At 32.0% G+C, this 62407-nt stretch overlaps 5 protein-coding genes across 8 annotated transcripts; 1 reads left to right on the top strand and 4 right to left on the bottom strand.

The window, feature by feature from the left end:
* Positions 1 to 6886: 6886 nt before the first annotated feature.
* On the bottom strand, positions 6887 to 13787 carry LOC134243240 (multiple epidermal growth factor-like domains protein 10). Of its 4 annotated transcripts, XM_062725471.1 has the most exons (6): positions 13693 to 13787; positions 13549 to 13610; positions 11370 to 11501; positions 8247 to 8299; positions 7720 to 7863; positions 6887 to 7127 (listed from the first exon to the last, which is right to left on the bottom strand). In XM_062725471.1, the coding sequence occupies exons 3-6, from the start codon at positions 11420 to 11422 to the stop codon at positions 6907 to 6909; spliced, it is 471 nt and encodes a 156-aa protein (XP_062581455.1). In that variant the 5' UTR covers positions 11423 to 11501; positions 13549 to 13610; positions 13693 to 13787; the 3' UTR covers positions 6887 to 6906. The 4 variants fall into 4 exon arrangements, 3 of the variants coding, with proteins under 3 accessions (XP_062581455.1, XP_062581456.1, XP_062581454.1); XR_009986997.1 differs by lacking the exon at positions 6887 to 7127 and having other exon boundaries at positions 7768 to 7863; positions 8247 to 9157; XM_062725472.1 differs by lacking the exons at positions 13549 to 13610; positions 13693 to 13787 and having other exon boundaries at positions 11370 to 11505.
* Positions 13788 to 18637: 4850 nt separating this feature from the next.
* LOC134243215 (multiple epidermal growth factor-like domains protein 10) lies at positions 18638 to 23237 on the bottom strand. Its single transcript, XM_062725446.1, has 5 exons — positions 23088 to 23237; positions 22901 to 22962; positions 22491 to 22658; positions 19024 to 19191; positions 18638 to 18855 (listed from the first exon to the last, which is right to left on the bottom strand). The coding sequence occupies exons 1-5, from the start codon at positions 23150 to 23152 to the stop codon at positions 18641 to 18643; spliced, it is 678 nt and encodes a 225-aa protein (XP_062581430.1). The 5' UTR covers positions 23153 to 23237; the 3' UTR covers positions 18638 to 18640.
* A 4756-nt stretch (positions 23238 to 27993) lies between these two features.
* LOC134243230 (multiple epidermal growth factor-like domains protein 10) lies at positions 27994 to 29259 on the top strand. Its single transcript, XM_062725460.1, has 4 exons — positions 27994 to 28060; positions 28201 to 28329; positions 28515 to 28643; positions 28931 to 29259. The coding sequence occupies exons 1-4, from the start codon at positions 27994 to 27996 to the stop codon at positions 29242 to 29244; spliced, it is 639 nt and encodes a 212-aa protein (XP_062581444.1). The 3' UTR covers positions 29245 to 29259.
* Positions 29260 to 33233: 3974 nt separating this feature from the next.
* On the bottom strand, positions 33234 to 38091 carry LOC134243214 (uncharacterized). The gene is made up of 4 exons (XM_062725445.1): positions 37941 to 38091; positions 37755 to 37816; positions 34048 to 34182; positions 33234 to 33850 (listed from the first exon to the last, which is right to left on the bottom strand). The coding sequence occupies exons 1-4, from the start codon at positions 38003 to 38005 to the stop codon at positions 33567 to 33569; spliced, it is 546 nt and encodes a 181-aa protein (XP_062581429.1). The 5' UTR covers positions 38006 to 38091; the 3' UTR covers positions 33234 to 33566.
* Positions 38092 to 41530: 3439 nt separating this feature from the next.
* Positions 41531 to 58489, bottom strand: LOC134243229 (uncharacterized). The gene is made up of 10 exons (XM_062725459.1): positions 58370 to 58489; positions 58034 to 58162; positions 57592 to 57901; positions 55287 to 55434; positions 54729 to 54953; positions 45499 to 45536; positions 44324 to 44370; positions 42916 to 43083; positions 42657 to 42809; positions 41531 to 41805 (listed from the first exon to the last, which is right to left on the bottom strand). The coding sequence occupies exons 1-10, from the start codon at positions 58485 to 58487 to the stop codon at positions 41531 to 41533; spliced, it is 1611 nt and encodes a 536-aa protein (XP_062581443.1). The 5' UTR covers positions 58488 to 58489.
* Between the last annotated feature and the right edge of the window lie 3918 nt (positions 58490 to 62407).

Below are 62407 nucleotides of genomic sequence, written 5' to 3'. Positions count from 1 at the left end.
TGACCCCCATCGAATAATGACCGATACAAATGTGACTTCGGCTTTTAATTATCATATAATATGCATACCTGGGGAAAAAATGCATCCTAGCGAGGCATTACAATACATTCTATCGCAGTAACATCTCAGTTGACAGTCCTCGCCATAGTTAGGATATAGCGACAGGTGCGTGTACAATTCACTCCGAAATAACCAACCGAGCATTCTACATAATGAAAAGTGTAGGTTGTAAGAAGGATTTAAGACCTCCAAATCAAAAAATCTTAAATAAAATGATATAAAAAAAACTAATACAACGAATGCATCGTCATTGTTATAATGGTGAACAATGGTGAGGGAAATTCATTCAAATTATAAAAATTAAAACAAAATAATTTTTATTTAAACACAAAACTTACTTGTGCATGATTTTAAGCGCTCGTTCCACATAAAATCTGTACAGCATGGTTTGATTTAAGTGCTGTAAAAAAAAAAAAAAAAAAAAAAAAATATATATATATATATATATATATATATATATATATATATATATATATATATATATATATATATATATATATAATCTATATATATATATATATATATATATATATATATATATATATATATCTATATATATCTATATATCTATATCTATATCTATCTATATATATATATATATATATATATATATATATATATATATATATATATATATATATATATATATATATATATATATATATATATATATATATATATATATATATATATATATATATATATATATATATCCTTATCCTCCCTTTTCCAAGGGATATTTTCAATTTATTTTTAGCAATAAAAATTAGTTCCAAATATCGGTTTTACGCTCATATACTTAGAACGTTGATTTATGGATGAATCCGCGCTAAATATCATAAACAGTAACATGATTGATCCAGCTCCCACTTCCATGGCTCTTGAAAGGGTCTTCTTTACACCAGTTGAAAGGACCATTTAACAACAATATGTTTTATAATTAAGGAATAACTGTCTTATTTTTCGATTTCATGATGTGATCAATTGATTGGGTTGCGTGATAATTTGCATAAACGCCGAAGGCGTTTATGCATTAATTTATCACGCAAGCCAATCAATTGATCATCGTCATGAAATTGAAAAATCTGACAGTTGTTCCTTATATTTACATGCTTTCATTCCGCCAATCCACGTGCTCCAAGCCCTGCTTCTGTCTAGCTGTTTGTTCCGCCCTGCACGTGATTTTTTTTGGAACCGCGCCAATACATTGCTTGGGAAAAAAAGTACATTTACAATTTGTAATCTTATCTAGGACAAAGACATTAGAAATGTAAATATTTAACAATAATAAAAGTAAAATCGGCAAAATGTTCCTTCCGCATTCCCAGAACTGCCAAATCACAAATATTGTATAGGAATAGAAAGTTTGAAGAAATCAACGTTATTTAAACACTCTATACATACAAATTCTAAAATAGTTGAGCTATGAAATTCATCTCTCGTTTTAATTAATTATATCCTTTTTTTTGAAAAACCTTTAGTTGTAGTAGCTTAAACTGAAGCTTATTATTGATTCTTTATGATGGTATGTTCGGTGTTCAACGTTTTGTTCACGTCACTCTGTCTGTTAACCTTTCATTTAGCGTTCATCATGACTTCTAAATTATCACAGTTTTTTAAAAGTCTAGTCCTACTGAAATCATTTCAATTTCGAATATATTGGATATTAAATTTTATTGAAATTAAAGGTCCTGCTCAATTTTCCAGAAGAAAAGGATAAGGAACCTTAGCATTGTATTATATGATACGTATGAAACTTAACTGCCTTCTTGGTTTAATTCACTTTGGATTTTCCTTCTTTCGTTCACCTTTGTTTTTTCTTTACTCTTGTTGTTTTATTGTATTTTTATTTACTTTAATGACCTTTTCATTGGTAATTTGCAAAATATATTGTTAAACATTTCAATTTTAATTGTACACACAAGTACTTCAAAATTTTTTGATGAAACAACTGTTAAAAGATGCTTCAGTTTCTGATTGACAACATGCTTGTATATAATTTCTATAATGAAAATTGGAGATAACGAACTGAATCAAGCACAATACAAATTAGGAGCAGAACAAACACGGATCTGTCAATAATCAGAGGTAGAATCGGGTGTCATGGAGGGATTAATATCCCGTTCTACGAATCACAAACCACCATATGCTGCTTATAAGTATTGGATAAACTGAAAACTATGAACAATCGATCAATTCGTAATGTCTGAAACATGGTCCACAAAGTCTACGTCTTCAATTAATCAAACTGTTCAAATCCAAGTTGGCCCTATTTGTAATCTTTTATTAGTTGACATGATTTATATTTTTATCAAGCAGAATTTACTTTCGAAAAGCTTCATGAGAAGACAAAACACTTCCTTGCTCACAGTTTCTGATTCACAGTATCCATGTATATTGGTTTTTGTGATCAGATATTCCATCAATCTATTGAAATTTGAAATGGGTACCAATTGCGCCCCGTTATTAACATACCTATTTTTGTATTCATATGAAGCAGAATTTGTGCAAAATCTTTTGCCTGGAAAGAAGAAAACACTTGCTGGGGACTTCAACTCGACATTTAACAATTATAATTTCCATTTTTAAGTCGATACAATTAATCCTGGTGAGCTTGAGACAAAAGATAAACTATAGAGTCTGACACATCTGCTTCATATTTGGATATTCAACTTGAAAAAGAACAACCAAGCTCTATGATAAACGTGATGACTTTATTTTTTTATCGTCAACTTCCCTTACTTAGGACTACTAATGTACCTTAATCAACTGCATACGGAGTTTATGAAACTCAGTTGATTTGGTACCCAAGAGCATGCTCTACGTATGAACATTTTCTAAAATGAGGTAAATTATTGACAAACAAGTTGATGAAACAGGAATATCAGTTGTCTGTCTCGTTTAAAGTAATCATTAAGTAAGTTCTATGGTTGATACAATGACCTTGTCAACAAATACAATTTATCATTGAGTAAAATGCTGACTGACGTTTTTCATACTAATTGTTAGTCTATTATTTATACACTGAATTGACACGGATTTTTTTCCCGTTATTTCCGATCATGACAAGGAGCATACGGCAGATGTTTACTTATATTGACAACGTTTTATCGATTAACAATTATAGTTATTTTCTATTATATGTCGAATCAATGTTTTCGAGTGAACTTGAAAAGACAAAACAGACTTTACCAAACAAATCTTCAAATGTAGATTTTTTTCCGACTATAAATCTTTTGTGCCAACTAACAACTAATTGCTGTTTATGGGTTTGATTGATTGTATATTGTTTAACGTTCCTCTCGAGATTTTTTCACTCATATGGAGACGTCACCGTATGCCGGTGAAGGGCTTCAAAATTAGACCTGTACTCGGCACTCAGGGCCATTGAGCATTGAGGGTTTTAACGGTTCTTTATCGTGCCAACGCCTACCGTGACACGGGACCTACGTTTTTAAGGTCATATCCGAAAGACCCTTGACTTTCACTTCTAGTGCCGAGCGCTTGGCGAAAGAACAGTCACTACCCATGTTTACGTCCTTTGTATGACGCGGCGCCGCGAAAGAGAATCGAACCCGGGCCTCCCGATCACGAAGCGAACGCTCTACCACTAGGCTACCGTGACCAGTTATATGTTTATTTGAAATTCAAGCATCTTTTTGATATTAAGTTGCGTATTCTTTAAAAAAGGATTTTGTTGATCACAAGACTTCTACTTTTAGTAAAGAAACAAAAGGGTTTCAAATAGACATTTAATGTAAATCAACATGTTTGACATACTTTCAATATTGCTTCCTTTATCACTATTTTATCAGAAATATATATATTATTAAATAATTAAATAAATTTTATATTTTGATGATCTTTTATAGGTCATGTAGATACAGGGAAAAACAATAATTCAGCAATTCATTTCCCCAAACGAAAAAAAAATAATTATTTGAGCTTAAGTAGTTCAAAAGGTACTGCATCAATATTTTGTTAGATCATTATCACGAGATTGGTTAGGGATGGCCCCAATTTAGGAAAACTTGTTTTGTGTTGAAATATTGCAGGATGTATATGACGGAAATATATGAATATTTTGTTCCTCTATAGCAAGGCTCCATAACTTCAAATTGATATAAAAACGTCAATGTATAGGGAGAGCTTATTCACAAAACCATCTCTCAAAACTGACGCAGTTTGTACACAGTGAGAGACTGTTGAAGTCACATTTTGTACAATGAAAAGTGTCTTGATTTCAAATAAGATATATTTTGCAATTAAATAAAAGGCCGTTAACTTGAATGCGGTGTCTATTTTACTGTATTATTTATAAACTGTCCGTATATTCTCTAGACAAGGGATACTGTCTGTATTTGTATGTAGATTCATTGAAAAGGTAATAGAAGGGCCCTAATAAATTGATTTATTGCAAGGGCATACCCTCAATTATCTTGCAAAGTTTTTACTCATAAACTCAAAAAGCATTAAGATACTTGAAAAGTTCTGCGAACCTCATGAAATCTTGCAAATAAATCAATTACTATTATGACTAAATTTAATGTAGTTGACCAGCAAAATATTCAACCTGCCGTCCAACAAGTTAAATTTTAGCAATTAAATAAGGGAATCTATATACGTTCGCAACACTTTTCACAAACTACATATAGTGTTGAAAAGGATTTTAAATTAAGGACAGATGATTCAAACAATTTTTAACTTTGGAAGAGACTTAATATCATGTCACAAGTTTAGAAAAGTGGATAATTCTTAGAATTTTTTCTCCTAAGAACTGGAAAATGAAATAGACTTGGAAAATATTAATAATATTTCAATATAATACCAAATATGGACAAAACACACTCAGTAAAGGTTTACAAATGAAAACAAAAAAATTCAGAATATGTTACCTTGGTGCTAAAAGTGTAATGTAAACTATAGTAAATTCACCCGGCTTGGTATATTTTTCTATAGGTTATATTATACTTTTAGCACCAAGGTAACATATTCTGAAATCTGTTTCCACCTGTAAACCTTTACTGAGTATGCTTTGTCTATATTTGTTTTATTTATTGAAATATTAGTAATATTTTCCGAGTCTTTTTCATTTTCCAGTTCTTAGGACAAAAAATGCTATGAATTATCCACTTTTCTAAACTTGTGACATGATATTAAATCTATTCCAAAGAAAACATTTGTTTGTATCATCTGTCCTTAAACTAAGAATTTTAACTTCGTTATGCCCTTGCAATATTGGAATTTATAGATGACCCCTATACTGCAAGTATAAATGCTAAACTTATGCGATTCCGACATCACATGACAAGTCTAAATAAAAAATCTAATTGTTCTCAACATGTAAATTTGAACCATATAACATTTTTAAATCAGTGAAATCCGCCCATCCTAATAAAGTAATGTATTTTTTATCTTATAAAATCGCCAATATTTCCATTTGTAACCTTAACTGTGCTGCGAGGTATAAATTTTATAAATCGTCAATTTCACATGTTTTAAGAGTTTCAATACATAAAACAATAAATACATTTTATTTCAACATTACTATAGCATACAGAATTGGACAACACAAAATTTTGCATAATGGAGAGGGTTTCAAACTTTATAGGACATTAAAGATATGATGTATGTACATTTTCAAAACATATAACTCTTTGACTCTTTTCATTTGACTCTTTAAAAAACATAACATGTTCCTCATTGTTTTTGGTTACTTATCTAAGAATTTGTTTTTACTTTTCAGATTATATAAAATATATACTAGTCAAAATTTCTAAGTCCCCAGACAAGTTTTCGCTTTACACCGCTCTTATATTGAATTATTTTAACAGTATAATTTAATAATTATACAGGATAATAAAGTAGCAAAACAATTTTTCTCACTTAATTTATTTTATTGAAGCGCTTTAACCAATATGCAGAAACGTTAAGGCATCCTAGAATTGAAAATTCACAACGTTTGATACTGCATTATTCTTCATTCAAACGAATTCAAAGCAAGACAACCGTTCCTCAAAGAATCCACACTATTTAAGAAAAATTCTTTTATTGAATGTTTTTCCATGTGGATACTAGGTCGTCCTCTAGTTTCGCTAGATTCTGCTGCTGAAAAAGCTGTCTCACACTCCGGTCTATCTGCTTCCATACATGCTAATAAGGTTTGAGATTAAGAAGACAAGGGGGCTTATTGAAATTGTCCGTGCCTTGTCAACAATAGTTACATAACGTCTTCTTACATGTATTCCCCACTCCTCCAGTTTGGGGAGGGCACTTCCGGTTCCGGTTCCATTGATTTTTCCGGATAAACTCTAGGACGATTTTGTGGTGTTTGTTGAAAATTTAGCTATTTCTAACGATTAAAAGGAATTTAGGTACGCTTAGTAGGTTTTTCGGGCGGTAATTATAAAGGTTTTAAGTAAAATAAAGTCATACAGTGAAGGAAAACAGAACTTTCGTTTATTACGACCAGCTTGGGCCATTTCAACTTCACTTGCAACTTGTTGTGTGGATATACACCCCTTTTTATTCAAGTTTTTTTCTGTTTTTCGTTATCAATTAAAGATGAAGAACACATGGAAGTAAAAAATATGAAGAATACACCCGCAAAACATATGGAACTCGAACTTCATGCTTTTTAACAAAAACGGTCACGGTCTAGTAATTACACATTCGATTACAATTTTTTTTGGCCTTGTCAGGTAAGTATCGCAAATTAAAGGCAAATTTATAAGCAGCTAGTAAATTGAAGTTAAGGTTTTTAACCTTTTGAAAAAATAAAAGTGGGGACTTAGAAATTTTGACAAGTATATTTTCTTGACAGTTCGTTTTACCAGCCTTATGTCATTAAATATAGCTGACCAAAGTTGATGATGTGGGGCTTTTATAACTAGAGTCTCTTCTACAACAAGAATTACATTTCCGTCTACCAATTACTGTTACCAAGTACAAAATAAAAATTATTAGAACTCCACAAAAAGCTAATACACCAATAAATATTTCTTTGTTGACTGTCCAAGTACATGTAGATGGAGCCGCGTTTACCTCTGTTGTAAGATTATATTTGCCTGAAAAGAAGAAAAAAATGAAAGACTAAGGTAGTTCTAAATTATGTGAGTGTGAGGTGTGAGTGATACATCCCGTACGTGCATTGTAAGCGGATTCATACATTATTCACTTAAGTCATATTCTAAATAAATGATCATAGATTCTATATTGTAACTTTATTTTTATATTCAATTAGAAAAAAAAAATAAATTCAAACAATACAATATTTTTCCTTTTTGTTATCAAAAATTGATAATTGCGTCACCGCAGAAATTCATGACGTGAGTAAAAGGGTTATTTTTATGCGTAGTATTCAGGTACGAATTCGTTTTTCATCTCCACATTAATGATCGCGAAGAAATACAACAGGTTAATGTCTTAATCTATAACATTATTAAATGTTTTCATTAGTTGGTAACGGTACTCAAAATATTGGTCAGTATACCATTACATTGATAGGATGTTCTACAATTATATATATATAAAACCAATAATTTGCTGTAAATGTCCGTTGTGTCTTTAATATTGTAAATGAACTGAAAATGATGGTGATGTTTTTTCATAAAAATTGAAGATGACAATTATTGGATGTGGATATATTATAACAGAGACCTGATATTGAGGTGTGAGTGATACATCCTGTACGTGCATTACATTCTTCTTCGTTACATTGACATTCCTTTTGACAGTCCGGGCCATAATTTGGATATCTGCAAGTTTCGGTGCAGTACCGACCAAAGAATCCAGATCTACACCCTTTAATGTTCAAAGTGATTTATTTTAAATTCTTTTTTGTGAGTACTAATTATCGAGAAATGTCCTCCTAGCACCAAACTGCAAGAACAAATATTCATGAGTGGACAAATATTCATGAGTGGACGGTTGATCAAGAGATTTAATATGGATTTCAGCACCATAGAAATAAAATAAATATTTCGAGAATGCTTCTTGCCAAATTAGGCAATCTCATTCAGATATCTACAATATATGATAATTTGAGATATAATAGAATATGCCATTTTTATTTACAACTTATAATGTTTCAATACAATTTCAACAAATAATTGATTAAACACATAAAATAAAACTCGTATGATAAAGAACTTAAAACTTGAATTTTATTTGAAACAAACACTTACTAATGCATGTGCATGCACTGTCATCCCAAATCGAATCAAAACACTCCTTCGGACTGCAATAAAACCAAAAGTTATTCTTCATGTATTGCATATTAGTTCTTGAAAGACTTTATTCACATAGCCTTCTGCAACACAGATATAGATAAACGTATTCCTTGGATAAGTATGTTTTATTCCAATAATATCATAAAAAGTAGACTTATAAGATGACTTATGTTTTGTTCTAAACTTATAAAGTACTTAATCCGAATAACAAATATAACACAATAATTTTGAAAATTTACTTTGATAGTTCTATGCTTTAGAGGTAGAAAGCAAGTTATAATGCGTCTATCGAAAACTTTGCACACTTACGTGCTGCATAAAATTGAAGATTGGTCAGCAAGGGAAAGAAAACCGTCCAGAATACAAAAAATGGATATTATGATAAATTTCATTTTACTTTGAAGAAAAATCTCAATTATTCATTGAAACAAACCAAAAAATAGTATATTTCCTAGAATTACGGAAACTGCCTTTAAACTAATTAATCTGGATTTAGTAATTTCCTTAATTGGTGACCAAATTTAGAACTTACTTTGCTATTTGGCGAAATCTCTTTCGTAAACTATTGTTGATTGATAAAATTTCTTCTATATTTTTTTTCGAAAAACATAGTGATAAAATCAACAATACATAAACCAATTAATGCAGAATACATTCATAAATCCGATAAATGATGTAGGTTTTATATGTTTGGATGAAACTATATGGAGATAACAAACAGTATTAAGGATCAAAAGTCTTCAAAATAGGAGCAGAGCAAACCTCCAAAACATCAGAGGTGGGATCAGGTGCCACGGAGGAGTGAGCATCCCCTGCCGACCGGTCACACCCATCGCGTGCTTTTTGTCTGATTTTGGAAGCGAAAGCTAAGGAGCAAAGAAAAAGTCTAAGATGAACGTTTACTGAAACCCGCTATGAATCCTTCGTTGTAAGATTTTCATGAAGCTTTGGATTACTGTGAAGGCAGGATTCAAATTTATTTTCATTTATCTGAAAACATGAAATCACAGTTTATACATGAGAAAGAAAAGTAAATGGCTAAAACTATTTGGATCACTAAAAGAAATTAAAAGAATTTTGTTTTATTTTAATTTTTTTCAAAGCTAAATATGGCATATTTTCAATCACGGAATGGATATTACGTGATTCGTAGAATTGTGTGTAACTTTCGGTGGAAAGGTTCAAACCTCATAGGTTGGCGATGTTTGTATTTTATCGCTCCATACGAAATCATAATCTTCAATTTCCTGCTAACAGTATGTATAGTATGAATATGAAGTAGTGATTATCGATGCCATTTTGTGAAGACGGCGGGTCTCTCAAGGAAATAATTTTTGCATCCCTTTTTGATATTTAGTGAATTTACTTCCCTGAGTTCCCTCTCATTGGGTTTGTCTCGCATTCTCTCTCTCTCTCTCTCTCTCTTAATGGTTGTTTGACAGATTTTACAATGGAACATTTCTGTTTATATTTCTTTCGTGTTTTTAATTAATAGAGACTCCAGTTCGGTTTTCTGTCCGTGTGCAGATATATTTTTTATTTAAAAAGAAATAAAAATGCATTCAACAATATCAGGAATATGTTTATTAAACTAAAATATATACACCTTTTTCTTTGTTTTTCGCTTAACAAAAAGGAATCGTTCTAAAGTCCGACAAACAATACAAATCCGTGAAATTTTACAAAACAAGATCCATGAAATCTCTGTATTTAAGGTTTATTAACATATTTACAACGTAAGAATTATTGTCATGCAAAATGTAATAGGCAATGTTCGTCATGTTCATCAAAAACTTCGTAAATCTCAAATTTATCCACTTGCAAATTATTTGCTCACTTTCTTTCTCGCTAAGGAACTAAATTGATATCCCTTGGAAACAGTGCTCCTACGCCTGCATTCAGATATACCAACGGACCTAATTAAACCACCCATACCTCATTTATTTACATAAATTAAGTTAGGACATTTACGATCTGTTTCAAATTTTCCGTTTCCTTCGATATCTGGTGTTGCTTTTTTAAAACAAAGAATTCATTTTTCAGGTTCTGCTGTTTGCATAATGTGAGTTCATTGCAGCATTTTGATAAGGCATTGAATCACCAAAATGACAAGATACAGTTTCCTCGTATCTGTGATGCTGCGTTGAACAAGGTTTTCGTTCCCTTTGCTGCACGCTGCGTCTGTAGAGCATCGTACTACCAATGTAGATGGCGTGGAAAACGACAAGCAATGTCAATAGAAATACTATAGTTCCGAGAAAAATGTTAGACGAATATGTTTGTGCCAAACTGGTCCCACTTTCTATTAAAAAAATATCAATATCGTAAGTGGAACGAAAAACTATTCTTTGTCTAAGCGCATTCTATAATGTATAAATATAAATATAAAAGATTCATTAACACTTAAATCTCATTGAATTATATTCCTGATTGTTGTCCGTTTGTCGGTATGTTAAGCATAAATATCGGTAATGCAAACAAGTTTTTTCTTCCAAATTTTAGATATCTTAACTACTAGTAAATTACACGTCTTTCTCACTTTAGAAGCGATATCTGTTTAGTTGTTTAAATAACTTAATGTTTCGAAAAAGTGCAAAAATGCAACTTTACAGTGTATGCATGTTTTTAAAAACAGGTTTATAAAATTCATTCGGTTTTCTTGCGTCAAAGTTTCTGTTGACAGTGTAAAAGTTTCTGTCAACTTATTCAAGGGTGTTTTTAACACTTCACACACTTAACATTTATACATGTAAATCAATTTTCATTGAAAGAAATATTGAAAAAAAAAACCAATGTAATTCTTTTGTGTTGGAGATTTAAAAATACCTTCTCAATAATGTGATAGGCTATGTTCTAATATTAAAGTCAAATCCAATATTGTTTGAATTTAGATCAGTTTAATCATAACACCTTAGTCTACGATGCCGCCATGGGATTCATAAAGGTGAAATCATTTTTGATAAATTTCCGAAGATCAGTAACACCAATGGTATAAACAATGTGACCCATAGGCCTCTTTTTGAAGTGGTCATACAAAGAACATAATAACTTTCATTTACAGTTAAATATTAATATTACCTGTACTGATGCATCCCTTTGAGGGATGGCAATACTGCTGGGTACAATAACATTGCTGCTGACAGTCATCTCCGAAACTTGGGAATCGACAAGTGAGAGAACAATTGACGCCAAAGTAGCCTGACTCACAGGCTATGAATATTAAATAAAATTTATTATAACCTTTTAATTACAACCTTTATTCAAATTTATTATCGTTTATTTCTGATTGACAATATCTATTTGGTTTTTGTAGAACAGTCCTTCAAACAATCTATTGCAATTCCCATGGGTACAAATTTCGACCTTTTATAAGCAGAGCCATTTTTGTATTCATATGAAGCATAATTTGTTCAAAATCTTTTACATGAAAAGAAGAAAACACTTGTTTTAGATATATTGATGACGCATTGTCAATTTACAATGGTTACTTCCATTCTTATATCGAAATGATGAAATATTTGGATACTACGAAAAGCACCCAAGCCCAAAAGACCACTAAGCATTACAAACCAGGAGCTGAGCAAGCACAAACCTCCAAAACATAATATAAGGGACCAAGTGCCATAAAAGAGTGAGCATCCCCCGCCGACTGGCTACATTATCGCGCGCTTCTTGTCACGCTTTTGGCAATTCAGTGTGTAAATAATGCTTAAGAATTAGTATGAAAAATACCAGTCAGCATCTGCCTCAGATAGCATTTGCCGACAACGTCACTGCATCGACCATAAAACTCACAAAACGACAACCGAAAACGAGACCGCCGACACCCCTGCCTCACCAACCCACCATGTTTTAGAAATTGTCACACGTAGAAAATGCTCTGCGCACCGAATCAATTAACTGAGAGACATAAACCCCTTATGCTGGCGATTAGGGCACATCGCAACACAAGCAAAGGAAGCCGACGATCGAGAAGTCGAAATCATTACGGCCACCACAAAGCCTTGTTGCCAGATCACCATCAACGCCCTTACCCATAAAAATACCAAAAGTCTGAAACAGACGTATCAGACCCTGCGGTATCCCTGATCTAAAGCCAACCGAGATATACTGCGTCTGCTCAAGAATGGAAATAACAATTGTTAATAGACAATCCGCCGTTGATACATAAATGTCGAGCTGAAGGTCACTGCAAGCACCCAAACACCAACCCACCCCTTTTCCTGCAAAATATATTAAAGTAAGCTTGAAATTAAAGAAGTCACAGTCTGACACATCTGTTTTATATTTGGATATATTACCGGTAATAGAAAAGGCGTTAATAGTAATCTAACAAGAAAGCATTATGATAAAACTGATAACTTTAACTTTTCAATCGTCAACCGTCAACTTCCCTTAGAGTTTATTAGTAGGATATGAGAATGTGCGCTAAAACTCCAGCTTTTCCTTCCCAACATGAAGAAATTTGTAAAATCAGAAAGGGTAAAAAATGAATAATTATATCCTTTTTTATATTTTCAAATTTTATCTCTTCTTCATCTTAAAATTTATTTTATCTACTCTCTAAAACAGTTTATTTTTGTCTTATCTATTACGATTGTCTTTAATTGCCACAGGGAATGTACGAAATGTATAAAGAATACAATTTTTTAAATAAAACGATACTATGTACGATTTCTAATTAATATTAATAAGAATGGTATAATCTGTTGAGATATTCATTTTATTAATAAGAATAAGTTTTATTTTAATCATTGGTTTGTCATTCATTTCATAGATGTGTTAATTTAAAAGCTTTCTACATCAGTAAGCTATGAAGAACATCCAATTTAGTCGCCCGCAGTCGCGCAGTGGTTAGAGCGTTTTCTGTAGAGTTACGTAAAAAGGAGTTAATCCTTATATCGTGGGTTCAAATCCCACTGCGAAACGTGGAGACATCTTCGCTATATGAGACCGTATAAAGCAAGATTCTGTATTGCAATAGTTGACACACACACACACATACACACACAAATCCTCTCTGCTAAAATGCCGAGTAAAGGTCTAATTTTGAATACCTCCACCAGCAATTGGTGGCGATGATTGAATAATTAAAGAGAAGTAAACCAAGAAATAAATAAATAAATAAATAAATCAACAACAACAACGAACTATCAAATGAAATATCATATTTCTAATAAATTTGATAAAATATCATAAACTACTCTAAATTCTTTTAAGAATAGATTTAAAGAAAACTTAAAATAAAAATATTTACCTTTGCAAATATTTTTCTTGTTATCCAATATTTGATCATAAGGACATGGCATTGACGACACTCTGCAAGAAAAAAATGTCTAGATGTATTTTAATGCGGAACCAGAATATTATTTACATTTTAAGAATTTCAAGAGTTTCTCACTTTACAAGACTATTTACTGTCCACAATGAAGAAAATGCAACGGGTAAAAATGAGACTCGACAATTCATTCCTATGTTATAAGAATTTAAACCAGAGTCCCGTTCATTCTCTAAAACATTATCTGATATGCCAGATATAATATATCATGACACATTGAATTGAATATTACGCATTTTAAGTTAACATCCGTTGAAGGGAAGTAAGGAAATATTTCTTTTTCATTTTTTATTTATATCCAAAATATAAAAAAAGTAGAATCTCGTATATTCGTGTGGCAGCCCTTTACACTTCCATATGAGTGTCTTTTGTTTTCGGATTTCTTCAACTAACTTTCTTTGTGGGTCAAAACTCTATTCAAGAAAAAATGGAACCTGTATATATAGCTACCTTGTCAATAGTCAACTGCAGAATAATTTTATCAAAACATTCTGATTTTAAACATAAATACCCAGAAGTTGATATTGAAAAGATTCTTAAGCTTTTGATTTACAATATCTATTAGTTTTTGGAGATCAGGTCTTTCAACAATCTATTGTAATTCCCATTAGTACCAATTTCATCCCGCTGTTAGCCTACCTATCATTGTATTCATATAAAGTTATTCAAAAATATTCACTTGAGTAAAAGAGAAAACACCGTTCTATTCTCAACTCGATGTTTAGATATACCGACGACGTAAATTTTATCAAATAACAATATAAACTTCAATTAATATGTCGACTCGGTGTCGCCTAGTAAATTAGATAAAAAGATACCACACAACTGCTTCATGTTTTACAAAAAAGACATCAGTTGTAACCTAACAATCAAGATTTTCTGGTAAACGTGATTTTAGATTTCTATAATCAGCTTCCCTTACTTCAAGATAATTAACACAAACACATTTTCTTATTTCACACAGAAAAGAGTTACACTGGTATTTTATCAATACTGTAGGTTGGCAATAATTCACGATTGTTTTTTTAAATTCCACTCAAGTTAGATTAAGCTGGAATCTATATTTTGTGGCGGAAGGTTTTCGGAAAATGATCAATTTTTCCCTTTTGAACTATATACAGTACTGTTAATTTTAGATTCCTATTTTTCCATGCTGGTTGCACACAAAGCTGTTTTTTTACATTAAAATGTGTTATGCCGGATCTGAAATATCTATTAAACTATATCTTATGATTCTTTCAACGAATTGTAAAAATATATATAGTAAAAATATATTCTGAAAGTCCAGAAAAACAAAGAGCCAATTTTTACATAAAACTGACACTTGTTTATTAACATGTTGATGTTCTTTTCTGAATATTTAAAACATCTTGGACCTTTCTGCTTAAATTCAAAAAAAGTTTAAGATTTTAAAATAATTTTCTTGATTATTGAATTTTTAATGCCAGAAAAATCACATTTGTGGGAGCAGAAAAGTCAAATAACTGATTATGGGAAGCAAATTGAAACTTTCTCATAGTCAAAGACTTTATTTATAATGCTTTATTTGGATAAAAATGCAATAATGAAATAAAAAAGGGAAAATTTCAAAGATGTAATTTTTGATTAAGAAACAGATTTCAATGCACAAAGGTCATATTAGATGTACTGTAGTGCCAAAAGAGGCATATTGATCTCATTTAATTGGTTTTTTTAATTAGTTACGTGTGCAGAAACTAAAAATTATACTTGAAACAAAAGTTTGAGACTTTAAAAATCAGGAGCCAACCTCGTTAAGCAACTTTTAAAAACTTTTTTTTTCAGGAAAATCACTGCTGTATGTATTTTTGTTCTCTATTACAACAGGACAACGTAAAAATGGACTATGTTCTGTTAATGTATAAATACCTTTGGAATAATATTAATTTTTGCACAGTACTTTGTTGAGGACGAACCATTTATTTCATTATATAATACCACAACTACACTAGAAATGTAAGCTAACCGGATTAAGACTATAGTTTCTTGTTCATAGCAAGTCCTGATGTTACGACAATCAGGGACATGATCTACATACGAAATAAACGAGACAAATTGATTAAACAAGAATATCAACAGTCTCGTTCAAAGGCGTCATTTCACGATACTTATGGTCGATTCCAATACAATCAATCATTAAGTCGAATGGTGACTAACTTTTACATATCTATTGCATTGTCAAGGGATTTTTCAGGTTTCCCAATCATGACTAAAGCACACAGCGGCTGTGACTGCTCGACAGAAGATGCTTACTCCCATATGTCACCGATTCCACTTCTGATTTTTTTAGGCCAATGTTTGCTCTACTTTCGATGTGTAATGTTTCAATGGACTTCTGAGTTCTGACCTTGTGTTCTGTTTATTATCTCCATATTTGATTTCATCATTTGAAAACCATCTATCCTTCTGTGTTCAATTATCCAGAAGTGAAAAAGAATTAGACAGATTACATGTTCAGTACGGACTGGTCCCTGCCTACAAAGCAGGTAACAGCATTGTCTTAGTTTGTAAGGTTCAATATATAAATTGTATTTTAAAAGAACTTGGAATTAACTATACAAATGATAATCCTGCTTATACTCATACTTCCCTTTCTAAGGAAGAAATTCTTCAAAATCAAATGTCAGTTGTAAATATTTTTAATATTCCACAATGCCAAAATGAATTTAAACTACCTGATGTATATTGGATTCCGAAATTTCATAAAAATCCTTACAAACAAAGATGCATTGTGGGTTCCAGTAAATGTTCAACCAAGCCTCTTTCGTTACTCCTCACTAAGATATTAACAGTAGTGAAGTAAAAAACTTCAAGAGTACTGCGCAACAATATATTCAAGAAGTGGTGTGAATCATGTGGATACTGAGAACTCAAAAATTCCAAAGAACTTTTGGACAATTTGAAATCATTAGAATTTACCTACGACTTTTTAACTTTATGCACAACCATTCCCCACGATAAATTAAAGTCCAGGCTTTTTGATATCATTAACAACTGATTTTTCAATAAAAATGGAACTTGTAAATTCACTTACATGGTCATTGGATATTTCCAATTTATCTTGTTAAAACACATTCTAATTGCACACATAAGTACTCTGAAGTTGATATCAAAGAGATCCTTGAGTTTCTGATTGACAATATCTATATGTGTTTTTGAAGACCAAGTATTCCAACAATCTATTGGAATTCACATGGGTACCAATTGCGCTCCGTTATTAGCAGACCTATTCTTATATTCATATGAAGCAGAATTTGTGCAAAATCTAATGCATGATAAGAAGAAAACACTTGCTGTGGCTTTCAACTTCATATTTAGATACATAGACGACGTATTGTCAATTAACAATGGTCATTTCCATTCCTACGTCGACACGATGTATTCTGGTGAGCTTGAGGTAAAAGATACCACAGAGTCTGACACATCTGTTTCATACTTGGATATTTTCATTGAAAAGGACGTTAATGGTAATGTAACAACCAAGCTATATAATAAACGCAATATCATTAACTTTTCCATCGTCAACTTCCCTTACTTATGCAGCAATTATATTCATCACCTACATACGGAGTGTATGTATCTCAGTTGATTCGATACGGAAGAGCGTGTTCTACGTTTGAACAATTTCTAAAACGAGGCAAATTATTAACAAGAACGTTGCTGAAGAAAGAATTTCAACAGTCTCGTTTAAGGTCTTCAATCCCTAATAGGAAGAAATTCAATGAAATTGAAGACATAACAGATATATAGGCATTGAATACTCAGTTAATTTAGACATACTTCCCATTTATTACTATAAGTATGTTTAGTGGGATGTGTCCTAATTCATGACCTTGAATTTTGGTAAGAGTTATCTCCCCTTTTTTAATTAATAAAAAAAATCAATGAAAAAAAATTTAGCTGGTAAAAAAATTGTTTTTAATTATCATTCTATTTATAATATTTTAATGCATCTATCCACCACAGGATTTATTGATATTCAAATTATTGTAATTTTTATTGTGAAAAAATGCTTTTCCCCATAGATTTCAATGCAATCTTTGTTAATTAACTACTGCTTAATGAATGAACTTTTTGAAAATTTCTCGTGGGCAATCCTTTTCCACTATAAAATGCTTTAATGTAATATCAGAGTATTGTGTACTTGACGGACATTTAAGGGTAGAGAATTTGGTACCATTAGGGATTGAAATCCTTAAAGTCATCATTTCCTAAATTTTATGGTCGTTAAATGACCTTGTCAGCAAATACATTTTTTCATTGAGTTAAATGCTGACTGACGTTTTCATACATTTCTGCACCCATTATTTATACATTGAATCGACTATGGGTGTTTCCGTTATTTCCCGATCATGACAAGGAGCACACGGCGAGTGTGACCGGTCAGCAGGGGATGCTTACTCCTCCATGGCACCTGATCCCACCGCTGATGTTTCGGAGGTCTGTTTGCTCTGCTCTTATTTTGTATTGTTTTAGGGACTTTGAGATTGAATAACGTTCGTAATCTCCATATCCTTGTTGAGGAAGTGCATTGTCTCATCCATGGACCTTAAGGGTCATCAGAAAGAAAACTACTACGTTTGTGGCATTGGGAAGAAAGTAATTGCATATCACTTATGTTTATACTACATATTATTTGAAAATTCCTCAAACACCAATTATAATTATTATCTTTATATGTATAAATGAATTTCTCTAATTTCTTTGAAGCATACATTTTGTTTCTGAAAATAACACTGATACACAATTCTACTTCTTCAAACATTATTTATAATTCACTTCCAGTATTTAAAGCTTTAGGCATCACACAATACGTAAAGATTATTAAAATTTAATTGCAGTGATATCATATTCCTCTTCAAAAATGCTTTTTTTGATATAAAGAGTGGATGAACCGGAATAACCGATGATCATTTACAATGAGAAAATACATTTTCACTTCCGTAATATATTAATTTCTAGCTTTCCTTATGTCTATACATACGAGGTCTTTTCACATGGTTCTACTCAATGCATTATCCACCATCACTGAATCGATGAATTGTTCCGTTTGTCGTATTCTTCGAGAGAAATGTTTCCTGTTTAAAACTGCTATAACTATTATTGAGAATATAACAAGACAAAAACCAACTGATGTTAATATTCCTATCATGATCATGATTCCCGACGACTCCCTTTTCTGCGGTCCATATTTTGTTGCAAAAATACCTGTTCGAAAAAGAAGAATAGAATAGTTCAAACCGACATTTTTAATATTTTTTATCTGCAACTTTAGCGTAGAGCGTAAACATTTTTTAAAATAGAAAATTGCTTTGCATGAAGCCAAACAAAATACAATAATTTGTATATTATTTTTGATTTTATGTATGAAATTACTTGTTTGCCTTGTCTTGGGAGTAACGGAAGTTACATTATTATAACTACATCCAAACGATACATTGCACACATGTTCTTCACAATCACACTCGCTTTGACAATCTTCTCCATAATTAGGAAATCTGCATGGCCTTGAACAGTTTATTCCAAAATAACCAGCTTTACAATCTTCAATAAAAAGACAGGGTATTATGAAAAGTACTCTCAAAATTTATTTAATTTTTTTCTGAGTATAAATGAGCGTTCCTAAGTTCATCCGCATTTCACAGCAAATTATGCTGCAAGGATTTTAGCAAAACATAATTTACAAATTGATAAATTGTAAGCCTTGTCATAAACATATTTTACAGAGATTGCAAAGTAACAATCTTCAATAAGACCAACTTTAGTAGAAATACTGCTGTGCTATTCTTTTTTTTTATATCATTTCAGCAAAAATATTTATATAGGAATTAAATTAGTACAAAAGATATATTAATGATGTACATGTATAATTCAATTTCAATACAAATAAAGGAAAATACTATGAAAGAGTAGCCCTAAATCATTATAAATGATCCGGAAATCCGCCAATTAAATGTCATGGATCTGCCAACGTTTTTTGGAATTATTTTTTTTAAAATCATCTATACTTTTTTTTTTTATTGAAAATCATTATCGCCTTACCCTTGACTTAAAAAGAAATTAATTTCTCAGTAATACTGAGCTCTAGCCCTTTGAAACAAATAATTTTATCATTTTTCAATTGCTTCCTGCTTTCGCACCAATTCATATAGCCATTTTTATACCCCCCGCTTGAAAAGCGGGAGGGTATATAGTAATCGTTAATTCCGTCCGTCTGCGTTGAAATCTCTTATCCGCAACTCCTCCTAAACCACTGAGTAAAATTTGATTTTATATTTTTGCACCTCTTATTTTACTTTTTGATCCGACACATATTTTGCTTTCCAGCCACAGGAAAACATGGACTTTTTCACCAGTTTTAACCATATGGGAGGCGGGGGGTATCATTTAGTGAGCTCATCACTCACAGTACCTCTAGTTATTATACCCCCCGCTTGAAAAGTTGGAGGGTATATAGTAATCGGTATTTCCGTCCGTCCGTCTGTTACGCTTTGGGTACCAATCTCTCATCTCTCAACTCCTCTCATACCACTGAAGGAAATTTAATGAAACTTTCACAGAATCTTTATTATATATTGCCATTGTGCACCTCCTATTTTACTTTTTGATCTGACATATATTTTGGATTTTCCAGAGCAAAACATGGATACTGCCATTATATTCATATGGGAGGCGGGGGGTATCATTTAGTGAGCTCATTGCTCACAGTACCTCTAGTTTTACACAAATGTTGATGTCCACTTCCCTAAGTTATATTTAAAGTCAAAATCACTCATTGAATATTTGATCATTATTTCATGAATAAAAAAACAGACTGTAATTTATTTTCTACAAAACCAACCAGAATTAAGCAGTTTGGGTATTTTTTACGAAATTCGAGCGTGTAAGATGTCATTTGAATTGCAATTTTGAACTAATTAACACATTCCAAATTTAACGACTAAATTTTCCGATTTAAAGTGATCAAATTAGTGTTTTATTGTCATTTTACATAGTTGTACTACGCTCAGTAAAATATTCACAAATCCTTTTTCCTATGTAAACGACATTAAGAAATAATTTTAAAAAAAAAAGATGAATATCCGCCATTTTGAATCGCCATAGTGACTTTTAACTTACAGCTGCACTATCATTCAATTGTAGAATACTGTTATGTCGAGGGAAAAATACAAATCTGCAGTGTATGGATATTTGCAAATGTAAAATCCTGAACAAAGAAGAATATAGAAACAATAGACAAAAATGTCTGAGATAATACGAATTAAGTGTAAAAACGACTAAATTTTCTGAGTTTAATTACTAATGTTAGCATTCTATTATAATTTTTATAGTTTTATTACACTCAGTTAGTTATTCACTCATTACTTCTACATTTTGAACAACATTAAGAGAAAATTAGAAAAATTGGATGTCCGCCATTTTGATTCGCCATTTTGACCTCTTTCACGTCATTTTCATGAAGGCCAGCATATTTTTTCGGATTTAGCATACTCGAAATAGGTTAAAAAACTATGCTGGACCAAATAATAATTATTTGCCGTTAGAAGTTATTTCTAGCCTTCTTTTTAAAAATCAGGACCAGACTAGATGTCGTTAAAGGGAAATTCCTTGAGAGGGTTTGGCCATGCTGTATCATCACTCTTAAACAGCATCCCTTGAGTTATTTGAAGTTGTGTCAACAAATATAAGAATTTTATGTTAAGCTATAGGAATGTTTATTTTCTACTTAAATTTTTTTTTTCTGTTATTGTGATTCCCCTAGAAAAAAATGATATAATGTTGACATAAATACTAAAATTACTAAGAACCCCATTCTCAGCAGTCTCTAGAATTTATGATTGTTTTGAGGTACACGATCCTTAGCTTCTTAAGTTCAGGTATTGGGTACTTGACAATACTTACAAATATATCACCGTATTTTCAAAGTAATGTGTATTTACCAACGGAAATTCTTCAAACTATATCCTTAATTTAAATCACATATGTGAGGGAAAATACTAATTTTCAGGTAATGCGATTAGAAATAGATATCGTGTATTTTCTGCTAGAAAATGATCAACAAGTATAAAAACTATAGTTTTCTGTGCATATGAAGAAAATTGCATGATTTTTTAAATATTTAAACTACACTTTATTTCTTGTAATGGTTTCAATTCTGGTGGATAAAGGGTTTCCATATCTTTATCACATCTCAGATCATTTCTTACCAAGGATTTCGTAGAATGCCAATGAACCAGGTATTTTACACTAGATTAAAGAGAACGGGAACTTGTTAAATATGTAATAAAGATACTGATAAATACTTTTATGAGGTAAAAATAAGAGTTTTATAAGGCTGTTTCTAATACTTATCACACCAAGATACATAAAATGAAAATTGTTGCTTGAAAAGAAACCACTTTCAAGTTTTATTTTGAGACTTTTTGAATAAATTAATATACTAAAGATTTATACTTCCTAGGTCAGGATTGGATAACCTTAAAATCTAAAATAAATTGAATCAAATATGTCTTCACATATACCTGTAGATTGAACTTAAGACAAATTATGTTTTGTTTGAATTTCTCAATCTGATAAATACTATACTAGCATCATTAGAATTATTTATCTGCATAAAGCTCGAGCTATGAGTGGAGTTTTTCGTTATTTTATCCGCAGGTTATATTGTTTATTTTCTTACAATTAAATTTTCTTTGAAAACCAACTTTTTTAGGTATCTGCTCGATTATGATCAAGCTTTATATTTAAGATGCATCATATTTTGAAGAAAAATGATCCCCTAACTAATATTTAATTATAGAAACATCATTAATGGAACTATAAAGTCCTAATAAAGGGTTTACTTGTTTTGGTTGGCTTAACAGGGAAAGTTGTAACATCATCGTAACTGCATCCAAATGATACATTACAAAGGCGTTCTTCACAATTGCATAATCCTTGACAATGTGATCCAAAATTGGGATATCTGCATTGCTGCGAACAGTTAATTCCAGAAAAACCAGGGCTACATTCTGGAGAAAAGTTACATAATTAATTTTTATATTTTGCCTTATGAAAATAAATCTTATCTGAATGCTTTTTAAAAAGATTTGCCTACAAATATTTAGAATGAAACAAAAATTGTTTTCCTTAATCATAAAAACAAACATCAATCCGTATACGTCATATGTTTGATTGTGAAATAACACCTGTTAAACTATTAAAATGTTGACGAAACGAGAAAACGCGATTATTAAATACAGAAACCCCTTACCCCGACAATTGCTTTCATTTTCATCCCAGATGTAGTCCTCAGGACAAAAATATGAAACCTTCCTGTTAAACAAAAATTGAGTCTCATTATTTTTTCCTCTAAGTTGTTTCAATTATTACACCTGTCTACGCATGTTAAATTGTACTCGAATTTTTTCAGATACAATGCAATTAAATGCAATATTCACTTTGAAAATCCAGTGATGATCGCAAATGAAATGCATACAGTGCATGGCAGTGATATCAGGTTCATTTCTGATTGCCATATACTGCGTTAGATGTCATCTTTTCATTTAGATAAAATTTTCCCAAACCTATTTTTCAATTGACAACGATTATTTGTCCTAAAAAAGCAAAATGCAATGACACATCATTTTAAAGCAATAAGGAAATTGAGATAAAATTTGGGCGAATATCATTTTTCACAAAAATAAAGTGATTGAAATGCACATACGAATCTAAAAATATTACAATGTGGAAATAGAAACATTAAAACAATATGCGGAAAATTTAGTTCTTACATGGAACATACGGAAATGACGAACAGTATTAATCTTTACAAACAAAGATACATTGCGGGTTCCAGTAGAGGTTCAACTAAGCCTCTTTCGTTACTCCTCACTAAGATATTGACAGTATTGAAGGAAAAACTTTGTTATTTTGTAAACAGAATTATATCCCTAGTTGGGTTCCACGGTGCAACAATTGCGGCCACGTATTTTTCAAGAAGTTAGTCTGGTGAACGGGTAGCCTTTATTCAGGAGTCGTATATTTTACTGCATGGGCATTTCTTTCTCCAGCCGGTAAGCTATTTTCTTTTTAAAAAATTTACCATCATTTGTAGTTTAACGTTTTTAGGAGATAAAGTAATTATTGTTTCAAATCACAAGATTTTACCAAAATCAACAGCTCCATAAAAACTTTCCCGCAATGACTTTTCAATTTCTTTATATACAACCATTCCCAAAAGTCAAACTCTCAATTCTGGTTTTATAAATTATTTAAGTTTCAAGGCTTTTTTATATCAGTTTTGATTTTTCTATTTGATTGTTTCTGCTTTTTCAATAAAAATTGTGTTTAAAGTTAAATCTTTATTTCATTGTCAAATTTAAGTTATATTTTGTTTTCTTTGTGAGAGAGGGTGAGTGAGAGTGAGTTTGTTTTGATAATTTCTTGTTTTGTTTATTCATTATCATTTTCTCTACTATCTGGAACTTTATGAATTTCATTTGCAAAATTATTGTTAAAACACATTAAAAACTGATTGCACACACAAGTACTCTGAAAAATTATTTTGTTGACACACACAAGTCAAAAAGATGCTTGAGTTTCTGCTTGACAATATCTATGTGGTTTCTGGAGACCAGGTATTCCAACAATCTATTGGAATTCCTATGGGAACAAATTGCTTTCCGTTATTAACAGTCATATTTTATATTCATATGAAGCAGAATTTGTGCAGAATCTTATGCCTGAAAAGAAGAAAACACTTGCTGTGGCCTTCAACTCGACTTTTAGATATATCGACGGCGTGTTGTCAATTAACAATGGTAATATCCATTCCTACGTCGATGCGATATATCCTGGTGAGCTTGAGATACCACAGAGTGTGACACATCTGTTTCATGCTTGGACAATGATGGTATTAATATAGACGTTGATGGTAATCTAACAACCAAGTTATATGATAAACGTGATGACTTTAACCCTTCTATTGTCATCTTCCCTTACTTATGCAGCAATATACCTTCATCACCTGCATACGGAGTGTATATATCTCAGTTGATTCGATACGCAAGAGCATGTTTTACGTATGAACAATTTCTGAAACGAGGTAAATTATTGACAAGCAAGTTGATGAAACAAGAATATCAGGAGTCTTGTTTGTAGTCATCATTTCGTGCTTTCTATGGTCGATACATTGACCTTGTCAACGAATACAATTTATCATTAAGTCAAATGCTGACTGACGTTTTTCATACTAATTGTTAGTCCATTATTTATACACTTAATTGACTACGGATTTTTCCGTTATTTCATGAGAAGAAGCACACGGCGGGTGTGAATGGTCAGCAGGGGTTGCTCACTCCTCCATGGCACCTGATCCCACCTCTGATGTTTCGGAGGTCCGTGCACGTGTTTGCTCTGCTCTTATTTTGTTTATCATTTAATGGACTTTGAGATTGAATACTGTTCGTTATCTCCATATCCATCTTTATTGAAGATCAAAAGTCCATAAATCAATACAAGTATATCATATAAGCAATGTAAGTATTCAACAGATGAATGGAAGTTTCCATGAATAACTACTTCCCATAATGTCCATGTGTTGCTATATATTGTTTTTAAAAACCACAATGTGTAAAAAAATTGAATAACCATACACAAGTTCTATCAAATGTTATGCTGAAGTTTTGCTATATGTGACGTCACAATGTGAAACACATAATGCCAATGTCCATGTTTGTGTCTATGGGTTCAAACCTGTTAAATACGTATATCGAATAAAAAAGTAAAATAATTTGTACACACTGGCAAAGGACTGTATGATTGGAGATCGATTTAGAAAGTTTAAAAATAAATTTCACCTGTGAAAGCAAGTTTGAAAAGACATGTGTTTTTAATTAAGCAATTTGCTATCAAAGACCTCCAATTTACACTTTGCTAATAGTTGTATATCTTAACAAGAATATAATTATTAAATACCGAGGATATCGTTTACTTCAGATTTTAAACATATTAAATATGATAAAAGTAGGCCCTCCTTTCACTTTTCAAGACAGAAGATTTGGGTTTTGATGGTCGCCATGCTTATTTTTGGAAAGGATTTTCTTATCCACCAATTCTGTTGCCGAGATTTGATCATTTCTGACAAATGAGTTGTTTTTGTAATAAAAATTAACTTACACGGAAAGAAATATAAAAGTCACAAAAAACTTTCAGAAACATGGATTATGCCACATGAAAATCTGTTTAAAATCAGAGAGTGTTTAAAATATATAACACTGAAATCAAATATTGTTTTTAAAGGAAATAAAAGGAAAATAAAGTTTGCGCCTAATTTTACACGATGCAAATGTTAAGGCATTTTTTTCCCATATTTGTATTAAAATGCAAAATTGAAACTGTTTGATGGACCTTGGATCAGGACAGGGTGGTTTTGAAAAGTTAGAACTGAGAAATTATTTTTGTTTTAGGGTGTTAGACAGGGTATCATGGTCCTTGTTGCTCCTTTGCCAGAGAGTACCCAGATTAAATTATTTATGTATGCTTTCAGAATTTAATAAGATGTGAAAAGGTTTTGTCTATCATTTACAACTAGGATGTACAAAATGTATGAGTATAATGCATGGAATGTACCGCATTTCCCTAAAATTGAATATATTTCATTTTAAAAAATCTGTTTATTAACTTTCCTTATCTGTGTTTGGCCTTATAAAACTTACATTTAGCATACACAAAACAAGTATTTATTTAATCTTGATGATAACATATCATTTTTAATAATTTTTTTTTTTTACTAGAATGTCCTAACAGAAACATATTATGCCCTAGTCTGTGTTTATCCTTTTTATCCTGATCAAATAAATGTTTTAAAGAAATGTAACTGCGACAATTTTAGGAATCAAATATCAATTTTTATTTCCATTGACGATAATTGAAGAGAGAGAGAGAGAGAGAGAGAGAGAGAGAGGGAGAGACATTTTTTTGATATTCCATATTATCCGATATGCGCTTATTAATTACTGACTTTATTTATGAGTATTTATTGTTGTTTCTTCACTTAACCTAAGTAACTACGCAATCACGGTTTTTAAAAAGTATTAACTTTCCAAAATGCATGTCTGGTGTCAGCAAATTTATTATTATCTGGAAGATACTAAAGACCTGATATACAGAGGACCTGATCTTCACCTGATTAAAATAAAATAAAAACTATAAAATCTTTGTTTTAGATTTTTAGTGATTTTTTTTTTGTTATTGATACATTTATCAAGAGAAAATCTTATTATTAAGGTATGAATATGTACATAATCAATGGTAGAAATTTATGCTGGAATAAGAACAAAAAATAAGAAAAACTAATGAGATGATAATTTTATTGACCTGATCTAGCTCAAAAACTAGTTTTTTTACTCATGAAAAGCGAGCAATAAAATTAACAGAAATAACCACTATGTACAGGATTGTTTCTTTGTGGCCCCTTCGTATCTGAGATGGACGGTTCACACACTGCCAAAAGTCTTCTTTCTTTATTGTGATAGCTAATACAGCATGTGCATATTACATGTACCAACGATAGATAATTAGGAGTTATTAACAACTAAACTATATGACAGACGCAAAGACGTAAGATTTTCCATTGTTTACTTTTCTTTTGTATTAATATTCAACTATTGCCTTATATAGTGCATATGTCCGTAAACGAATTTGATGCTATAAATGGCATTCTCAGAACAAACGATTAATTTTTAGAATGGAGGCAGAGGGCTGGAAGAATGGCCCCAGTTAAACAAATTGCTTGTCAATTACTTATGTTTATATTTGATTTTTTGTAGTGAAAGAATAACTGTGTGCTGTGAAAAAGAATCAATGTTTGTTTATACATTGAAGGACAATGATGCTGTGTAAAATTTTGCAATGGATTTATGTTTTTTATAAAATTGTCCCTGAACTATAATTACAGCTGTATATACATGTAAGTATTACTTAAAAAATCTAGCAGGAACAAGTTTTATAAAATGTAAATGCATTGATAAAGTACTCAATAATTGCCTCAAGTGGCTTTAATATTTGTTGAGATTCTGATTTAAATATAAATTAACAAAAAGAATTGAGTCAACATTTTTAGATCTTGTTTTTTTTTTATAAAGATATGTGTTAATTAATGTGATTGATATGGAATATAAGTTTTTTTTTATGATACTAAATTGGTAACATGATAGCTTTTTATATAATGCAGAATTTGCTGTGTGTGTACTTCTTTTTAGTGTAAGTATGTTTCTATGAATTTTAAACATTGTCAACAAAATTTAATATGACTTTAATTAACCAATCTTTATAAAAAAAAATGTCTCATGCAAAGGTTTTATAATGTTTAGAACCGGTCAGAAGATTTGTTCTGATAACAGAAGCATTGGTGATAACAAGAATGATTGTGGTATGTTTATCACTCTCGTAGATCTGAATGTTTGTGCAAAAGGAAGATTGGGTCTTAACCAATTTTATATTCGTAATATTGATGTGGGATGGAGAAAGGGATCTAAAAATATTGAAACTAAGAAATTGGTTTGGTTTTAGGGTGCAAAACGGGGTATCAGGGTTCAAATTGCTCCTTGCCTTGTCGATTCCCTAGTTATGGTGATTTCTGCCAGAGTGGATGTGAATGTGAAGAAAGATTTTGTAATCATATACTGGGATGCACAAAAGGTAGGAGAAGAAGACAAAATACACTTCACTTATAAATTCAATGTTTTTTTTTTCTTTTCAATATCCTGATTATTTCATTTTTTGAGTTTGATGTCATTCATGTCAGATATCTAATTGTGCAAAAATTTACCATACATGCTAGTCCTGGAGATTGACATTTCTGTATTTTGCTGTTGTTTTAATAGAATGTGAATTTGGCTATAATGGAACGAATTGTTCCTTAGTCTGTGTTTATCCTTTTTATGGTGATCAGTGCATGCAGAGCTGTAACTGCGACAAGGAATTGTGTAATAACGCTCTAGGATGCATAGACGGTAAGAGAGAGAGAGAGAGAGAGAGAGAGAGAGAGAGAGAGAGAGAGAGATTGTATTAATCGGCGGGTATGACCATATATCTAGTAACATTTTTTATGGGACTTTGGTGTTGGAGTTGCACTTCACAACGGATACCGTACACAATAACAATTTATTTATGACATTTCTTTTGAGTAATTTTGAATATAAAAGTATATTTACCAGTTAAACTCGGAATTTACAAATTATTCATAAAGATGTATCCATTCTTAACAAATATAAACAATGCATTTTAATTTTTGGAAAAGGAATGCCTCTTCAAAGCACGAAGATAATTATCGGAGTCCTCTCAGTGTGTGCGATGTTTATTATCATCGGTTTCGTCGTCGTTATACGTATTATTATCAAGAGGTTCTCGGAGAGAAGAAGAAATAGTCCTCAGATTGGATCAGCAACTCCGGATTATTCCTGGGATCTTTACAGACCTTACACGTATTATGACAAACAATGTTGTACACAAGATTTACAACCGACAGATAATGGAATTTACATGTTAGCTTATGCAAATAAATATGAAACTATCGATATGCGAAGCCATTCAACAATGGAATATTCAAGTTAACATGCATATTGAAGAAATTATGAAGTTATTGATTATAAAAGCTAATTAAACAATGGAATTTTAGGTTAGAAAATCCGAATTATAAGAAAATTATTGCAATGCGTGTACAGGAGATAAAGGAATTCATTATGGAGAAAAATATTCCAAAATCTAAAATAGATATGTATCTGTTTTTCTCTTTTTTTCCCTTATATATAAACATTTTATTAATAATTAAATGATTGGCGATGTAAATCCAAAGCTATGGATAACGACAAACTACTTTTGTTTGGTCAACAAGAATATATCTTAATAAATCTCACACTACGAATATTTCCGGTGAAAAATGGATTTTTCAAATACATGTATTCTGAATCACCGTATTGCTTATGTATCTCAGTTGATTCGATACGCAAGAGCATGTTCTGCGTATGAACAATTGAAAGAAAATAATTTATTGACAAAAAGTTGCTAGAAATCAAGAATTTTTCCAATCTCGTATCAAGGGCATAATTTCGTAAAATTTTAACGTGAAACAATGACCTTGTCAGCAAATACAATTTATCATTTAGTCAAATGCTGACTGACGTTTTTCATACCAATTGTTAGTCCATTATTTATACACTAAATTGAAATTATTTAAAATTGCTCTAAATCCCTTCATTATACATTGAATACCTTAAGATATGTATCTGTATCTCTCTTCATGGCACACAAATCTTTTATTAATGTTTTTGAAGTCCGTGTTTGCTCTGCTCCTATTTTGAATTGCTTTATGGAATTTTGATTGTGAATACTGTTCGTTATCTCCATATGTTTCATTTAAGGGAGAGATATAAATGAAATTACGCAAAACAATAAAAATGGGGGGGGGGACTTTTCGATTTTTAATTGTTTTCGTGTTTTTATATGACTTTTTAATGCTTTAAAATATTATTAAATTTTTTTCCTCTTGCAATTAAGTATTTTATTTCGTAAACATCTGGCAAAATTGTAAAATCTCTCGTTTCCTGATTGAAATGCAATTGAAAACAGCTGTTGATTTTTTATAACATACACGATACATAAGTTGATAAATGTAATTGTATCAGCTCAGGCAAAATACGAAACATAACTGATCACAAGAAAGAGTATAACAATCGAACAATTTTATGAAATGTGACGATATCAATTAAATAAATTTCATTCTAAAATGTCTCTTTAAAGATAGAAATAATGTAAATATCTCATTGGAAAACGATAATATGGTGTTTTACTATATATTGACTTGTTAATTATGTGTTCATTTTATCTTAAAATGTATAAAATCCCTTAAAGAGACATGGACACAGTTTCAGCTAAAAAGATAAAATTCATTTTTCTCCTTTTGTGTGTGTGTGTGTGTGTGTGTGTTTACAAGTATTTAACTGAGGTATTTGTAACGATCATCAAAAATCTTAATTACAGTTGTCTAGATACAAGACGGGTTTAGACCTTCAAATCTTTGTTTTGTAAACAGGACCCATGTCATGTTTTTGTTTACATAGGTTAATTATACTAGTAAAATTTCGTTCAAAGCAGATTTTTTTGATTAAAGGGGTTAAATTGAAATACAATTAGACAGTTTCTTGTGAATTGCTGAATCTTGTTTTTGTTATAAATATGATATTTTTTTTAATGAAAAAAAAAACATGACACAAGTCTTGTTTACATTATGAATAAGTTTAAGTTCAGTGTCTCCTTTGTAAATCAACAAATGAATTTCAATTTTTTTTTTCTGATCATTAGAGTTGCATTAGTAAGGAATTGTACACATTACATTTGGTTTTAAAAAATTCAGTTGAAACTGTGTCCGTGCATGTCCCCTTTATTTGATATTTTAGGTACTTTTGTAGAACTTCAACAAATCTGCACCTCTTGTTTATGTTCATGCATAAAGTACAACCTGCGTAAAAAAGTTTACACATGCTGAAAAAATTTAATAGTTTCTTTTCGATATAAATTACAGAGATTTGTGTAAAAAATCACAACGGGTGATAATAAAATTTTCAGCAATCGTTTTTTTAAATAAAGAATTTGTTTTTGCTTACAATACTGTTTGAAAGTTTTTATCATAGATGCTACTCATATGAAAACTATATTGTTTTAGTGAACGAATAGTTTAATATATTTTAGTAAGGCGAGTATTATTCATCCTTTTTTAAACTTATTTCTTATTTTATTATTTGATGTGTCCGTTCATCAGGAGTTTCTCACTCCTCCGTGGCAACTGATCCCTCTGATGTTTTGGAGATCTGTGTTTGCTCTGCTCCTATTTTGTATTGTTTAATAGACTTCTGATCTTGAATATTCGTTATCTCTATATGCTTCATTGAATCTAGTAAGTAAAATTCTTCTTTTTTCTTGTTTTGTATCTATACGATTTTTTGAACACTTTTATTGATCTTAACGAGGCTGGGGGGTGGCAGCCATTTTCAGACTTTTTTAATCTCCATATAAAGATATACAAAAATGATCGAAATTTAAAACTAAAATTTATGAATTTTTTCTTTGTCAAATTAATGTTGACAGCTTATGATACCATATCTAAAAAAATAAGTTAAATCTGGTGGTTACTTTGTCTTTAAATTATTGACCCCCCAGCCTCCTTAAATACCTGACTGGTGTATTTTAAAAGAAACGTAATGAACTTGTACATCGTAGTAGATCATTATAAAAATTATACATGTATATAGCATCTATCAAAATTACTTATCCCATAAAGCAAAATCAAAGCAAGGACACATCAATTTGCTGTCGTTCTATCACATAAGTATTTAATTGTTTTGTGTTTTTAATTTTCCCTTTTCATGACTTGTTATTACCTATTTTTCTATCAACTTATCCCATTTTCTGTCTAAAAAGTAAAATAATTTATGAATGCATTGCTTTGTTCTTTTTGACACAAACGTCATTACCGAATATTTATTGCTCTTTCAAATAAAGATATCCACTTGAACCTTAAGCTGTGTTTTTCTTCTGCGCTGTTTCAGTTTGACATGTAACATTTCAACATCAACCTTCAATTTTTATCCACTTTGTTAAAACAACAAGTACTTAATTATAAATAAAAAAATCCGCTGCAATATAAAAAAGTAAGATTTTCATAAATTTTACCTTGTTTAAATAAACTTTAATTGTTCTAATTGTACACTATAATGGTAAAGTACAACAACTTAATTAAGAGAAATTGTGTTTCCAGCTTCAGAAAAAAAAAAGAAAGACATGCGGACAAAAGGAGGGAGGACACTTCACGAAGGGAGGGCGGGCGTTATGGTATAATAATTTATAGCACAAGCTTTAAAATGTCTTCAGATATAACTGGAAATAAATGTTATACACTCGGACAGAATGTATTGACCTTGACCTTTAAGCCTTTGACACAACAATTAAGAGTGGTCTCTTATAGATCACAGTGAATTTTTGTATAAAATTTCATTACTAAAAAGCAAAAAAGCTTCTTGAGATATCGCAGGAAATGAAGTGTTAAAGACACACGAAACTACAGATAGACGGAGAGACAGCTAGACGGACGGACACAGAGACTCAACTTAATGTCCCCACTTTAAGTGAATGTGAGAGACGACAAAGTGGTATTTTACATTCTGTAGCCTGAATTTGTTACACTACTAGAATTATATTGTACTTGACGTTATTTTTATTTAAGAGCACCAATCATGTTTATGTTAATTGTTATTAAAGTAATTTATCGCTTCTCAAAATAATAAAGACTTCTTTTTTTCAAGAAATTCGGATTAAAATTTTCTCCACAAATCAAATTTCTTTCAGGTGAGAATTAATTATAGTAATAAAGTTAGGAAATTTCAATTTCACAAAATAAATGTATAGATTTTAAACCCTGGGAATCCATAAGTCCAAAGTAGGATGGAATGTCGTCTACCTGCCACGAATAATGTGGAAATTTAAAAAAAAAAATTCGATAACTTCCTCATAATACTCTAGAATATAAATAATTTTATAAATAATTTTATAGTGATATAAACACGTTATTCCGGAAAATTACTTGCACTTTAGATTATTTTAGCATTTCAAAATACATGAACAAAGTATATAAAGCATTATTTAAAAACAAAATTGAAAAAAACAAACAGCAATTATTCTCAAAAGTCTAATAAAGAAATTCGAATTATATTGAGGGCCACCAAAGATATTCAAAACCAAAAGGTGCGTTGACCTTAACATTGCGGCGGCCATATAGCAATATTTAAAATGATTCAAAATAGTATCTAAAGTAATTTAACAAACACACAGGTACCTCGAAGTCAATATAAAATAGAAATATCAGAGTTTTTCATTGACAACACCTAAGAAGTGATCACTTCATTGTTTCTATCGGTCTCTGAGTCTGTGAGCCTTACAGCATCTAAGTATGACATTGAGTCATCAGGAATGGGTTGTGGTACTTCATATCTATGGTATCGAATTGAAACTGATTTACTATCCCGTTGACGAATGGGCCGTCTACAAAGTATTCTCAATCTGAAAGTAAGGGCTTGGAAAACGACAAGCAATGTCAATAAAAGGACAATGATTCCGAGGAGGATGTTGGAAACATACGTATGTGTCACCCTGTTGTCCAGATCTTTTTCTACAAAAAAAAAAAAAAAAAAAAAAATTACATATATAAAATTTTTGATTGTCTTTTTCTTAGAGTAAATTTGATTTTTGAAACTCTTCTAAATATTTCGCTTCTAATTGATAGACTTTTTTTAAAAGCTTTTTTTTAACTATAAAAACGAAATTTCATTTAAAGGAACAATTAAAATGTGCAGCTATCATTCCTACCATAGGTAAATATACATCCTTTTGACGGATGGCAATACTTTGGTGTGCAATAGCATTGTTGCTGGCAGTCATCTCCAAAACTTGGGAATCGACAAGTGCGAGAGCAATTGACACCGAAGTAACCTGACACACAATCTTCAAAATAAAAAGTAAAGTTGTAAAGTTTCGGGGGCGCCCTATCGACAAGGGATGTCCCTTTTCCTAGACAGTTAATTTCAAGTCGTGAATCCTATGTGATCGGTGCTTTCTGTCCTGTTTACAGATCGTCACAGACTTGTAATGTTTATATAACACTGATTTGTTTTACTTATATTCGATTAATTACCGGTATATGACCACTTTGTGTGTAATATACATTCCATGGCACCTGATCCCACCTCTGATGTTTTATGGAACTCTGTGTTTGCTCTTCTTCTATTTGAATTGTTTTATGGAATTTCATACGTGCAATTTTCATTTTAATGATCGCTACATATTTATTCCTTATTTTAAATCTTTTTGCCTTATCACTATTCATGCAATAGTCTCATTTCACCAAATTATTTTTATATCCTTCTTCTCTTTTTCCAAAAAAAAAAAAATAAATAAATAAATAAATAAATAAAAAATAAATCAGTGGTGTGAATGAATTAAAATAAACATTTCGAAAATATACTCTCGAAGAAAATACATGAAAGGATTTTTTATGTTGCAGTAAAAAGATTTATTGATATTGTTAATAAACTAATAAAACATATAAACAAGGTTAAATTGTACTAAAATTTCCAGAATGGTATCTTTTTAGTCTTAAAGATAACAGAAAGGAAATTTTATTAAGTATAATATGTTAAATGAAAAAATTGTTCTAAATGGATAAAATAAGCAAGTTTTAAATCGAAATCAATTAAAAAATTTCATATTTTATTATTTAGAGAAAATATACAGGTACAAAAGTTAATGTATGGTAATGCAGAGGAAATTCGGACTAAATTTTTAATTTTTCATTTTTGTCAAAATTTTTTATTTCTTTCAATAATAATCACGAAGTAAAGGTTAAATGTATTTTGAAACATCATTTTGCAAATATTATATGTGTTAAAGCTCATAATTTATTTCAAATAATTGAATGCTACGAAATAAAGAAATTCAAAAATATGTACAAAAACCATTCCAGACAATATATCTAAATAAATTGATCATTGACCCCATATAAATTTTATACTATGAGAATTAGGGCATCAAAAGTAATTTGAAGCTACAGATAGTTTAGAGTTCTTTTCAGTCAGATTTTAGTAATATTCGATTTAAAATAGGGAAAAAATATAAATATGACAGAGGAAATTCGAACTGTTATAATTATCAGATTTCTGGCCCAAACTACAATCATTTCTTTATATGAAGCAACGCTGTTCCATTGCTATAATATTTCATTATTTAAAGAGTTTAGTTGCTTGTAATATTTTGTGTGTATAGAAAAAATTGGTCATTGTGTGAAAAATTGAGGTATTTCCCGAGAAATACTCAGGGGCCACTAGCATGAAAAGTAGGTCATTGACCTAGTTATTTGAAATTGAAATTTAACACAAGAATCATTGGTGTACAATGTGCAATAGGTGGTTTTTCGTTCTTATCAGTGGAATTTTTGGTCATCTGAGTAAAGGTATACCTTAAATCAGTTTGTTTTTTACTACATACATTTTTTTTATACAGTTATTCTTTCCATAGAAACTAAAACTAACATGTTTTAAAGTCTCAATCTTATCACTCTGGATTTAGTTTAATGAAAATTTAGGAAGTACTTTAATATGATTCAAAGAAATTAAGAGCATATATAACATGAATAATCTATAGGTATGTGCATTGATTATATATTGGTTCTAAAAAAGGTAAAAGTGATGCTTTGAAATTTGAATGATTTCCTTTGTATAATTAATATGAAAATCACGTACAGAATTCAAGATCAAAAGTCCATGCAAACATTACAAACCAGAAGTAGAGCAAACAAGGAACTATTAAACAAAAAAAAAAAATAGTAACAAGTGCAATGTAGGAATGATCAACCCCTGCAGACCGACACATTCGTCTTGTACTCTTTATTATGATCGTGAAATAAAGGAAAAATCTGTTGAGTTTTATAGTTCAATGTGCAGATAATGCCCTAACATATAACAGGCATTTGACCTACTGAAAGATAGTATTTCATTACAAGACTTTGTCCTTGTGCTGATCAAAGAGCTTGCGAATTGATGGATTTAATTATTTAGACTGCTGATATTTTTCTTTCATTTATCTGTTTGTCAATATCTTACCTTTTTTAGAAATTGCTATTATGCTATTTGGTGTCGAATCACTTGTGATTTAATACTCATAGTGCCCTCCAAAAATCAAGGCCTGCCTTTATTTTTACAAATATCAAATGACGCAGGCTTCTAAAAGCGCCGAAACCCTCTTAATTAGTTGTGACGTATAAGCAATAGACCAAATGCTGCATTAAAGGTGCATAAACACAGACTTGAAGTTAATATTTTCTCAGCTGTTTTGCATGATATCACGACTTATATATTGCAATAGTATTTTACACGAAAATATAGAAAAAATCTTATTTCATTTAAAAGTTATAGGAACTTCAAATTTTTTGGTCGGGTTTGATTGAAACATCATTGCACATCCAGAAATTTTGGCACCTGCAAATGCAGTTAATGCCCTCAAGTTGATTCGATACGCAGGTGTATGCTGTATGTTCGAAAAATTTCTAAAGTGAGACAAGCTTTGACCCGTGAGTAAATTTAACAATTAAAGATATAGACATTTTCTATGACCGATACATTGACATTTTGAGCGAATCTAGTCTTCTTTGAAGTAAAATGCTTTACGTACGGTTGTCATACCTTGTTATTAGATACGTTAGATATTTTACATTAATTAATTGTCTTCTGTTTGCTCAATCATAACCAAAAAAAAAAGAGAAAAAAAAAACTGTGGGAGTAACTGGTTGACAAGGGATCTCACTCCTTCGTGGTACTTGATGCCACTTTTAGAGATCTATCTGCTCATGATTGTTTTAATGGACTAGCTATTCGCTATCTTGATATTTGATTTGATGATATTAACCCAGTCAGTTAAAAAGCACTATATTCGTATCATAAATACTCAATGATTTACAATACTTCGAAAGAAACTATCAGGTATCAACCATTCATGTTGATTATGATATGGAAAAATCATAACTGATACCATGTTTTTCTTGTACAGCTGTATGTCATGAATTGAATTTTGACGGAAGGATATGAAGATACCGAACAGAATTCGATATCAAACTCCATAAAACAAAACAAAATAGGAGCAGATCTAGAGCAAACATGGACCTCCAAAACATCAGAAGTGGGATCAGATGCTATAGAGGAGTGAGCATCCCCTGGCGCCACAGGTCACATCCATCGTGTGCTCTTTGTCATAATCGGGAAATAACGGCAGAGGATGCCCACTCATCCAACGCACTTCATCCCACCTCTGATGTTCTGGAGGACCGTGTTTGCTCTGCTCTTATTTTGTTTTGTGGACTTTTGAGCTTCAACACTGTTCATTATCTCATATTTCATTCAGATAAGTTTTTAATTTTATTCTTATTCAAAAAGACGTAGATTATTACCCCGTGATTTAGTTTATGAAATGAATAGCATTCCTCAATTCTACAAAATACAGTTTTTTTTTTAATTCAAAACACTTACTTTTGCAGATTTGTCTCTTTTCATCCCATATTTTATCTGGTGGACAGGACTTTGGCGACACGCTTGAAAAAATGAAAAAGGAATTTCTGGAACATATTGCACTAGACACTTTTTTTAAAATTGTGATACAGTGGAAATTTGCTGGAAAGTACTTTCCTGTTTTAAACAATGTGACGTTTTACTTACGTTAGAAAACTATTTGCAGTCATTGAAGAAAATGCAACGCATAAAAAGGGAACAGAAGTTTTCATTTCTCTAACGTAAGCTAAGAATTAAAATTTCGCAATCCAGATCCTGTACTTTTCACAAAAAATTGCCTTTTATAAACTGCTTCATTTTGTTCATAAAATATAAATTTTAAATTTGTAATATGATAATGAGTTCTAACCAAGGAAGAAGGAAAATAAACTAAAACCATACTTTACAAAAATATATAAATTCATTGTGGACCCCTTATGTTCGTACTCAATCCTTTACGTTTTCTAAGATTTTACCTCAGTATAAAATGAACAACAGATTCATGTCCACCAAGAAGATAAAGATTTATGAGGGTTGTTCGAAAATTTCATGGACGATGTCAATCGTTGTTATATTACTCACTTGAAATTTGAAATAAGCACACTATTACCCTGGTACATGTATATGTAAAAATATTTGTTTTGTTGATGTGTAAAGTTTCATTACATTGGAATTTACAGAAATCAATTAACTTAATTTTAAAATCAAATGTTTTGTACCCACGGACCACACTTAACGGTAATGTAACGTCACAACATAGCATCCAATTTCTCAAAAGTACTAACATTATACATTTCACAGAGAATAATCCAATTCAAATTCATTAATTCTTTATTTCTAATGCTTGACATTTATTTTTTAAGAATAGCTCTCGTTGTCCTTTGATAAGGTTGCAATTTCTTTTATTACTTAAACTTTTACAGAATAAGCTACTCTGAAGCGCCTATGTCTTTCCTCTACGTTCCAACTTTTAAAAGTTTTGTTCAGACAATTACAGTTAAACCGTTTCTACACAGATTTTCCTCAATCGATAAAGAGTCTCTATCACTCTGACATTGCCTGTACTATTTGTACACACATGCACAACTTTGCTTGTGACATATTTCTTGATTCCTCCAACATTTTTAGTGTTTATTCAGGATTTTTCCTGAGTAAATCTGTAAATCAATTTTTTTAATTTGCGAGAACTTTATTTCTGCGTAATTACGTGTGACCGTGTGATCGCGAATATAAATCTTATGATAATTCAATTATTAAAACGCGAATTTTAATTTTAGCGAATGATAGTATTCCTAAATATTATATAGGGTAATAACCACAATTCGTGAAAATTTTGTTTCTCTCATTAAGAGTTAATTATTATCTCGCGTAAATAAAGTGTCGCGCATATGTAGTGATCTATAGTACACGAAATTGCATCGTTATCTGCTGCTCCGTGATGTTCTAAAACGTCATCGTTTTTGTCGTTTTCAATACGGACTACCTTTCCTCTCAAGTTGATGTCTTTTCAACAAAGCAAAATATAAAGTCATAATTTGTTATGCAAATCGATGTTACACTTCTTAATTTGAATTTCTAGGATGCTTTTCGTTTTTGCTCCATTTTACAGAGAATATGGACTACAGACATTATTTCGTGTATCATCTGTAACTTAAAAATTGCTAAATTATGACCTGCTCCGCGATCCGATTTTTGCATTTTTAAAATCTAGGTAAGTTCTAAATTAATCGTAACATTTTGAGAAAAAAAATAATATAAATCATTTGGATTTATTGTTAAAAACCTTCCACCAAGTTGGTTAACGTATGACGTCAAATAAAAAAGATATGACACTTGTCCACGAACTATTCAAACAACCCTCGTATTTTGAATACAAATTCGACAAAATTATGTCTTCTTAAATCATTATATTTTTATAACCATGGAAAATTGATCACACAATGATTTGAAATTAAATACATTGTAGTTATTTAAAAAATCTTTTATTTGGCATGATGGAAACTAAAAGTGGTTACAATCAAAAGCCTGATGATAGCAAACAATTATCTAACCTTTTACTTAAGAAGAGTAAAGTAATCAAGAAATAACCTTGAACCCCATTCAAGGGGTTATGGACCTCTCTTAGAGAATGAGAGAAATCAAATAAATATTTGAAGCAGCTTATCAAAGAGAAATGTCTATACCACCCCAAATTAATAGGTATTTTGCGTTTCGATGACTTTTGTGGTGGACAAGACCCCTCCCCCTCCCCTCATTCCGAAAAAAAATCCTGGAACTTGAAAATGTATTGACAGACCTATTCATGTCTTTGTAAAGTACATACCGGTATTCCTTTGTATATGCGGAAAATTTGAATTAAAAATTATTTGAAGTGATCATATTTTAAGTAGTTTATCTAAACTTTTTCTTCAGAACAGATTACTATGTTTGCGTTTATAAATAAATCATCAATTTATTTTATAATATTTCGTCAAATTTAAGACTACACACGACTACGAAGGGTGGATTCCTCTTCTTTACACCCCTCATTGAGTTTGAACACATTAATAATCAGATGATTCTATAGAACCAAACGCATCAGGGAAGCTTTTGAAGCATTTTTTGTTGGTTTTCATTATGACATACCGTTTTTTTCAATGCATCCCTATTGAGACAAAATTCAGAAAAAGGGCTTCCTTGCCTGGGACCCAACGATTACAAAAAAAAAAACAGAACAAAGCAAAAAATTACAGTCTTCATTCATGTAGCATCATTTTTGAAAGGGGCACATAGAAAAATAATTGACACTTTTATCTTAAAAACCCGGGGGTTGGAATAGGGGTAGGTGGAATGGTTCTTATTTTTTCACAAGACAATTTTTCGATCCATAATTATCATGATGAGATTTGGAACTAAATTTACAGTTAAACATTATGTTTGGGAAAAGCGGGAAAGGAGAGACCCTCCTATACTACGTGGCTGGTCTTTAGGCTACTTTATAATACTGAAAAAGCTTTCATGTTCTATATTCTTTCGGCACTTCTCCGTATGCGGATCTAGAGGGGGTGGTTACAGTTGGGTTGGAAGTCCGGACCCCTGCCCTCCAGAATGTACAGAGTTATTAAATTTATAAACTGAAGCAAATAAAAAAATACTTTGGACCCCCCCCCCCCCCCCCAAACACACACACGAACGACAACCACCAACCGAAGTAGTTTTGTTTTACTTATCGAAGAATTTCTGGTTTGATTATTTTGAACCCGTTGGCTTTCCATAGTTAAAATGAATAAGTTTCACTGCGTAGTTTTTAATCTTTTATTCAAAGTTGCATACAAATGGAATTTTAAGTGAAAAATATTTGCATAGAATAATAAGGATGGTTTCAGAAGGGTAGAATTTTGAATATCATAGAAGATTTATAATTTTGTATATTCTAGAAACTTATTATTTGCATCATTTACAATGAAATTAGGTCAGAAAAAAAAAAAATATATATATACAATCCAATCATTCATTTTTCATTTGTATCATCTGTCCTTAAGTAAGGTTTTTACACGAAGTGCAATAGTTTTTTAACTGTAAAAATGTGAAAGAAAAGCAAAAGAAAAGTTAGGAAATGTAAAGATAGTTTATTTTATAATTGACAGGAATACATCTTTAATGCCTGTGAAACAAAGAAAATGATCATATGTATAACATTGAAGCTATCAACCATATCAGTTAAATAGATGTAGACGAAACCTTTAAGAAATTAAAAGCTGATATCAAGTCATATTAATCTATAAATGATCACAGGAAGACACGGGACGCCCTTCATAATTCACCATGTCCTCTGAGGTATCAAAGCTTCTGTTCGTGACATGATGCACTGATGCAGGGTAGTTACTTTTATCAAACATTTGCATTCTTTTGGAGATCTGTTTCATACATAAAACAGCAGCTACTATTATTGAAATAATCACAAGTAAAAATCCAACGGAGATTATTGATCCTAACGTTAGCATGTTGATGGAGAAATCAGCTCTTTTAACATCATGGTTTTCATTTAACGTAGCTGTTATGAAGATAAAAGATCAAAATCAGTATCTAAAATATATACTTTGTTCTCCTTTTTACTGCACCCTCGGCAATAAAAAAAATTAAAGGGTTGGCATTGTAGGAGATTGTGACGGTGTTACATATTGTCGTTGGTAACATAATGCATCTACTCTCACTGTACATATTGTCAACTATCCTTACTTATGCAGGAATATAACTTGATCACCTGCATATCTCCAAGTTGATTCGCTAGAACATGCTCTACGTATGAACAATTCAAGAGAAAGACGTTATTGAGAAATAAAGTGATGAAACACGAATAACAGCACCTTTTAAGGTCAGTCGACACGTTCCTCAAATGTATCTTTTCTATCTTTTGGTATTTTATGAAAAATATGCATATTTGTTATTCTTCTCTGTTTTCTACTTCGTCTTCAATATGTTTTAAAATATACGTACATCGAAAATTGTGATATAGGCCATTCAGATGATTACCCAAATGAGAAATATTAATTTGAAATATCACCCTGTGGTGTCTTGTCTAAAGGCCTGATAAGGTATTTTTTGTGAGGAAAATTGTTTAAGTACCTAGACTTCAATGACAAATACTTGGGAAAAATCATATATTTTTGAGGAACATGTCGTCTGACATTAAAGTCATAATTTCGTAAGTTCCATCATCTTGTCAGGAAATACAATCTATCATAAAGTCAAACACCGAAATATCTTGATAAGATCGCGGGGAGAGAGAGATACTGGGGGCAATTATTATTTGAAAGCAGAAAAAACAGGCTATTACTTTTATTTAGCCGTTATTGTTTCCTTTATATTATATTTGTGTTTGCTGCCATTCTTGTTAATACATACTTTGTACTGTTGGCTTTACATCGTCCACATTACATCCGTATGTAACATTGCAAAAGCTTTTTTCACAGTTACATTCACTTTGACAGTTCTCACCATAGTTAGGGTATCTGCATGGCCAGGAACAGTTTATGCCAAAATACCCAGGACTGCATGCTTTAAATTGATAAGGATAAGAATTAAAATAAATAACAATACTAGTATTGAATTTTGAAATTATTAAAATGTAATTTGAGAAAAAAGGGAAATAATGGACCCTTACATGATAACTCCTTTCCTATAGGGTAGATTGTGGTTGTGTTAAAGCTACATCCATTGAGATTATCGCATACACTTTCTGGACAGTTGCAAAAACTTTGACATTTTAAACCATAGTTTGGATAACTGCATTGCTGTGAACAGTTTATTCCGGAAAATCTGGGGTTACAATCTACAATAAAATAATGTCAAGGTATCTCGTATCATGATTAACGTGAAAAGAAGAAAACACTTGATGTAGCCTTCAACTCGACAGCTAGATATCGACGTATTGTCAATTAACAATGGTAAATTCCGTTCCTACGTTCATACGATATATCCTGGTGAGCTTGATATCAAAGATACCACAGAGTCTGACACATTTGTTTCATACTTGGATATTTTACTTGAAAATGGTAATGGTAGTGGTAATCTAACAACCAAGCTATATGATAAACGTGATGACTTTAACTTTTCTATCGTCAACTTCCCTTACTTATGCAGCAATATACCTTCATTACCTGCATACGGAGTGTATATATCTCAGTTGATTCGATACGCAAGAGTATGCTCTTCGTATAAAATAATTTCTAAAACGAAATAAATTATTTACAAGCAAGTTGATGAAACAAGAATATCAACAGTATTGTTTAAAGTCCTCATTTCGGACGTTCTATGGTCGATACAACGAAATTGTCAGCAAATTCAATTTATCATTTTGAGTCAAATGCGGGCTGAGGTTTTTCATACTAATTGTTAGTCCATTATTTATACACTAAATTGACGGATTTTTCCGTTATTTCCCGATCATGACAAGGAGCACACAGCGGATATTTCAGGGGTTTACTCTTTTCCTATTTTGTATTGTTTTATGTACTTTGAAATTGAATACTGTTCGTTATCTCTATATCCTTCTTCACTGATTTAGAAATTAATGTGCATACGGAAGTAAAAAAAAATGAAGTAATTTTTTGTTTTTCTTTTTAAAATTAAAGATAACTAATCATCCTCAGAAATGCAAAATAATCTCCGCGTGGAGCAGTGGTTGGAATGTCTGCTCAAGGGTAGCGGAGAAAGTGTCAAATCCTAATGTCACGGGTTCGGATGCACTGTGGGACGTGGAAATCGTTTCTTTGAGTGAAACCCTATAAACCGAAGACCCATGTCACACGTTGGTACCGGCACGAAAAAGATTTCTTGCTGCTCAAATGCCCTGATAGCCGAGTATACATGTACCTATAGGTCAAAATAATTTGCAGCTTTCCATCGGCAAGTGGTGACTTCTCAATATGAGTGACGTAAAACAACAAACATATCAAAAATCAAGCTCATTTAGGGAATGAATTGTAATAAATTGCGCAGAAAAGTCAAGCGTTGTCATGCTGAAATCAACAATGATATTTTTGTTTTAAATAAACAGCAAAAAATGTTACCTTTACAAGTGCCTTTTGTGTCATCCCACAGGGAACAATTCAGTAATCTGCAGAAGAATAAAAAAATGATGTAAGATTTTGTTGATCAGCTCAATTCTCTTCCTGTGTATGCTGTTTTTCTTTAATCTTGTCAAACATGAAAAAAAAATGGAAAAACTTGAAATCTAAATTATGAAAATATTACCACTAATGTAGTTATACTACCACTATTTTAGTTATACTTACGTTGAAATATCACTTTTAATCACGCTTAAAAACACTACAGAACACAAAAAACTTATATCATTCATCATTTTTATTTCACTTGTATACATCAGTATTAAAAATGGTTCCCCTTACAATTTGCAATGATTTCTTTTTATGGGTTGTGAAAAATCCGTATTCCCATAATATCTAATTAGGAATAGGGAAATTAATTAAACAGGCTCTCTGGATAAAATATTGTGACAATAAAACGCTACATCTTCAATGAAATTGCACTAAAATATTAATTAATTAATAAGTTAATCTTAATCGAGCATCTGTCGCAAACAAACATGTAGCAGAATACAGATTAAAAACAAATCATAAAGGATACTTGAATAAGATTCAAGCTAAGTTTCCCTACACAGCTGAAATATTTAAAGATAATAAAAATCAATATGCATAGAAGCAATAGGGTCTCAATTTCAAAATAATAGAAAAAGTATTTCAGGAAGATTTTTTTTAGCTTAAATGTGCTAAAAAACATACTACTTAATAACTTTAACTTTGAAGATTTTTTTTGATAATTAAGGGTCATATTAAAAGAAAATGAAATGATTTTTAAAATTAATTGAAGAACTTACAGTTAACTAATTCAAATCAAAGAAGGTGAAGATAATGAATAGTGATCGGTCTCGTAAAACATTCACATTTGAAACAATATTTATCTTGGAACTATGGTGGAATATTTCTGCCTGCTACATGCAAGATTAATCATCTTCACATGCAAAATAATAATGAAAACATGCAACTTATTTATATCTATCAACATGCAAAATAATTGTGTTGATATGAAAAATAATTATTTCGACGAACGTAAGTTACCAATTTCTGAAGAGAATTTAAATTTGATGCTGGTAAACCTGCTTGCAAACGCCATTATATAACATCATATAATCAAAACGTAACGATTTTATGATTTATTTCCCTACCTGCTAGATAAAGTATTCACCATACATGAACAATATATCTACATGCAACAAAATTATGTCAACTGGCGACTTCTTTATGCCAGCATGTAACATCAGTAAGTAAACAGGCGACTTATTTATGTCAACTGGCAAGATAATTATGTTAACATGCAAATCAATTGACAACTTGCAACTTGATAAGTTGTATGTTGATATAATCAAGTTTCATGTTAACAGAATTATCTTAAATATTGTCATAGTTATGTTTCATTTTATTAACATAAACTAGAGGTACTGTGAGCAACGAGTTCACTAAATGATACCCCCAACTCCCATATGAATATAATGACATTGTCCATGTTATGCTATGAGAAACCCAAAATATATGTCGAATCATAACGAATAAACAAATTGCAGGTGCTCTATGGCAATAGGTGGGTTTGATTGATAAGTTTTGTACATTTCTATTAGAAACAATTTTTAAAGAAATATCGTATATTGTAGAATTTTGGCAACAGAAAAAAAATTATATATAGTTCATCAAAATAAAGTATTTGTTCCAAAATCAATGCCATTGCTATTGGTACACTATTAAAGCCCCTCACGATTTAATAAACTTAATTTAACCTATGTTACTGTCACGAAGAAGTACATCATTAATTATCAAAATGATTATGATCTGGAAGTATTTTAAGTTTAAAGTATTCATATAAAACGTTCGCTCTAAAGTACATCTGGGCTTTCTATGGAGGCTTGGGGGTGTTAACGAATAAATCGTCAGTTGTTACTATTTTTTTTTCTGTCAACCTTCATTTGACAAAATAATTCTGTTAAAACACATTCGGACTGCACGCACAAGTACTCTGAAGTTGAAATAAAAAGATGTCCGAGTTTCTGATTGACAATTTCCATGTGGTTTTTGGTGACCAGATCTTCCAACAATCTATTGGAATTTCCATGGGTACCAACTGCGCTCCGTTATTAGCAGACCTATTTTTGTACTCACATGAAGCAGGATTTGTGCAAAATCACATGCGTGAAAAGAAACTTGCTATGACCTTCAACTCGATATTTTCATTCATCGACGACGTAGTGTCAATTAACAATTAATAATTTCCATTCCAATGTCTATTCGACATACCCTGTTGCGCTTGAGATAAAAGATCAGTAGAATCTGACACACCTGTTTCATACATAGGTGTTTTACTTGGAAAACATATAATATTTATTATATATAATAATATATTTTATATGCCTCAAAATATCAAACAATACTTACTCCTCAACATTTGATGGCTACTTGTCTGCTGACATGTTTGGAGTTGACGTTAAAGGTAATCTAACAACCAAGCTCTTTGATAAACGTGAAGACTTTAAGTTTTCTATCGTCAACTTCCCTTACTTATGCAACAATATACCTTCATTACCTGCATACGGTGTTTATATATCTCATTTGATTCGATACGCAAGAACATGCTCTATGCGTGTACAGTTTATAAAACGAGGTAAATTATTGACAGACAAGTTGCCGAAACAAGAATACGTGTATCAGCAGTCTCGTTTTTAGTCTTCATTTCTTAAATTCTTTCGTCGATACAATGACCTTTTCAGTACATACAATTTATCACTGAGTCAAATACTGACAGACGTTTTTTTTTTTCATACTAATTGTTAGTCCATTATTTATATACTGAATTGAGAACGAATTTTCCCGTTATTTCCAGATCATGACAATGAGCAGACGGTGGGTTTGACAGGTCAGCAGGGTATGCTCACTCCTCCATGATCCCACCTGATCCCACTCCTAATGTTTATGAGGTCCGTGTTTGCTCTGCTCCTGTTTTGCCTTGTTTTATGGACTTTGGTTTGGAATACTGTTCGTTTAGAATCTTTCAAGTATCCAAAATCTCTGAAACAGAAACCAAATCAGTGTACTTGATACAAGGCATGGTATCTTTCTTACCCGACGTATTGTTTTGGTAATTAATTTGACCTAGAGGTACTAGCTTGTACTTATAGGATGATGTTTGCATGAAACATATAAAAATATAGGTCGACAGATTTTTCCCGTTATTTCCCGATTAATAAAATGAACACACGGCGGATGTGGCCTGTCGGAAGGGAATGTGCACTCCTCCGTGACACCTGATCTAACCTCTTATGATTAAGAGATTCGTGTTTGCTCTGCACCACTTTTTAATGTTTATTGTTTAATGGACTTTCGATCTTGAATTCCGTTCATTATCCCCATATATTTCATACATGTAAACTGTCTCAGTAAAATTAGATTTTAAGATCAATGTAAGTATAAGGTCCATTATTTATAACATAAATCCAAAATAAAAGACACGAAGAACGTGATAGGGTATGCACGTGTGTTTGAGAGTGTGAGGGTAAGTGTGTGTTGAGCTTATGTTTTATAGCTTGAAGAGCAATGTTCGATTGCTTCCTCTCAGACTTGGCTTCAACAGCTGTTCAACATTCATTTATACTTTGCTGGAGGTTAGATCTAGCAAATAACATCTCACTTATTGCTTTTTAAATCTAAATCCCTGTTTCAACGCAAAAAAATCATTGTATCTGTCATATAAAAAAGTCATTGAATGTCTACTATTCAATTGCGGGGAAAATGAATATCACTTAATTTTCTTCAAAGAATGTTACAGCTTTTCCGAATTAAACAACATTTTTGAATTATAAGCAAATTTCCGTTATTTTTAAATACTTAAATCTAACATATATTTCGATTTTTAAATAAAGAATTTGGTTATTAATTAGAAGGTACAGGTGACTCTCGATGGCTCGAACTCCGATCTCTCGAAGTGAACCCCCGGTCCCGTTTTTTCCTCTTTATAACTAAGCAAATTTACTCCTGATCTCTCGAACTTCTATCTCTCGAAGTTCTCAATCTCTCGAACCAAAAGCTGGGTCCGGTTACACATATTTCATTGAATTTTACTCTCTATCTCTCGAAGTTTTGATAGCGCATGTGTACACGCCGATCAAGCATGAAATTGAGCCTGGTCTTACCTGGAAAAAGCAGTAAACGCCTGGGGCTGGCATGGAGGTGTTCACTGGGTGTTTACATGGATGACACTACACCTGTGGGTCGTCCATGTATTGATACATGTATAATTAATTTGTTATTATTGGTAAATTATAAACGAATTCAGAACTTATTTTGACGAGATGATAATTTTTAGAAAATAAATTTATAGACGTTCGTTTCAATAAGTTCCCATAGACTACGTATATGTTGGTAAACTTTTCCCGAGTACCATGAGATTTGGTGCCGAGCGAAGCGAGGGACCAAATCGAATTGCGAGGGAAAAGTTTAACAACATACTTAGTACATGCATCACACGAGAAATTAAGCCCTTTGTGTTTCTGTCTATTTAATTACAAATCTTTGTGGGTTTCTTATTATTCAATCAAGATAAGGGTAGTTTAACTCTGACTTTTGCCATTTTGTAAAGGCCCAGATGTGATAATTATACCCTCGGGGTAATATCTACCTGTCAGGTGACGGTCTACAGTGAGTAGTTTTCAAACATAATGCAGGTTCATTTCTATAGATTGAAACATCTCTGTATGAAGATAGTCATATCATTTTGATGGATTTAAATCAGGAGCATTTCATTTTTGTGGATATTAATAAACATTTGTTTTTGATGGTAAAATTGATAAATTTCCCCTGAAAGCAAGAATTCCATAGAAAACGAAAAGCAGGAAAAGAAAAGTTTACGTTTGGATACACATGTGCACTACTTGAGCAATATAGGACGGTTCCAACATATTTGAACTTCTTAAAAAAGATCATATTTACACTTTTTGCTGTTTCCAAATCAGTCCATGTCTGTTTAATTGGATTCAAAGAATAAATTAAATAGTAAGTAAAATTTTATTGTTTTCACTTCTCAATGGGGTAATTCTGATTCTGATCCAATGTAAATGGTAAATCCTAAATATTCAATCACTTCTAGACATTTCTTAACTATCTCTTTTACTTTTGATTTTAATTAATTTTTTCATGTTTTAATTTTGGCTAAAGTTGAATAATTCAGGAAGAAAGACAAAGGGGAAGAAAAAGAGATCTTCCTTCCCGTACAAAGTAATTTATGTAACTATGTAGATTTTTTGACTATGTAGTACATCAGGTCCATTATTCATTGTCCTGTGTCCCTGATTGTAACCTATCATTGGTAATGATTTGCTCAATAATTATGCACACAATGGCACAGTCATCCAACCATGAAGCATGGGCTTGGGGTATCTGTATTTGTATCTGTACGTTGTAGTAACCTATAAAGGCTTTTTCACAACGGGAAGAGAGAACGCCGGATTTTATTGGCTCGATGTTCTTGTAGGGCGGTCTTAAATCCCTCTATTGTTTTCGCATGTACGACGGAGTTGGGTAGATGGTTCCACTCAATGCACGAGTCAACAAAGAATGAATGTTGATATTGTAATGTTCTACTGGCCGCAATTGCTAATCCTTTGTTGTTATTACACACATGTTTTTGTATAATATTTGTTGTACGATGGTCCTTGAAATATTTTGGCTTGATTTGACGTTTTGATGAGGTGGTAATGCCAGTACCAACCCCTCAACCACTTTGTACATTAGAATTAATCGCAAACTTGTTCTTCTCTCCTCGAGAGGGTGTACCAAGTGATTTGGTAGCAGCAAAAATCCTTTGTTTGAGGTATCAAACATGTACTAAGAACTTTTATTAGAGTACATAATCCGAGTATGGCAAATATTGCACAAGATATTCCTTTCTCAAGGACTGAATACCGATTAAGAAAAATCTGGTGAACACTGGTGAATGACCCGATCAAGCCGCGGAATAGCCAAACCGACAATTGCTTGTTTCTTGTTTCATGTTATCATAAAATACGAGGGTTGTCCCAAAAAGTCGTAGACAATGTTTATAATTTTTTTAGCATGCAACCAGTACTTACCAAATTTTGCATCGACATAATATAGTCAATGTTCTTTAAAACTGTGAATTTTAAAATACATATCTTTTATATTAATAATATTAGGACGATTTATATGAAGGCCGATAAGGCCTGTCGGCGCATGGACAAAATTCGGGATAATTTACGCATATAACTATTACATTTGCTTTTATTTCTTTAGAACTATTTAATACATTGAACTCAATTTTAAATCACTGAAACCAGAATGAAAATCTTAATATTATGTCAAAATTTCATATAAATAGCATTAGAAACAGACGATTGGTGTCATGATTTTCATAGTATCTTTGAAATTGAGTATGATGAAAATGACGTCGTCAAACGCGTAGTCGGCGCAAGGAGATGTAATAAATTGTGTTGGATATGGTTAATATAGATCAGAGACGGGAAAAAAGAGTACAAAAGTGACATTACACACCACATTTTAATAAAGAAGTTATTTTCAAATTGCACGATATTCAATGTGAGTTTTTCTTCTGTACCGAAAATAGGTAATTACGGCATGTAAGAAGTAGAGTACTGTTTGATAAACGCAGACATTTGGGAACAATCCGGACCGCGAACGACGTCAAACAATTTGTATTCTCTGCTGCCTACAATGTAAGACGAGCTTTCGACTAAATTTCGACTGAAATTTGAATCTGCTTAAAAAAAAACAAGTAAAAAACAAACGGACAGTAGTGAATTTAAATATGTCCCTTAATCAAGAGTGGTCTATAACTTAAAAAAAATATTGAATGTAAATACCCGCGAGTGTAGCAAACAAAGAGATCATGACGTTATAAGAGACGTAATTTACGCTTGCTTTCGTGCGCCGGTGTACTCTTATATTCTTTCTTTATTTTTTCACAATTTTCTAATAAGATTTGATTTCATCATGAAACTTGAAGTGCGTGATCATAAAATGTTTTTCTTTGCTATGACAAGGATAGAAATTTAATAAAGCATAGAGAAACAAAACTGTTTTTCCATGTCTACGACTTTTTGGGACAACCCTCGTAAAAACAAATAAATATTGAAACTTAAGGAATTCGTTTTCTTTATTCGAAACACGATCATTGTTGTTGATTTTTAGTATATTACCTGTAAAATACGATTGAAATTTCTTTACATATACTTCCGGTGTAATGGTCAAGGGGCGTTTGAATAAACGCAGAGAAGACCTTAAATAATGAATAATGGAATGACCTGACTACCCTTGGAATAGAATAGTCCTTGGATATATAAAGCGAAGCTTTGGAAACAGTCAGGCATTCAGAAGTTGGCTGAAGAAGCCAACAGATGAATCAGAAGCTGAGAGAAAAGAATAAAGTAGTAAGACATTCAGAAAGTTACGGCTGAGATTGGAAGAATAAAAGAGGAAGCCATTAGAAGAAGAAAAAGGGTAAGAGTAGAATAAGCACCAGTGGCAGGTGATCTAGGGAATTGATGGTAAGTTCTGGGTGCAGTAAATCTGCAGATGATTGAGGCACTCAGTTCTTTCCTATCAAAAGGAACCTAGTGTAGAAACACGGTGCAAAAGCCATACCCAGTCCACGTCTCTTGATAACAAAATTTTAAATAAATTGTGATTTTCCCTCAGATAGAGCGGCCCTACAATTATTAGTCCAATCATTAACTCAGATAGAGTAAGAGAAAAAGCATTATACTGTACATATATCCCTTGTAGAACCCAATCATACACGTTACATTTTGGTGGCAGCCGGTCAAGGGATAAAGGACACGGCTTTTTCTGATTTATTTTTTATTGTTGTCTACTTTACATCGTTAACAATTGTGATAATATTGACACCAGGTACACTGAAGAAGTGATACCGGGTGCTTTAGTATTAGTATACTGACATTTGTTGCTCTGAACTGGGTACAGTGTTAAGCAGTGTTGTGAACGAAGTATTGAAACCGGGTGCAAGGAACTCGGTTCAGTGTTACCAAGAACTGTAAAGCAGAGTAGTGATACCAGGTGTTGAGTACCAAGTGCAGTGGTACCAGGTGCAGTACTAGTATCACCGGGTTCTCTCTTTACCAGGTATATTATTCTTGAGTGTATAGTACTGTTGTAAGATTTATTGAAACTGAGCACTGTGTGTCAAGTGTTACAGCCTTAGGTCTCGTGAAAATTGAATGAACATGGATAATTTAGAAGCAGAGCTGTACGCTGATCTGAGTGCAATTGATGCTAAGAGAGAAAAACTGAGAGAAACATTAGATATGATGAAGTCCACGCCCCAGACTACAAGATCAAACGTAGTTCCAGACTCCGGGGTAGATGTTAGAGACAAACTATTAGAAAATAGTTTGTATGAATTGACATCAAAATCAGCCAGTAACCGTGGCGCAGAGGGTACAACTCATATGAGAGACACTTTTAGTCATATAGATTACCCACAATCAAGTTACGCGTTGTATGAAGATGAGTATAGGGACATGAGAGGAGCCAGTAAATATGACTCGCTGAGGAAAAGTTCACTTAGACAACCTGTGTTTGCCGAGGCACGATCCACACCTGGGTTCTCTTGGCGTACTCCAAGTGCTTCAACAGCAACAACTAGTGTGACCTGGACATCAGGGATGGGAGCTGGACATGGTTCCCATATTGGATTCCAACAAAATCCAAATATGAGTACGCAGGCCACACAAAGTTATGATGCAGGAGGTTCATATGGTAAAACCATAATGAAACCAGCGACATACGACGGAACCGGGTCTTGGATAGACTATAAGGCCCACTTTGAGGCATGAAGCGATATAAACATGTGGAATGCGCGCCAGAAAAGTTTATATCTTGCAGCGTCATTGAAAGGACAAGCACAGACTGTCCTTGGTAACATGAAGGGAGGTACGGCTTGTACATATATGGATTTATGTAATGCACTGGAAGACCGCTTTGCACCAGCCAATCAAACAGATTTATATCGGGCAATGCTGAGAGATAAACGACAAAAGGTGTCCGAGACATTACCGGAGCTTGGTGAGAGTATTAGACGCTTGGCTCAACTAGCTTACCCGACAGCACCTAGGGAAGTAACTGAGATGATTGCCAAGGATCAGTTTGTTGATGCGTTGACAGATTTTGATATGCGCTTACGCATTCAACAATCAATCTCTGAATGATGCTATACGTTTGGCGGTTGAAATTGAGGCTTTCTGTAGAGCCGAACGCCAACGTCGGCATGATGTCGGATTTGCACGAGTAGCTACTGGAGATCAGGAAAGTATAACAGAGTCTCAAAATGACTCAAGTGTGAGAGATGAAATGAAGCAGCTACGTAATGAACTGCAGGAATCGTTAAGAAGTTTAGAAAGGAAATGGCAGACATGGCTATTACAAAAGAGACCCCCAAAGCACCAGGTTCTAAATATTTATTTAAACCAGATGCTTTTCCATATAAATGTCACAATTGCGGAAAGCATGGTCACATGATGAAAGACTGCTTGCTAAAGCTTAAGAAAACTAATGAAAAGTTGCAGAAACCCGAGTCTTACGGTGAATCAAAGACTGGAACAGGGACTCAAACCGGGAAGAAAACCAACCAAGTAGTATCTAGTAAAAGTGCGGTCAAGGAAGGACAATCAAGAAAAGAAGCTGGCTTGTTCATCAAAGCTTTGGTGAATCATGTTCCCTGCAATCTGTTGGTTGATACCGGGGCAACCTTGACAATTTTAGCCGATACAGTATGCAATGAAATAGAAAGTGAAGGGGATTGTACACTAGAGCCCGTAAATCAAAGTATTCTAGGTGCAGATGGAACACTCCTGAAGGTTAAAGGAAGAGGGAATTTTTCACTTCGACTTGGTGATAGTGAATTTAAATGCCATGCTGTTATTGCAAATATCAAAGCTGATGGCATCCTGGGTTTAGATTTTCTCAAGTCTAACAAATGTTTATTAGACGTATCTGAAATGAAAATGCATATTTATGGAGTGGAACATGAATTGCATTTACAAGGACATATTGGATGTTTCTGTGTGAAACAAGAAACAATATCTAGGCTTAGACGAAAGGAAGTCACATGTTCAAGTAAGTTACATGCATCAAATCCCAGGATGGTAACAAAAAGACCAAAGTTGAAGAAGTTAAGTCAAGGAAAAACCAAAGCTAAAGTGACCAAACCTCATATCGGTCCCACTGACAGTTTGGCTTGTGGTTTATGTAATTGTTACAAAGGAAAGTTTAAATGTGAGCAGTGTGCTCATATCTTTGGCAAGAAGACTGTGCTTAGAAGACACTTGAACAGAACACATAATTGGGAAGAGCCAAAAGAAACCGTAGAGTCGGGACTAGTGGAAAAGTATCCAAGGAAGTCCCCTGGGAGTACAGATGAGGATAAGGTGGAGGATCCAGGAGAGCTGATATTCAAGGAGACAGATTTTTGCTGAACAATCTTTATAATGTATCCGTATCTAATTTTGTTGCATGTGTTAAAAAACCATTTTTGTAACGAAAGTTTCTTTATAGCAATCGTGTTCCCTGAATTCCAGATAGTTTCAGCCTAAAAAAAAAATTAATAATATAAATAGTAAAAAAAAAAAACAAAAAAAACAAAAAAACAAAAAAACTTTAGTTTTGAATCAAATCACATGCGGGACGCATGATATCAGAGGCGTGGGTAATGTAATGGTCAGGGGGCGTTTGAATAAACGCAGAGAAGACCTTAAATAATGAATAATGGAATGACCTGACTACCCTTGGAATAGAATAGTCCTTGGGTATATAAAGCGAAGCTTTGGAAACAGTCAGGCATTCAGAAGTTGGCTGAAGAAGCCAACAGATGAATCAGAAGCTGAGAGAAAAGAATAAAGTAGTAAGACATTCAGAAAGTTACGGCTGAGATTGGAAGAATAAAAGAGGAAGCCATTAGAAGAAGAAAAAGGGTAAGAGTAGAATAAGCACCAGTGGCAGGTGATCTAGGGAATTGATGGTAAGTTCTGGGTGCAGTAAATCTGCAGATGATTGAGGCACTCAGTTCTTTCCTATCAAAAGGAACCTAGTGTAGAAACACGGTGCAAAAGCCATACCCAGTCCACGTCTCTTGATAACAAAATTTTAAATAAATTGTGATTTTCCCTCAGATAGAGCGGCCCTACAATTATTAGTCCAATCATTAACTCAGATAGAGTAAGAGAAAAAGCATTATACTGTACATATATCCTTTGTAGAACCCAATCATACACGTTACACCGGTATCTGTAAAAGTAGAACATCGATGATCGGAAAGGAAAATTCCGGATTTCATTAACAAACTATCTCTCAAACCCCTCGATCTCTCGAACTTTTCTTGCGGTCCCTTGAACTTCGAGAGATCCAGAGTAACCTGTATAAATAATTTTCATTACTTTTTCTATTATCGAATTTGAAAGAAATACTTAAGGCTCATTGATACTCTGATAAGAGAGATAACTCTAAATGACATAATTGTCTATTATACCTTTATAGATATGTCAAGTTGAAGTTTCTTTTTGTCAAATTTAGCCCCGCAAGCTATGCTAAAATTGTTTGTATTTTACTTATTTAATACATTTCTTTTGGAAAATCATTAAGGTTCAAGCTACATTTTATATGAGTGAGCAGAGGGTTTATTAACCTTAAAGATTTGATATTTGCACAGACCTTACCCTGTATCATACTATCGCCTAAGACTTGCAATCTGAAGATTAATATATTGTTGTTGCTGGAAATTCTAAAAAAAACGCCTATTGGCCATGTTGTTAACAGGAGTTTCCTGGATGTTGCTAATCTGCATCAATATTATGTAAAAGACTTTAGTCCTTGGTTAAAGTTTTATAAAAAATATTGGCTTCACATAACGATTATGAAGAAGTCATTGATGATTTTTGTTTAATTTTCACTATTTACAGATGAATATGACTACCAGTTATCACCGATTTGTTGTGTCTATTATACGTTCCTTTGTAAAACTAAGAAGGACCAAACCTTGCCACAATGGTGTGCCGGAGGTCAATTAAACTAATTGTTTTCTACAGTCTTCCTGTGAATGCCTCCATATACATAGGACTAACCATTACTTAGCATCCACTTCTGAGAGCAAATATGATTTAATTAAGGTATAATTATTTAAAAATACATTTGTTATCAACCAGAATGCTGTAGGAATCTTAACTGATATCCTCGTAGAAAATTATCATATGTATATTTTTTATTATTATTATAAATATTACACTTTAAAGATTTATTTTTTATTTATAATCTATTCTTATCTCATCTAACACAATATTTCTAGATTAATTGATTGATAGTATATTGTTTAAAGTCCCTTTTGGGAATTTGTCACTCATATGTAGAGGCCACCACTTTCCGAGGAGGACTGCACATTATGTCAGCAGCACTTAGGGTCATTAAGCAGTGAGGAATTATTTTCGTACCAGCAACTACTGCGACACGGGACCTCGGTTTATACGGCCCGACCCAAAGGACTGGTCTCCACGTCCCACAGTGGAATTCGAATTCGAACCCGCGACTCTAGAGCAGACGCTCTAACCACTTAGAATATAAATACTGATATATTTTTTACAACAATATACATTTCCGAACCCTTTTTATGAAAATAACAACAACAATAACAGCAAAAGAAGTACAATTAAACATCATGGTACAAACAATAAGCTTTCAAGCACAGCAATGTACAAGCTTTACCCTGCAGAGTTACCGTTCTACTTATAGCCCTTTTAACGTCTAAAAAGAAGTAAGGAAGCGGAGAGATGGGATTTTTTTTATCAAATGTTGTTTCAAATGGTTCACAATAAGATTATAACATTAACATTTCTATATATGTGGCAATGCTGCAAGTTATTTGTCTATAAAACTAACCCATGTTGATATTTATCGGGAACGCAATTTAAATTTTCCAAGTTCGTAATATACTACCGATTAATAATCCCTTATGAGAAATTTGTTTCTAATCCCTATAAATAAACTTTCATTCAATATGTTAAGCAAGAATATAAAAGTTTCGCATTCCTAATTTATGATCCAAAAGGAAAAGGTGCGTTTTGCAAAGAATCTTGGCATTTAGACGTTGACGGAGGTGTAGTAGCAAAGCGTAATCAGTCCTCTGGTACGTTCTTCTGACTATAAAGAAACAATAAATCACCACAAACAATGATGTTTACTGAACACCAGTATATTCATATCTATTAAGTGTGTTTGCCAACATATACACTCCGTTGTCGGCTTGAGTACAGGTTTCATCAGGTCTAGAATACTCTGCTGTACGATGTAAGTGAGGGTTATACGTGTTCCCCGTATGTTCGGCTATTACGGTGCCGACGTAGTGGGCGTTTTGCCGGATGTGTCTGGTGAAGAATCTTCGGTTAGCAATGGAGATAATGATGAAAGCGACGATAATGAGAATAATTCCAGTAACTGTTACAGCAATGATGGTGTTGACTCTGTCTTTGGATTGTTTGATATCTCGCAAATCTATTAAGAACGTTTTGAATAATTAATTACGTTAGACAATACAGATTCTTATTCAGCTTGTAATGCATTTTATATTCAAAATGAGATTATCAGAGTAAGAGATTTTAGAGATATGTGTTTTGACACACTTACCTTTGATACATCCAAAAATGTGATTGCAATATTCTTCTTTACACGTGCATTGATCCTGGCATTCATTACCGTAGTTAGGGTATCGACACAGTTTAGAGCAGTTTGATTCAAAATATCCTGGCGGACATTCTAAAAGTTAGATAAACCAAATGCTTCTCTGCTATTTGTATTATCGTTTGATATGTAATTAATTGTATTGTTACAACATCTTTGAATATAAAAAAAGTCAGTTTTGCACTATTACAATAAATTATTCGATATATTTTTAATCAGTGAACTTCGCAAGTATTTGCCTTGCACATTTAGTTTTCCTTTATTATCAAAATTCAACCATACCTGTGCAGTTTCCTGTTTCCTTGTTATAAAATCTATCATCAGGACATATCATCTGCGAGTTTCTGGTCAAAATATCCGCAAAGTAATTAGATATCAATAGAAATATGAAGACCTTCATTACTTATGGAGCAAATGGGTTACCTACGCAATAGAGGAATAACCTTAGAGTAAAAAAAAAAAGAAACGACAGTAATAAAAATCCAATTTTTCGTACCAGCACCAAAGCTTTGAAACTCATAATTTAAAATCCATTTGCTTCATTTTATTAGCACTATATTTAAAACCACTTGAAATTCAAGTTATATACATGTAGAAGTAGACTAGATTGTTCTTAATATGTTGGCATTCAGGCAGCTATTGATTGCACTTACTTAGAACGTGTTATATGGATACATGCTATTTAAAACAATTACCTGATACTTGAACATTTTTTTTCCTCTAAAAGGCTAAAATTGATTACATTTGGCACTGTTTTATCAATTTTGCAATGAGAGAAGACTAGCTCTTCCTTATTTTACATGTTTTGAAGTACTACAAGGACATCATTTCTGAGTTCTTATTTTCTTCCTTTAACCATGTAGTTATAGCATTTCCTCGTTGAAAATAAGTATTTATACATATGTTCGAATACTCCCTTTTAATTACTCTTAAGGGGGCCGACTATAGTTTTATTGTCTGAAAACTATAATAAAGAAACTCTTCATTTTTATACCATATATAACTTACATTAACTTCAGTGTACATGCAAAGTTTGGGGGAAATCTACCGTCCAGGTATTTTTGAGGGACCGTCTCAAAATACAGGTACATTTACTATAGGATTATGTAGGAAAATGCCAATTTGTAGCACATTAAAGCAAATTATACAAATACTACAATAGGCATTTTGTTCAAACTATAATATTTGATGAGTAATACTATATTACACATTATATGTAAGAAACACAAAATTCTACCGTCTCGTTACCAGAGGGGGCATCTCAAAATGCAAAAAATTAGCAAATTTTACTATTTTTGTAGAGTATTACAAAATATGACGTACACAATGGATTCACATGAAAACATAAATAAATATTGGAGATATTCTCAAATTTCTGTTTTTAATTTCAAGAGTGTATGTTTATTACTTTTTCTTAAATGATAATTTTATTACCCCTTTCTTTAAGAGCTACAGATTATCATAACGTCAAATACACACTGAAACGACGTCAACCTACCTATCAATTTCAAAATCGGTTAAAAAATCAGTTATATCAAATTGTAATTACATTTTCATACCTATAATTTCATATTTTTGTTTAATTTTCATAATTAAGCGAAAAAAGATTCATTAAAACAGTAAATACGTTTAATTTTACTATGATGCGCGAAATATTGCGCAATGAAAACTATAGTCGGTCCCCTTCATAATAAAAATATATTATTATAGTTAATTACAGCAACAAAATTTGTATATTAAGGATTAAAATAAGTTGATTTTTTAACAAATTAATGCAGATGATAAAATATATGATGGATTTTATCCATAAAAAAAAAAATTATAATGATTTGATTGGATTTATATAGCGCCTTTATAGCATAAATGATACTCAAAGCGCTTTACAATCATTATTACCCCCAGTAGACCATAACACTCCATACTCTTTCTCAGAAAGATTCTTTATCCCAGAAATATCTTCTTATTCTTGCTATCAAATTTCAGACCAATGCTCTATGAATTTTATTTGATAAAGTCCAGATCATTTGAAATTCACATTTCACTTAGTTGACAGTATTTTAAAAAAATATTTTTACTTTTCTAAATTTTATAAAATTAATTATCGTCAAAATGAACTTGTACGCAATCAAAACCTGGTCTTTTTTTAAGCTTAGTTGTTTGGCCTATCCTATGTGTAATTTAGCTGACTTTTTCTATAATTATCCCTTGATAGGCCTATCCGATTTTTTAAATTTATTTTTAACACTGAGCCCGCCAACAGATTTCGGTCATAATCAGTGGCATACTTTTGAGCAAAAACGCCATATTGTATACCCACTAAAGAAACCGCCATACAGTATGACATTTGGGATATTATGATACTACATGTGCCTTTTATAAAACTATGGCATAGATGCAAATGATAGTCTTTTCTATTTTTTTCCTCTCCTGTAAACTTAACTGAATAACATTATACATCTTTACAATCTTTTTTATGAACGTTTTTCACGGAACAACTATCAAATTCGAGGTGGGATGAGAATCGCTTAAACTATTTTATAAACATTGTTGAACTTGTATCAAGTAGAGGTACTTACATATTCATGGAATTACGACATATGTTGAAAGGATATCAGGAAACAAGCAATAACAATTTTACACACCTTCTCCAAAAATAAAACATAAATCAACTTATAAGTTTTCGTGATCTAAAAAATGTTGAATATATTTGATTTATCATGGTTTGAACACCTGTGTATGGATATACGAGGGTTGTCCCAAAAAGTCGTAGACAGGGAAAACACAAAAGACGAAATACCACCTTTAAGCAATCGCTTAATAGTAGCTTAATGGTTACTTAATGGTGGCTTAAAGAAGTTAATTCCTTTTAGCCACCATTAAGTCACCATTAAGCTGCAACTTACAGGTGCTTAATGTCCAAACTTCATTAAGCTACCATTAGCCACCTTTACGCTGAGCTTAATGATGACTGAATGGGCAAACCTCATTAAACTTTTACGCATTAGATTCTTTGAACTAACTTTTAAAGTAATATTAATATCATTTACGCAAAATCTTTTCCAGCTCATAATTTTGTCTTTTTTTCAACATGCATAAACTCGTTCACTGCTTAAGAACAAAATTAGTTAATAGCCACAGGGGCTTGATCCACGTGTCTAATAATTATTTTTTTTAAAAATCATTTACAGCAATAATAAAACAAGACATCCTTTATCAGTACCGTATATTATTCTTTTTTAAACAAATAATTATTACATGCGCTGTTTTTTTATTAGTGTATATGATTTTTTTTTCAAAATAAATAATTATTACACCCTGGGAGCAAGCCCCTGTGAAACATCTTAAATTTTCACTACCGAAAATCAATTTGTTCTTAAAATTATCTTTTGAACTTTATTTTAATTAATTCTTTATGAACTGATTTGACTTTTAAAACGGTCATGGTTCTTACATGAACACAATATATGAAGTTTTTTGCTTACCAACACATTTATTATTCAAAGTGTCCCACATCCTATCGTCAAATCAAGGGGTCTTTGGATGTCTAGATCTACAAATGGTATCATATAGCATTAAAAGTTGTGAAAAATTGTGCATATACATGTATCTTAAAATACATTATAAAAATAAATAATACCCGTTATCAGTTCCAATGTTTGGATAGCTCTAGGACCCCATTGGAAATAAGCATATTTTTCTATATTGCTTTCATGGGTTATCCTAGGCAAAGATTGTTTTAAAATATGTGAATTTGTATTGCAAGTGATCTGATAAGATCTGGTTCTGAGATCAGTATAAATCTGTAATAATGATAACTGTGATAATACCTGGAGTGATATTGTTTTACTTTGAAAGTTACAGGTATGTACTAGAACTTTTAAGCGATCCCAAATTGATTTAATTAATGTAATTTGTATTATAAGCATTATGATTTGTAATGAAGTTGACTTTTTGCCTGAGTTAACATAATAATAACTAGATACGATCTCGTTGCGAGCAACAAGTGGGTCTTCCGTCCGCTTTTTGATGAAATGATATGATTTTAATTGAGAATTTCAATTAAAAATAATGATAAAAATTGTTAAGAAGAACAATTTTGCTTCCATAATGTGTATAAGGATATTGAACATTAAAGACATAAATTAGAATTTTGGTCCCTCTCGACACCTGATCTGAAGGGCTGGACCCTTTTTCTTGAGTTATCTTAAACCTCCTAGGATTTTGAGCGGTTTTCGTTCACTTATTATTCAAAGATTTTTCTTCGTTTCCGAAGTATTTGCAAAAGAATTATTCAGGGGTCAATCCTATAACTCCTTAATG

Source organism: Saccostrea cucullata, unplaced genomic scaffold, assembly GCF_032062105.1.
Source record: "Saccostrea cucullata isolate Sc308-1 unplaced genomic scaffold, CSIRO_AGI_Scuc_v1 ctg251, whole genome shotgun sequence".
Classification (NCBI taxonomy): Eukaryota; Metazoa; Mollusca; class Bivalvia; order Ostreida; family Ostreidae; genus Saccostrea; species Saccostrea cuccullata.
This window is presented reverse-complemented; position numbering and strand designations above follow the sequence as displayed.

Bases quoted from the DNA above. Each gene is read 5' to 3' on its own strand.
- LOC134243230 (XM_062725460.1), top strand. From the start codon at position 27,994: ATGTTTAGAACCGGTCAGAAGATTTGTTCTGATAACAGAAGCATTGGT. The intron at 28,330-28,514 runs GTAGGAGAAGAA...TTGTTTTAATAG, and splicing joins TATACTGGGATGCACAAAAG to AATGTGAATTTGGCTATAAT. The intron at 28,644-28,930 runs GTAAGAGAGAGA...TTTTTGGAAAAG, and splicing joins CGCTCTAGGATGCATAGACG to GAATGCCTCTTCAAAGCACG.
- LOC134243214 (XM_062725445.1), bottom strand. From the start codon at position 38,005: ATGAAAACTTCTGTTCCCTTTTTATGCGTTGCATTTTCTTCAATGACT. The intron at 34,183-37,754 runs GTAAGTGTTTTG...TTTATTTTGAAG, and splicing joins AAAGAGACAAATCTGCAAAA to ATTGTGTGTCAGGTTACTTC. The intron at 33,851-34,047 runs GTAGGAATGATA...TTTTTTTTGTAG, and splicing joins AGGATGTATATTTACCTATG to AAAAAGATCTGGACAACAGG.
- LOC134243215 (XM_062725446.1), bottom strand. From the start codon at position 23,152: ATGAACCTGATATCACTGCCATGCACTGTATGCATTTCATTTGCGATC. The intron at 22,659-22,900 runs GTAAGGGGTTTC...ACTTTTCTCCAG, and splicing joins AAATGAAAGCAATTGTCGGG to AATGTAGCCCTGGTTTTTCT. The intron at 19,192-22,490 runs GTAAACCCTTTA...TTTTTATTGAAG, and splicing joins TGTTAAGCCAACCAAAACAA to ATTGTAAAGCTGGTTATTTT.
- LOC134243240 (XM_062725470.1), bottom strand. From the start codon at position 13,760: ATGAATTGTCGAGTCTCATTTTTACCCGTTGCATTTTCTTCATTGTGG. The intron at 13,611-13,692 runs GTGAGAAACTCT...TTTTTCTTGCAG, and splicing joins ACAGTAAATAGTCTTGTAAA to AGTGTCGTCAATGCCATGTC. The intron at 11,502-13,548 runs GTAAATATTTTT...TAATATTCATAG, and splicing joins CAAGAAAAATATTTGCAAAG to CCTGTGAGTCAGGCTACTTT.
- LOC134243229 (XM_062725459.1), bottom strand. From the start codon at position 58,487: ATGAAGGTCTTCATATTTCTATTGATATCTAATTACTTTGCGGATATT. The intron at 57,902-58,033 runs GTAAGTGTGTCA...CGTTCTTAATAG, and splicing joins CATTTTTGGATGTATCAAAG to ATTTGCGAGATATCAAACAA. The intron at 42,810-42,915 runs GTAAGGGTCCAT...ATCAATTTAAAG, and splicing joins TATAGGAAAGGAGTTATCAT to CATGCAGTCCTGGGTATTTT.